This window comes from Eriocheir sinensis, chromosome 8, assembly GCF_024679095.1.
Source record: "Eriocheir sinensis breed Jianghai 21 chromosome 8, ASM2467909v1, whole genome shotgun sequence".
NCBI lineage: Eukaryota > Metazoa > Arthropoda > Malacostraca > Decapoda > Varunidae > Eriocheir > Eriocheir sinensis.
Genome location: NC_066516.1, coordinates 10,236,201 through 10,308,289, shown reverse-complemented (window position 1 = coordinate 10,308,289; position 72,089 = coordinate 10,236,201).

Sequence of the window (72,089 nt, the reverse complement as noted above, 5' to 3'; positions counted from 1 at the left end):
TACCTGTGGGACGTGACGCATCGCCTCTATCTGCCTGCGGGAAGTGCAAGAGGACGCGACGCTCTTCTCTCTCCTTACGACTCAATACTTGAATCACTCGAGAAACGTTTCGAATATGTCCAGAAGTTTGGTGCTGATATGATTCGCTGGCCCTGAGTGAGACAGAAAGCAGGAAGGTAGGGGCCACTTGCAGAAAAGGGATGGGGACTGACTCGATGGACGTGGGCTGTGGCCATGGAATATTTCTGATAAATTAAGTCAGGATGCCTTGCCGGGTAAAATAGGAAGTGTTACAAGTAATTAGGTGATTGCTAATAGAAAAGGTGCAAGTTAGATGAACGAAAATTTGAGCGGGAGAAGTAATTTACACGGTCGAAAGAGAAGGTATATTTTCAGGACAGTGGAACGTTGGGACGTGTGACAGTGTAGTCGTGGTGCCTCCATACATCATGTCCACAGGTGTGCTTCTAGGAGCACTTCAGCAGCAGCATTGTGCAGTCCCGTTGATGTATAACACATCAGGTTGACCAGAAAAATAAGCGAAAAGACACTGACACTCACAATCTGCCAAGACTCGAGACACAAATGGCATGGCACAGCGGGAGAGCACAACTGTCAGTAAATCCCATGTTACCCATGTTCCGATGTAAGGTTATGTGAGAATATATATATATATATATATATATATTTATATATATATATATATATATATATGTATATTTACATATATATATATATATATGTGTGTGTGTGTGTGTGTGTGTGTGTGTGTGCACACACACACAAAAAAAAAAAAAAGCGATGTTGAATTGATAAATGTTGAAAACATGTGACGCTTTATAAGCGTCTGCCATTAGTAAAAATTTACTGAGTGTAAGTAAAGACAAGATCAGCATCACCTGTCCCGCCAGTCGGGGGGCGCCTGTGATCCCCATCTGGCAGCGAGTATCGGGTCATTCCATGAAGTAAATTGACCATGCGTTTCAGTTTTTCTTTAATGTCACAAAACTCGAGTTTTTAATGTTTCTTTCTCCTAGTTAACCTTATCTCGTTGTTCATAATACAATGTACGTTTCCATGAATATATTACGTTGTAAAGATAACGTAATAAGCGGCCTCAACATTCATTCATCTTATTACGGTCACCCACACCCAACACATAAATAACTGTGTGTGTGTGTGTGTGTGTGTGTGTGTGTGTGTGTGTGTGTATTTGAATATTTTTACGTGTAGCACCACACAGATAGTCGTGGTGTGTCTCGCCGCCACAGTTGGTGTTGCTCGTCCTGGCTGAGCGTCGCCGCGTGTCCTGCATCAGTCTGTGCGCGTGTGGGGGCGGACAACTCGCTTCTTTTTATGCTGCATTACACAATTTTGCAAGTTTATGGTGCGCTGTATTTTTCTAGATATAAATTTCCACTTCATTAAGCGTGGCCCAAAGCCGCCCCCGCAGCGCTGCGTCTGGCAGGAACAGCTACCGCCATGTTTACAATGGCCGCGTGCTGTTTTTCACTTTAAAAGCCCGGAGTTTCCTTGATACAGAGCCACGCATAAAGTTTCCGGATAATGGTCAAAATGTAGCTAATTTTAGACCACCTACCCGCTCCATCTTTATAGAGACTGTTTACCTAAGGGCCCAGCTGCTTAGTGACGCACCCCATGCAGCCGAGTAACGCGTGCCTTCCTCCCTCGAGAGTGGCGTGATCCATACCATTGGACGGGAGCTGTTTTTATACTTGTGTACTGAATTAAATGCCGTTGCGTCATGGCCGAGCTTATCAGAAACCTTTGTAGTGTTGTCTGTGTCTTTTGTATACGTGACAATATATTACGTGCACACACACACACACACACACACACACACACACACACACACATTAACACGTACCTGCCGTTGTAGCCCCCTAATTAATGATTTTTTTGTCGCATAGTTCGGCGTTTCTTCTTTGTGTTTTCTTCCTTCCCGGATTAATTAATTTTCTCAAGGCACACGTACCATTAATAATGTATTCGGAATAATATGTTTGTTGAATACATGTTTATGAATTTTATTTTATTTTCTTTTTCTTTCTATCCTTCTCTTTTTCTCACTGTTCATTTATACATTTTAAATCTTTTGCGTCAGTGCAGCTTCATTGTGTATTTGCCATTACTATGCCCGACTCAGACACACAGACAGACTGACTGCGACTGTGATAGACTGATACAGAGTGAGTGAGTGAGTGACACGGACAGACTGATTGACTGACATAGACAGGCAAACAAACAGAGAAATAGGCAGACAGACAAAGACAGACAGACAAACATACGTACATAAGATAGACGGACAGGAAGGCACATTCATAGAAAACACTGGCAGGGGGTCACACATACAGACAGGAAATCAATACAGAACAACTAAAGAACAAACAAGGAGAGACCCAGAGAAGCAGACACGCAAGAGTTTCATAATATAGAATCGTCATCATTGGTAACCTCGCCGTAACGACGGACCAAATTTGAATAAGTTAGATAGAGGGCGAGGCGGTAATCAAGGGGCGATGCCGGTGATTTGCGAGTCTGCAATTACAACAGTACACTAAACGAGGGAGGAACGATACCCTGCTGTGTCGGGTAAGGGGGCCGTAGGGAAGCGAGAGCGTGGGTTAGGGAGGCAAAGGAGGACTTGGTAGGTGATGGTGGATGGGAGAGGTGTTGGGGTATATGGAAGTGGGGACATGGTTGTAGAGGCAAGGGATGGCTACGTTGTTGAGAGAGGTGAGGGAGACGTTGGGGTATATGGAATTGGAGACATGTGTAAGGAAGGCAAGGGATGACTAGGTTGGTAAGGGTGGTAGAGACGTTGGGTTATGTGGGGGTGCGGACAGGGGTGAAGGAGACAAGGGATGGCTTCGTAGGTAAGGGTGGGTGAGAGAGGCGTTGGGGTGCATGGAAATGGGGACATGGATAAGGGAGGCAAGGCATGACTGCGTAGGTGGAAGAGGGTGAGGGACAGGTCGGTGAATATATGGGAGGACGGAGTTCGGAGTGACGAACTTCATAATAGGACGAGCAGTATTAAGCGAGAAAAGGTGTCCGTGGATATGATCAAGGGAGAAATGCAAGGTCGAAAACTCCGTAGAGGTTTAGAAAGAATGCTAATTATCCGTCTCTGTCCTTCAAGACGTCGAGTTCATCCTGCAACTTGACTCTTTGTTTCGATGGTCATCGTCCTATCATTTTACATCACTCCTGATTCCCGTATGGACAGAGAAATATGGAACTAAATAGATGGATAGATAGATCGATAGGTAGGTAAATAGAAAGATAGTTAAATAGGTAGACAGAAAGATAGCTACGAGAGAGAGAGAGAGAGAGAGAGAGAGAGAGAGAGAGAGAGAGAGAGAGAGAGAGAGAGAGAGAGAGAGAGAGAGTGTGTTTAGTGACAACTCAGATAGTTCAAATGTAAAATGTGGAAAGAGAGAAAGGGTTAAAAATGATGTGGCTGGCGCGAGGAAAAAAGAAATATAAGGTGAAAATAATGAGGGTGAGTGGGTGTGTGGAGCGCTGCGAAAAGAAAAAAAAAAGCAACAAAAAATATAAAAGCAATTGCTGCCGCGTAGATAAAAGAAAATAGGTAGCGTGTAATGACCGTGGGGAGTAAACCAGACCCAGGTAATAATGGGATGGGCTGGGCGGACTATATGGCGGAAAGGGAACTATGGGAGAGAGCAAGTAATTATTCGTGTCATTATCATCAATATAAAACAAAACAACAACAAAAAAAATTCTATACGAGTCATTGTTTCAGCTTAGGTTCAAAGGAGCTGCCTCGTATAGGTCTACCGGCCTCTTGCAGACTCCTATGTTCTTATGTTCTTATGTTCTTATGTTTCATAAAAGAATATATATACAAAACTTTTCTTTTAGCGTGGAAAAAAAGCGTGGAAAAAAGGTGAATAATTGACAAAGCAATCACGTTTAGAAAAAAAAATGAGTTGTAATTTGAAAGAGGAATATAAATGCGACTTAAAAATGTTCGATGTTTCAATTTTAGCGTTTCATCGCGTAGTTTCCTCGAAAGTGGCTTCGCTTCATACATTTAGTTATGCAGAAAGAGAAAATCATCATATAAATATTCTATATAAAAGGTCGGTCTGAAAGAAAGCGGCATAAAATATAACGCTGTCGACCTTTTAATGTAGGTCTGACATGTTTATTATTGAAACTATGAAGAAAAAGAATATCAACGCTATCAATATTGTAATAAAGAAAAAGATAACAGTAAATATTGTAACACTAATAAGAGGATACTACTACTACTACTACTACTACTACTGCTACTACTAATGGTTAAAATGATAATAAATGATAATAGTGGCGACAGCAGTAATGATAAGAAATGACAATGTTGAAAATAATAATAATAGGAAAATCATTATTAACATTATTCTGAGCGAAACCAACAATAACATAACAACGTGCTTGCTGTGCTCTTTCTCATCCCACGCTTGCCAAGAATCCGGGAACAGAGTCATTTTAAAGAGACTCGGAAAGGTAGAGGAGGAGGAAGAGGAGGAGGAGGAGGAGGAGGAGGAGGAGGAGGAGGAGGAGGAGGAGGAGGAGGAGGAGGAGGAGGAGGAGGAGGAGAAAGAGGTGGAGGAGGAGGAGGAGGAGGAGGCAGGAGGGAGAAGAGAGAAAAAAAGGAAGAAACAAAGAAAAGAAAAAGTGTGATTTTTGAGAAGGTAACACCGCCTCTGGTGGACACCTTGTATTGTTGCACCTAAAAATATGGTCTTTGGCCTTGTATGCTGCTGGACACCATGTTTTCTTTCTTCCCTTTCTCTCTCCCCACACACACACACGCGCACACACATACACACTCCCTTTCTCTCTTTCCCATTCTCTCTCTCTCTCTCAAGCACCTGCCTTCACACCCACACACATTAACGGCTAAAAAACGCACGAACATGAAACGACGTCCGAACACCCATGTCACAAACAGAGGATAAATTTGCTGCTTATTAAGGCGAGAGGGACGAAGGGTTAGCGAAAGACAGGCATGGGAAATTAAGCGAAAAGCAAAGGTATCGAGAGGAAGGGAAAGGGGGAAGGAAACGCGAGAAAAGATCAAAGGAAATTGGAAATGAGATAAGGGGAGGAGAGAGAGAGAGAGAGAGAGAGAGAGAGAGAGAGAGAGAGAGAGAGAGAGAGAGAGAGAGAGAGAGAGAGAGAGAGAGAGAGAGAGAGAGAGAGAGAGAGAGAGAGAGAGAGAGAGAGAGAGAGAGAGAGAGAGAGAGAGAGAGAGAGAGAGCTCACCTTTCTTTACTGCTTGTGATGAAAAGTGACCCGCATTGGAGGGAGAAGGGAGAGAAGAGAAGAGAAGAGAAAAAGCCTAAACGTGAGGAGGTATCGTGTATGGAGGGAAGTTGAGGGGAGTAAAAAAAAATCCAAGAGGGAGGGAGGAAGGAATTAAAGTGGAGGAGAGGAATCTGGAGAGAGAGAGAAAGCAAACGGGGGTAGAGAAGGAGGAGGAGAGGGACTGAGTGTATTGGCGCGCACAAGAGAGAGAAAAGTACGGAGTTGGAGGAGGAGGAGGAGGAGGAGGAGGAGGAGGAGGAGGAGGAGGAGGAGGTGGACTAGAAGGAGTAAGAGATTGAGGAGTTGGACTAAGTGGAGGAGGAGGAGGAGGAGGAGGTGGACTAGAAGGAGTTGGACTAAGTGGAGGAGGAGGAGGAGGAGGTGGACTAGAAGGAGTAGGAGATTGAGGAGTTAGACTAAGAGGAGGAGGAGGAGGAGGAGGTGGACTAGAAGGAGTAGGAGATTGAGGAGTTGGACTAAGAGGAGGAGGAGGAGGAGGAGGAGGTGGAGGTGGACTAGAAGGAGTAGGAGATTGAGGAGTTGGACTAAGAGGAGGAGGAGGAGGAGGAGGTGGACTAGAAGGAGTTGGACTAAGTGGAGGAGGAGGAGGAGGTGGACTAGAAGGAGTTGGACTAAGAGGAGGAGGAGGAGGAGGTGTACTAGAAGAAGTTGGAGTAGGTGGAGGAGGAGGAGGAGGTGGAGTAGTAGGAGTAGGTGTTGGAGTAGTTGGAATATGAGGAGGAGGAGGAGGAGGAGGAGGTGGAGGTGGACTAGAAGGAGTAGGAGATTGAGGAGTTGGACTAAGAGGAGGAGGAGGAGGAGGAGGAGGTGGAGGTGGACTAGAAGGAGTAGGAGATTGAGGAGTTGGACTAAGAGGAGGAGGAGGAGGAGGAGGTGGAGGTGGACTAGAAGGAGTAGGAGATTGAGGAGTTGGACTAAGAGGAGGAGGAGGAGGAGGAGGAGGAGGTGGACTAGAAGGAGTAGGAGATTGAGGAGTTGGACTAAGAGGAGGAGGAGGAGGAGGAGGAGGTGTACTAGTAGTTGTTGGAGTTTGAGGAGTTGTAGTTCGAGGAGGTGGAGGAGGAGGAGGAGGAGGAGGAGGAGGAGGAGGAGGAGGAGGTGTACTAGAAGAAGTGGGAGATTGAGGAGTTGGACTAAGAGGAGGAGGAGGAGGAGGAGGAGGTGTACTAGAAGAAGTGGGAGATTGAGGAGTTGGACTAAGAGGAGGAGGAGGAGGAGGAGGAGGAGGTGGTGGACTAGAAGGAGTTGGACTAAGTGGAGGAGGAGGAGGTGGAGGTGGACTAGAAGGAGTAGGAGATTGAGGAGTTGGACTAAGAGGAGGAGGAGGAGGAGGAGGAGGAGGAGGTGTACTAGAAGAAGTGGGAGATTGAGGAGTTGGACTAAGAGGAGGAGGAGGAGGAGGAGGAGGAGGAGGAGGAGGAGGAGGAGGAGGAGGAGGAGGAGGAGGAGGAGGAGGTGGTGGACTAGAAGGAGTTGGACTAAGTGGAGGAGGAGGAGAAGGAGGAGGAGGTGGACTAGAAGGAGTAGGAGATTGAGGAGTTGGACTAAGAAACATGGAAACATGGACTAGCAGGCAGCAGAAAGCCTGTTGGCTCAATACTAGGCTGCCTGCGTTTAGTGATTTAATCAATCCGTTTGCCATAGGAGTGGCCTGCAGGGAAGGATTAAAGCACTCGTGTATCTACTCTTGGGAACGTTCAGTTCACTCCCGATGCAGCAAAGTGGCGATCAATGCGTTTCTTGAAGGTCTCTGCGCTAACCACTTCTGCAGGAAGGCTGTTCCAGTGGCGAACAACTCTATTCGAGAAATAACTCCTGCCGATGTCGGTATTGCATCGCTATGCTTGAATTGTTTTTCCGTTGTTTCTTGTTCTCAGGTTGGTTTGTAGCGTGAAGAGTTTGGAGTGATCTACGTTGCTGAGCTTGTTCAGGTACTTAAAGACTTGTATCATGTCTCCCCACAGGCGTCTCTTTTCCAACGTGAAGAGGTTGAGTCGCTCGAGTCGCTCTTCATAGGGCTTCGTCCTCAGTGATGGTATCATCTTCGTGGCGCGGCGCTGTACTCTCTCAAGTAATTCAATGTCTTTCCTGTAATTAGGAGACCAGAACTGCACGGCGTATTCCAGATGGGGCCTTACCAGCGAATTATACAAGGATAACATAACTCCCGGCGTCTTGTATTCGAAGTTCCTCGCTATGAACTCAAGCATTGTATTGGCTTTCTTACAGGCGGACTTGCAGTGTTTTGTTTGTTTCAAGTCACTGCTGATGGTGACCCCGAGGTCTCTTTCCTCTTGCACAACATGTAGTGGTTCGCCACCCATGTGGTATGTGTGGTTACTGTTTCTGGATCCGATATGCATTACTTTACATTTGGTAGTGTTGAAGGACATCTGCCATTTTTCTGACCACCGAGTGATCTGGTCCAGGTCTCTCTGGATAATTTCGCAGTCTGCTGTTGTGAAGGCCTTCCCACCCACCTTTGTGTCGTCGGCAAATTTTGAAAGATTGGATTTCAATCCTAGTTCTAGGTCGTTGATATATATGATGAAGAGTATGGGTCCCAGCACTGACCCCTGTGGCACTCCACTTGTGACCGGAAGCCACTTGGAGGCCTGTCCGTTGAGTACAACTCGTTGTTTTCTTCCAGTCAGCCAGTCCTTGATCCATGCTGTCAGATTGCCGCCTTATCCCGCCGACTTGAGTTTCTTGAGGAGTCTTTCGTGTGGCACTTTGTCAAAGGCTTTCTGAAAGTCTAGACATATAACATCGCTGGGGATATGATTATCCCAGTTTTCATAGATACATTGGAAGAAGTCCAATAAATTGGTTAAGCATGAGCGCTTGTTCCTGAAACCGTGCTGAGCATCGGAAATGATGTTGTTGCCTTCAAGGAAAATAACGAGTTTGTCTCTGATGATCTTCTCGAGGATTTTTCCCGCCACAGAGGTCAGGCTGATTGGTCTGTAGCTTAGGGCCACACTTTTGTCTCCCTTTTTGTAGATCGGAGCTACATTCGCTTGTTTCCAGTCTTTTGGGACTTTGTTTTGTTGTAGTGACAGATTGCAGTTGGTGGTGAGTGGCTTGAGGATTTGCTGTTTGAGTTCCTTGAGCAGCCTGGGTGACAAGTCGTCGGGTCCGGTGGACTTGTTTGTCTCGAGTTTGTCTAGGTACTTTTTCACATCCCGTTCGTCGATTGTGCCAATTTCTAGGGGAGTGATTCCCATCGGTGGGGTAGGGCTCTCGGGTACGGACTGGGTATTCTCGATCGTGAACACAGACGCGAAGTTTCTGTTTAGGATTTCGACCATTTGTCTACTGTCCTGTGTTAGTACGTCACTTTCATCTTTTAAGGGACCGATATTGCTTTTTGTCTTCTTTTTGGTTCTTATATACGTGAAGAACTTTTTCGGGTTGGACTTGGCTTCGCGTGCAATTTGCTTTTCATGGTCGCGTTTACGCTGGCGAATGAGTGTTCTGCAGCTCTGAGGCCTTGATGGTACTGTTCGCGTGCCTCGTCAGTGCCGTTTTCCTTGAGCAAGTTGTATTTTATCTTCTTTAAATTCATCGCCCGTCGAACCTGGGTAGTCATCCATGGTGGGCTTGTGGCATTATTTGTTCTCCTTGTCTTCATGGGAACAGTTGTTCTCTCTACCTCCAGGAGTTTGTTCTTGAAGCCATTCCACGCTCCGTCCACAGGAGTGTAGGTCATGGGTTCCCAAGTTGTCTGGGTTAGCAGCTCACAAGCGAAATTAAAATTGGCTCTTTTGTAGTCTGGAATCTTGGACGTGTTTTCGGTGAGTTCATGGTCTGTTCTGATCTTTAGGCGGATTAGGTGATGGTCGCAACCATCCAGTTTTTCGCCGACTTGACATTCACATGTGAGATCTGAATCACTCACGAGTACTAGGTCTAATAAGTTATTTTCCCTCGTCGGTTAGGTAACAGTCTGAGTAAGAAAAGTGTCTTCTAACATTTCGAGCAATCTGTTACCCTCCCGATCTCCAATCATCGTGGTCCAGTCAATGTTGGCACAGTTAAAGTCCCCGATAATGACTGATTGTTTGTTTTGCGTTACGGTGTGGATTTCTTCGTACAGCGATTCGTCGTCCGCTGCTTGTTGCTTTGGAGGTCTGTTAACGGCTCCAATCGTTATTTTGTTGTGCTTGCTAGTGTCTAGTTCAACATATACAGTGTCATATTTCTCAGAGTCTTCTTTGTTTATTTCCACGGCAGGGTATTTGTTCTTGACGTAACAGATAACACCTCCTCCTTTCTTGTGAAGTCTGTTTTTGTAGAAGCTCTCGTATCCCGGAATTGAGAATTCGGTCATTAGGTGGTCAGAGGTGGCCCACGTTTCGGTGATGGCAATCACGTCCGGACTTTCTACGTGAACGTAGGCAAGTAACTCATCCCGTTTGGGTATTAAGCTCCGCGCGTTGGTGTATAGGACAGAAATGTCCTTCTTGACTTCGGTGCTTCGAGGCAGGAAGGAGGAGGTGGAGGAGGTGGAGCAGGATGAGGAGGAGGAGGGGGAGGAGGAGGAGACGGAGGAGGAGGAATAGGAGGAGGAGGAGGAGGAGGAGGAGGAGGAGGAGGAGAAGGAGGAGTAGGAGGAGGAGGAGGGGGAGGAGGAGGAGGAGGGGAAGGAGGAGGTGGAGGAGGTGGAGGAGGATGAGGAGGAGGAGGGGAGGAGGAGGAGACGGAGGAGGAGGAATAGGAGGAGGAGGAGGAGGAGGAGGGAGGTGAAGAGAATGAAGAAGAAGAAGAAGGAGAAGAAGCAGAAGATGATGATGATGATGGTGATGATGGTGATGATGATGATGATGATGATGATGAGGAGGAGGAGGAGGAAGTGTAGGAGGAGGACGAGGGGGACGGGGAGATGGACGTGCGGGCAGCGTAGGTGGAAGCTGAAGAGGATGAAGAAGAAGAAGAAGAAGAAGAAGAAGAAGAAGAAGAAGACGAAGGAGATGAAGAAGAAGAAGAAGAAGAAGAAGAAGAAGAAGAAGAAGAAAAAGAAGAAGAAGAACAAGAGGGACAGCAGGCAGGCTGGGTGAGGGAGAGAGTTTTGGAAGGGTTGGGTCTAACTTTCAGAGAGCGCGCCTTGGAGCGTGTCAGAACAGTGGAAGGGGTGGAGGAGAAGGAGGTGGAAGAGGACGAAGCGGAGGTGGAGACAGATGTACTAAGAGACGAAGAAGAAGAAGAAGAAGAAGAAGAAGAAGAAGAAGAAGAAGAAGAAGAAGAAGAAGCGGCGGTGGCGGGCAGCGGCGTGTTTAGGTGCATGAGAGCAAGACACTTCGACAAGCCCTGCTCTAAATCTGAAATCCTAATCTCCATGAGACAGTGTCTGCATGACTCCGTACCCTTGTCATAATATTGTTGAGCAAATCGCCCCTCGCATCTGGAGCATTTGCGTAGTGGTGGGGAAGGCATACCGTTATCTTTGGTTTATTTATTACTTTTTGACTTGAGTCAACGAGAATGAGTGGCGAAGGGTCAGGTGGAAACCATTTACCGCGTCGGCTCGTCCAGGTGTTCAGATTAAGGCTAATCTCCAGGGAATATTCGCGGCCGGGTCGGGAGGAGTCTGAATATTTATGGCCCTGAGGGAAACAAAGCGAGGGGCTGGACAATGGAAAACGTGGCGCTAAATACTAGGAAAAGTCTAGGAAAAGTCATGGAAAGTCTAGGGCAAGCACTATAAGGTATGTAAGGGCAAGATATTGCAGTGATTATATCAATAGACTTAGCGTTCGTTGGGTTGTAGGGTAGCAGTGGTCGAGGTGGCCTGGCTGTTCCACGCGGTGTCCTGGTTTCCTTTGTGTGTGTCTCCGCGGCACTACACAACACTATACTACACTAGCACAACGAGGTAGCACAGTACACGACGACGTAATTAGCGCGATGATGTTGTAACAGCACAACGATGTTAACACAACAATGGGCAAGACGGTTTACGGTAGGTCTCCATATAATGCAGGGAAGCAGTGTGTTGTGGAGGCGGCTTTCTGGCTGACCAGCAGCGAGTGTCGATGAACTGACCTCAAGAGGAGGAGGAGGAGGAGGAGGTGTACTAGAAGAAGTAGGAGATTGAGGAGTTGGACTAAGAGGAGGAGAAGGAGGAGGAGGAGGTGTACTAGAAGAAGTAGGAGATTAAGGAGTTGGACTAAGAGGAGGAGGAGGAGGAGGAGGAGGAGGAGGTGATGGACTAGAAGGAGTAGGCAAGTGAGGAGTTGGATTGAGAGGAGGAGGAGGAGGAAAAACGGGAGGAGGAAGTGTAGTAGAATTCGAAGGTGGTCTAAGTGGAAGAGAGGAGGAGGAGGAAGAGTGAGGAGGTAGGAGAAGGAAAAGAAAGAGGCGGGAAGTAATGAATATGAAAGCGTACGAAGAGAAGAAGGAAGAAATAATATACTGAAGTGATAGACCAAAGAGGATGCCAAGATGCAGGAACAGAGAGTAAAAAAAAAAAAAAAAAAAAAAAAAAAAAAAAAAAAAAAAAAATCAGGTATATATTTATAGTGAAACAGTGCGAGCATCAATAAAATAATATAAATAGGAAAAAGAACCACCTGATAAGATTTGTATGTGTTATATATCATGGTTTTCTGTTCCTAGCACTCGTATCTTATCTCAGTTTGCGATTGGTGGTGTTTCCTCAGCAATCCCAGTGTTACCAAGGGGACACAAAGCACGTTATCGGAAAACTGGAAAAATAAAAATTATCAACAAATTCGAAGATGAAGAACGTGGATGTGTATTTATATAGTGAGGGGCAGGAGGAGGAGGAGGAGGAACAGGAGGCGGAGGCGAAGGGGGAGGAGGAGGAGGAGGAGGAGAAGAAGAAGAAGAAGAAGAAGAAGAAGAAGAAGAAGAAGAAGAAGAAGAAGAAGAAGAAGAAGAAGAAGAAGAAGAAGAAGAAGAAGAAGAACAAGAACAAGAACAAGAACAAGAACAAGAAGAAAAAAGAACAAGAAGAAAATGAAGAAATTGAAGAAAGAGGAAAGAAAAAAAAAAGTAAAGTGAAGAAAGTGGAAGAAAAGGAGGTGAAGAGGAAAAGGAAAGGTAACAGGAGGCGGAGGTGAAGTCGAAGGTGGAGGTGGAGGTGGAGGAGGAGGGCGGGGATAGTAAAAGAAGCATTAAGAGTTCAGTGTTTACGGGGCCTTATAGTTCGAGAAGGCTGGAGAGAGAGAGAGAATATGGAGAGACGCATTAAGCACAACGAGGAGTGTGGTTCACGGTCTCAGTAATGGGTGTGGGAAGGTCAGTAGATCAGTGAGTGGAGGAGGGGTGAAAGCAGGCAGGCAGGCAGAGGGAGGGTTGAGGGAGGCGGGTTGGGTGTAAGAGAGGCTGGGTGTTGCTAGAGGAGGGTGTGTCTGTGTTGGAGAGGAGGAGAGTTTCGAAGTGGCGGCATGTGAGTGACTCGGAACAAACAGCAATAAATGGTCGCCAGGTGTTAGGTTAGGCAAGTGTTGCGTTTACTGTTGATTGTGGTGTCTGTTTGAGGAGGGTTAGGGGGAGAGTGGGTTGAGGGGATTTAGGGCGACTGGAGGGTCTCGTTGCATGAGAAGGGAAGGGGAAGGAATGGACAAAATCTACGGGCAGGAAAGGAAGGAAGGAGGGACGAAAAAAATGGAGATGTATAAGGCAGGGAAAAAGTAAGGATAAAATAAAGGGAAAGAGAAGGGAAGGAAGAAATGCATAGAGGGGAGTTGAATAAAATAGAGGAAGGGAGGAAAGAAGAAAGGAAGAGAAGAAAATATATAAACTAAACTAAGAAGAGAAAAAAATAAACGAAAGAAGATTTGAAGGAGCGAAGGAAGGAAGGAAGAAAGGAAAGGAATTAAGAAATGAAGGAAGGAAAGAAGGAAGGAAAAAAGAAGGAAGGAAGGAAGGAACAAAAAAGCAAAGAAAGGAGAGAAAGAGAAAGGGGAGCATCGGTGGTCTATAAGAGAGGCTGTCATGAAAGTGGAAAGAGGCGTAAACTGGTGTGACGAGTGTTTTGGCGGGGGTGAGAGCGGCGGGGATGTGGCGCAGGGGAGGGCAAAGATGAGGCGGGGAAGTGAAGGAAGAGAGAGGCAACCTATAAGGGAAGGGGAAGGAGCAGCGATAAGCCACAGGGAAGAGAGGCAGCAACGGGTCCATGAGAGCCTCATGGGGTCATCATTCGCCCTATTGAGGGTGACTGTAGTGCTTGAAGGAGTACACGGCTTGTTGAGGCCGCTGAAGCTGCTACCCTGAGTGTGTGTGTGTGTGTGTGTGTGTGTGTGTGTGTGTGTGTGTGTGTGTGTGTGTGTGTGTGTGTGTAGTTTAATTTTTTTTTCCTACGTCACAGATTCTAAACATGTTCTTCATACGTCATCCAGATGCTGCCACTTTCTGATTACTCCGTCTCAGTCCTTCCACCATTTCGTTCATTCTAATTTCATCTTCATCTTCCGTCGTCGTTTATCCGGTACTAAATAAGTCTCAGACGGCCCCGTTCTACCCTAACTAGAACTCGTCAGCGAAATAAACTCTGATGCTGCTTGGTGTTCTGGAAATATAACTTTTGTGGAGGGGATTTTGAAGGCACTCTGAAGTCATCCCGGGGCGCACCGCGACAGCTGTTGGGCAGGCTGCTGTGTGTTACGCCAACCCTTTAGTTGTAGAGAAAACCTTCCAGCAACCCATATGAGTAATAACATTATTATTATTATTATTATTATTATTATTATTATTATTATTATTATTATTATTATTATTATTATTATTATTATTATTATTATTATTATTATTATTATTATTATTATTATTATTATTATTATTATTATTATTATTATTATTATTATTATTATTATTATTATTATTATTATTATTATTATTATTATTATTATTATTATTATTATTATTATTATTATTATTATTATTATTATTATTATTATTATTATTATTATTATTATTATTATTATTATTATTATTATTATTATTATTATTATTATTATTATTATTATTATTATTATTGTTATTATTATTATTATTTTTATTATCATCATCATCATCATCATCATCATCATCATTATTATTATTATTATTATTATTATTATTATTATTATTATTATTATTATTATTATTATTATTATTATTATTATTATTATTATTATTATTATTATTATTATTATTTTTATTATCATCATCATCATCATCATCATCATCATCATCATCATCATCATTATTATTATTATTATTATTATTATTATTATTATTATTATTATTATTATTATTATTATTATTATTATTATTATTATTATTATTATTATTATTATTATTATTATTATTATTATTATTATTATTAGTGGTAGTGATAATACTGGTAGCTGTATCAGTATCAGTGGTAGTAGTAAAAATAATAGTTTTAGTATTTGCAGTAGTAGTTTTTTTCATTGTCGTTAGCAATGTTTCTTATTTTTGTAGCACTGTAGTAGCTTTGAAGGGAAAGTTTCTAAGAAAAGAGAGCAATAATACATCTCACCTACGTGTCGACGTCTTTGGTCTGACAACGTATATACACATTTCTTCCCTTATTCTGCTATCTGCTTTACCTGCATGCTTACGGTTGGCTGCCTCTTGGCCGTGGTCCATCATGGGAAAAGGAAAAGGCAACACTTTTGGTTTCGTGGAGACAAACATTCTGACAGCGCTATTTAGCATCTTGCTGACCTCTCCGCGACTCCCACACGCGTCCAGAGAAACCTCGCCTTACTCTTACTGACGACCGCCGCCTCCGCAGACCTGGAGCCTGCACCGCCGCCCACACAAATCTTTCGAGGAAGGTTTGATAGTTTTTGGGACGGGATACAAATGTGCCAAATAACTGGTTCTCATTTAGTGACTGCCATGTTTAGGTTTATTGGTCCCTTGTAGTTTATAATATATTTCTGTGTCCTTGTCCATGGTAGATTCACTACTCTCCTGTGCAGCCTCTTCCCCTTAGATTCAGTTTTTATTATTGTTGTTACGTTGAGTCAGCTAAGAAATATTACTTGTTTACCGTAACTAACGCCTTACCACGAGTTATCGCCCTGACTTTATTGCTGAAGCGGTCGATTATTATGAGCGCAACTTTACCTGCAACTTGTAGGCACCGTGGGCGGCACAAGGCAAGAGAAGGACAATAGGATTCCAGTGTAATGAGCAATATCTGGAAACGATCTCATTCTCTCTCTCTCTCTCTCTCTCTCTCTCTCTCTCTCTCTCTCTCTCTCTCTCTCTCTCTCTCTCTCTCTCTCTCTCTCTCTCTCTCTCTCTCTCTCTCTCTCTCTCTCTCTCTCTCTCTCTCTCTCTCTCAGTTAATGCTGTATGATTACCTTGCGTTTTGATGTCTTTAATGAGGTTCAATAATTATGTCGCTCCTGTGAAGTATATACACCCTGCTTGTTTTATATATCAGCCTTGCACTGTACTAACTTTGTATGTGTTTAAAAAGTTTATTTTTTATTTTTTTATACGTGTACGCCCATAGCGCCGGTAGGCTTTTTATGAGGGGACTGGATGATAGTCGGCCCCAGCCCATCATGCCGTAGGCAAGTATTTATAGTGGCGCCATCTTCTCTTGGCTCATGCTGCCCCCCGTAGCTCGTTCTTGATTCACTTGGACGGTTTCCTCTAGAGTCCGGGTTGATGGGTGGTCTTCAGGACAGCATGTGGGTAATTTTGAGCCACTCGGCGGTGACTGAAAAATCCGAGGTGATAGCGTTGGGATTCGAACCCGCGTCGTCCATCACGCGGTGAATATGGGCCCAGCACGCTACCACTCAGCGTATGTGTATGGAATAAGACGTCTGTTTTTGTGTGTATGCTTGTGTTTCTGTGCTCGCGCGCGCGCGCGCGCGTGTGTGTGTGTGTGTGTGTGTGTGTGTGTGTGTGTGTGTGTGTGTGTGTGTGTGTGTGTGTGTGTGTGTGTGTGTGTGTGTGTGTGTGTGTGTGTGTGTGTGTGTGTGTGTTTGTGTGTGTGTGTGTGTGTGTGTGTGTGTGTGTGTGTGTGTGTGTGTGTGTGTGTGTGTGTGTGTTACTTAGTTTGTTTGTGTGTATGTTAGAAAGCTCTACCTCATGCCTATATACTTTAAACAAGCTTATTTATATGTGTTTATGCCTTGAGAAACGCCTCGAGTAAAATGGCTGAAAATATACCTGAAATTACGCCCATGAAACCTGCACACACACACACACACACACACACACACACACACACACACACACACACACACACACACACACACACACACACACACACACACACATACACACACACACACACACCTACGCTCTCCCTCCCCACACACACACTTGGCACATAGCTCCCCATATGTTTCCATCAGGAGCCTCGTGTGCCGCCAGGGCCTCCACACGTCCCGAAGGAGCAGCTTGGGGTGGCTCGGCCTGATGGTGTGTTTATTGCTACGCTTATGGGCTTCTGTGTGTTGAGAGCTTTTACTACCGCTTTTTTATGGTTCATTTCTTCTCTTTCCCCGGGGCAAGTGTTAACGCTTCCAATGATGTCTGGTGTTTTTTGCAGGGTATCCTGTAATGTTGCTTTTTTGACGCTGCTCTTCACTTAGTTTAAAGGTTAAGTTGTTTTGCCGCCGTCTCCGTCTTAATAATCGTGGTGTGTTTATCCTCTTTCCATTTTTCTGGATAGGTCTCAAGCTCTCCGGTTATTACTCCATCCTCCACGGTTTTTCTACCCTCTTTTCTCTTCATTTCCCCCATGCTGTACCCTTATATTCCATCTTCATCTCTCCCCGCCCTCTCCCACAGTACTCACAGGGCACTCAGCCAGCCCACGCATTTACTGTCCACTCCCCTCCTGCCTCTTTATCCCACTTTCCGGCTCCCTCGCCCTCTACCTCCTCTCACTGCCAGGCTCGAGGAGGCTCAGCTGTCAGATCAACATTGATTTAAGGTTGTGGGATGGATGCTAAATATAAATTTCGAACCATAACTCAGAAATGATTGCCCCCAGTCCCCCCCTCCTCTCTCTCTCTCTCTCTCTCTCTCTCTCTCTCTCTCTCTCTCTCTCTCTCTCTCTCTCTCTCTCTCTCTCTCTCTCTCTCTCTCTCTCTCTCTCTCTCTCTCTCTCTCTCTCTCTCTCTCTCTCTCTCTCTCTCTCTCTCTCTCTCTCTCTCTCTCTCTCTCTCTAATATATATATATATATATATATATATATATATATATATATATATATATATATATATATATATATATATATATATATATAGGTATATATATCCTACCGGTACATCCAACCTTTCTCCTTCTTTGGTCTTTCCTCCTTCCCTGCTCGGGCAATCTACGCGTGAACCATAATTTATCAGCAATCGCAGTGAACCCATAACTTCTCCCTCACAAACACGTACGCGAGAAAGCTCTCTAGGCGAGTCGAATCCTCCCAAAACACATTAAATGAATCCTTGCAGTTAATGGTTAACTCCGTCATGGTGGTGGCGATCCCGAAGGCAAAAAGAGAGGAGCTCTGAGTGCCTTGGTGGGTGTGCGGGTCTGGGATGTGCTTGGGGAAGGTGGGACGTAGGTGGAGGGTACGCTGGGAACGATTGGGAAGCCAGAAGAGTGCAGGGGGAAGGGGTGAGGCGAAGAGCTGGGTGGGGGAGTGTGGAGAAGATTATCATTAGCGAATCCTGGTCTTTGATTAATTGAGAGCCGCTGAAGGTGGCACAATGGCTGCATTACCTGGGCACGAAGAGGAGGAGGAAAAGGAAAAGGCGGGAAAGAAAAAAAAATGTAGACAATTAAAAACTAAGGGGAGGACGAAGAAGAAGAAGAAGAAGAAGAAGAAGAAGAAGAAGAAGAAGAAGAAGAAGAAGAAGAAGAAGAAGAAGAAGAAGAAGAAGAAGAAGAAGAAGAAGAAGAAGAAGAAGAAGAAGAAGAAGAAAAAGAAGAAGAAGAAGAAGAAGAAAAAGAAGAAGACGAAGAAGAAAATGAAAAAAAGAAGAAGAAGAAGAAGAAAATAAAAGAAAAAGAGAAAGTTGAAGAAGAGATATTTAAAAAAGATGACGTGAAGAAGGAAGAAGGGTGAGGATTCGGAAGAAATGATAAACAAAAGACAAGCATCCAGACAGTAGGACAGACCAGACAGAAACACATTCAAGCAACAAAGCAATTAGGTGAACAGATCAGACATAGAACGATAGGTGAGGGAGGCAGAGGAGAGAAGAGGTAGGTAGGGAGGGAGGTAGGGAGGTAGGAGGTGTAGTGCAGCGTGGTGGGAGAGGAGGATGGCGTGGCAGGAGGATAGCGCATGAGGACTACTGCCAGGGAGGTGCGGGAAGCGAGTGCCAAGCTGAGGGAGATGTATTTCATTTATCGCTGCCCCGCTCTGCCTTGCCCAAGGTTCGCGTTTCCCTGCTGGGCGTGCTGCTGGAGTCCCCACGCGCTCTCCGTCTTTCTGCTTCCGGGTCCCCGGCCATTGCTCCTGCTGGCCCTGGCTTACGTTTTTTTCTTTTCCACTATGTCAGGTGCGCTGAAAATGACAGATAACGGCACAAAAATAGGGTTTGAGAAATGGTTACGGACTTTGAAGAGGATAAAAGGTTAGCGACGAAATATTTAATGAGATATTTTTCCAATCTGTCTCCCTCACGGCTACAGGTGTTTGATCTTGCCTCGGAGCCCTTTCCACATTTTTCCTGTGTAAGTTTTAATTCCCTGTGATTTTATTTTAATTGTGTTAACTGCACACTGAAATGTGCTTTAAATTGTAATATAATTAGTCTAATAAGCATTTTGCTTAAACGCGTAGTAGTTTGTTTAAAAGTTGTAAGGCTTCCCCGCTGCACTATTAAAATATCGTGTGTTTGGTAATTGTTTGTGGTAAAGAAATGGGTCACATCTTAAAACGTGTTTGAGTAGGTCGACAACAGGGGAGTAGGCAATGTCGAGGCCATGCCAAGGCTCCAGGTTTATTTTCGAAGCTCTCTTCTGCCTCCCCAGTTGTCAGGTTTATTTTTATTAGTCTTGGAGCCATGTGTCATTCGCCCCTTGTGTTCCTTCTGTCTCACTGGACACTGATACTCGCTTCGTGTTCTGCTTCCTGCTATCTTTGGCTTTTCGCTCTTAACAGCAGGTACGAATTTAGTATTCACTTGTATTTCCTATATATTATGTCGAAGAATAAAATTAGTGTTGTTTATAAGGCATAAAAACACGCACAAAAGAAACAAAACACAAAAGCAGACAAAAGCACACACGTACACACTCACAATAAAAAACGCGCAAGCGTTTTATCCTTCTCTCCACTTCATATAATTCAAATAATAGAAAAAAAATGCTTCACGGGTTTATTGAATGCAAATATTAGTTTAACTCAGCAAATTTTAAGTTTAACAATAACTTTGATTTGCTACACGAGCCGATGTGCTGCGGCAATTACCGAATGAGAGCTTAAAGGGATAACACGACACGACCACGGCTCCTGTCGCGGCCCCGGAGGCACGGAGCCCGCGGAGTGACGGCGTGACGGATGCTGCGGGGGAAACACGCATGATTGAATGATGTATTTGATCTTCATATTCTCTCTGTTCTGCTTTGTGTTTCATTCTACATACACAGACACACGCAAAAAAAAAAAAAAACTAATTATATTACTAAAAGTTCACCTCCTTTTACAACATTTAAACAAACTGAAAATACTACTATCCCTATACTTGTGTTCATTCGGGTGTCTGGACATGCCTTTTGCTATTTCCCATCAAACATCACCTCGAATATCAAGACCATTATAAATACTGTCGAGGCAAACACCCGTGCACAAATGTGCTTCTGCCTCGCACACAGAGAGACGAGCTTCACGTGGGCAGTGGAAGGGCACGAGGAGGAGGAGGACGAGACGGATAGCGATTAGCATGCCGCTGTCTCGGTTAGTTAGTACTTTATTTTAATTTTCTTATAAGTAGACAAATAGGAACGCTTTCCCGATGCCACTCACACACAACACACCGCGACAACGAGGTCACAACACCTTGCCTGACGTCGCGTACCTACTCACTGCTAGGTGAACAGGGGCTACACGTGAAAGAAGATAAACCTAACTTATCTTCACCCGGCCGGGACCCAGGTCCTTCTGGTTGTGGAGCAGACGCTCTATCCACTGTGCTACCGGGCCTGGCCTGTGTGTGTGTGTGTGTGTGTGTGTGTGTGTGTGTGTGTGTGTGTGTGTGTGTGTGTGTGTGTGTGTAGTCCATGAAATTTACAACACTGCTAGGTTTCATAATGCAAAGTTGGTGACCTTTGAATTTTTCATATTTCCTTTCTTACAATTCGAGACGGCAGTACATTGATATGCATAAGTACTGTGCCGCCGAATATATGTATCCGCTGCACCTTTACTTTCCGATATGTTTGTGTTATTTACCTGCCAAGGGTCGCACCTGCCGCTGCATACACGCTCACAGCACATAAATTCTGGTCATACACACCTGCAACGCCTCGCACCTGAGTAAAGAGAGAGAGTTTGTGTGTGTGTGTGTGGGGGGGGGGGGGGGAGGTGCGTGAGCGTGCGTTTGTGTGTGGTTGTGGGTGGATGGGTGTACTGACGGGCGTGGGAGTAGAGGTGTGAGAGACTTTGAATGTTCGTCTAATTGTTTGCATGGCTCTCTGTATATCTGTTCGTCTTTCCCCTTAGTGCCATGTTTTATTATTCACTCTTTTATCATTCATTTCCTTAGTAATGGTATATGTTGGTGCATAAGTGTGTTGATGAGTGTGAGTGTAGGTGTGAGAGACTTTGAGTGTTCGCCAAATTGTTTACCGGCCTTTAAATCTATGTTTGTCTTCTCCCTTCGCGCCAGGTTTTATCATTCACTCTTTTAGCATTCCTTTCTTTGGTGATGGTTGCCTTCTGGGGGTGAGAAGGAGAGGTAGGTGGGCGTGGCGGGGCACGAGTCTGGCTTCCCACTTCAATCACTTTAGGCCCTCCCCGTCGCTGCCTCACATAGTCGAACCTACTTAAAGTTCTGTGGCGGCGAGGCGGCGTTAATGAGCCACCTGAGACATAGAAGCGAGCTGGGTGGAGGCTGTATTGTGGTGGCATAGGTAGAGACGAAGGGAGGAGGCCATGGGTGGAGTAGGCATGGAGGCAACATCATAAGAGAAATCGGTGGTGGAGTGAAGATGTTTGGTTGGTGGTGATCCGTGATGCTACGATTGAGGATGTGATGAGGTACTGGTGATAGTAGTGAAGGTGATGATGATAATATTGCGCGGATGTTTTTGATGGTGGTAATGCTATAGCTCGGGTGAATATGATATGACGTACATTGTAATGGCTTTTATTTCTGTTCTACGGTGGTCAGATTGTGCTGGACTTATGAGTGGTTTGAGAGTGAAATTACGATGAGTAGGAAAGTATTAAAAAGGATGTATGAGGGAGGATTGGAAAGAGGAAAAACAGGAGGCATTGAAGGAGGGAAGGAAGGAGGGGGAGGAGAGAGGGAAGGAAAGAGAAAGGAGGGAAGGAGAGGGAGGCAGGCAGGCTAACGTTATTGATACCTTGTTAACTCGATTTTTTTTTCCTCTTCGCATTTTTCTCGTCGACTCCGGTCTGGCCTTTCCTGGTATTGCTTATCTCAGAAGACGTTTCCTTTTTCGTTTTAATGTTGCTATCTTGTTTCTTTCCCCGTTCCTTGCATCTGTGTCTGCGAACTCCTTATCATACCATAAAATACACGTTCGTTTTCACTTTAAGTCCTTCCTTTCTCACATTTTCCTCGTTTTTCCCGCCCAGTTCAATATTGTGTTATCGGTTCATTGTTGTTTTCTCTTTTTTTTTCACTACCTCCTGCCAGCTGAATTCGTTTTTTTTTTTACGTCGATACATTCTTTTTTTTAATTGTTCATGTTCTCCATTATTCACCTCTTAAAATCAAGTTTGCTCACTAATTATTTTTTGTATTGCTGTTTTTTTTTTTCTCCGTTTCTTTCTCCTTCATGTTCTTTGCGTTTGTTCATATGATGTTTTTAATGCCCTAAGATTTTTTGATTTCATTTTTAGTTGATTTTTCTCTTACCGTTGTTTGTTATTCCTTTTTCCTATGTTATTTTTTTGTGCATGCATATAACCTACCCATATTTATTTGAGTAGATGAAAACTACGAAAACGCGCGCACCGTGATCGAGACCAATTACAATGTTCTCTGTTTTTATCCTCTTTCCTTCACTTTTATGTTTCGCTTTTCTGTGGCACTTTTATCTCAATACTACCAATGTTTTATTCCGTCCTGTGCCGTCCCGCGGGTCGCCTCTCGTTTCTCGCGCCTGTGTCTCGCCCACACAAAAAGGAAAACGACCAAAGAGGAAGATCCAGTTCTCTCCCCTCACCTCACCCCCTCATGTATATATGTATATGCGCGTGGTTAAGGGAACAGGCGGATCCGTTCATGTCCTTATGTGTTCATAATCGTATTTGCATTTATATGAAGGAAGGGAAGTCGGCCAGTTGCTGCAGGGAGCATGAAACTGCCTTTTATTATCAGCTATTATAGACATACAGAAGCATATGCAGTATAAGCAAGATTTTGAAAATATCAAATGTTTAATCATTAATAATTATTTTATCTCCATTAGGTAGATGATGAAAGCTGCAGCCCATGCATCAAATAGTTGTACAGAAATTAAATAAAAATTAGTTTCGTACATATTAAAGTAAGATTGTGTGGTAGAAGTTGACCTATGCAGATAAAAGACCTAAATAACAACGAGTTAAGCAGATTTAGAGATTATGCTTAAACCACGATAAACTAAGAAGATAAAAAATCAAGTGGCGGTCAGCTAATTAGATAAAAGGCTTGTAAAATCATTATGCAAGCAAATGTAAGAATTAAAGAAGGATTCGTTCAGTGGAGGAAAGGTTCAACTTATGCTAAGTTGAGCAGTTACATGGATTAATGAATAGTAAATTAGGCAGATAAAAGGGTAACAACACGGCAAATTAAGCAGAGTGAAAATTTAGAAGTTAGTGAAAGGAAGTGTGGGGAGAGGAATGCATTAGTTTAAAAGACTCTGTCAGTGATATCTTTGGTGATAAGCTTGTGATTGTGATTGTGGAACCAAGAATCACTTGAAAGATACAGTGCAAGAGGGCGTACGGAGAAGGACACGTTTATTTTTTACAGTAAAGGAGGCAGCTGAAGGGCAAACAAACAAAAAACAAACAAACAAAAACGACGAAACAAAAATGCGTCTGCCAGTTTTGTTATTGGGGAGGAGATTGAGATTATTAACGTAGAACCAAAACCCGTAAAGCAGATAAAGTGCAAGGGGGTGAAGGGAGGGAGACATATTAGTAAAGACGAAAGGGGGGAGGGGAAAGCTGATGATCCGGGCGGACGGCGTAACGGCACCCGCCTGAAAGTTATGGGGAGTTAGCTGCGGACGGATGCACCTGTCACACAGCATCCAATTTCCAGCTCAGAGGTTCCAGCGCGCCTAAACACCCACAATTATGCGTCTACAGTCTACACAATCTCACACACACACACACACACACACACACACACACACACACACATCAGTCACCACACGAGTACCTCTCCCCTCTCTCTCTCTCTCTCTCTCTCTCTCTCTCTCTCTCTCTCTCTCTCTCTCTCTCTCTCTCTCTCTCTCTCTCTCTCTCTCTCTCTCTCTCTCTCTCTCTCTCTCTCTCTCTCTATCTCTCTCTCTCTCTCTCTCTCTCTCTCTCTCTCTCTCTCTCTCTCTCTCTCTCTCTCTCTCTCTCTCTCTCTCTCTCTCTCTCTCTCTCTCTCTCTCTCTCTCTCTCTCTCTCTCTCTCACACACACACACACACACACACACGCACGAAATCACATAAGCTTTTTGTATCAACTTAGTTTCTACACCCCCTTCCTCCACCTCTTTCTCTCTCTATCTATCTATTTATCTGTCTATCTTTCTATCTACCACGTCCTTCTCCTCCAAATGACAAAGAAGCACAAGTGTTGGCTCTGATATTTAAAGTCTGTCACAAAATTTATTGACGCCAAGATATATCCGCCAACTTCATGTAGAAATAACAAATTGCCGGGAAGTTGCCAATAAATAAGCAAAAAATGTACTACGGGGGTCCGGAAATTAATGGCGTGTACCTCAAAGTGTCCAACAAGCGGTGATTGATGCGGAGTAAATGGTGTCCGCCGCGGGAGTTATTATTATGTCGCGCGCTGAACGGTGTGACTCGCGGCGATTAATTCACGAGTAAAAGAAATTAAATGAAAAAAAACTAACTGACTAAACCTTCCTTTGTTCTCGAGTGCTTGTTCGTGTGTGCATTCTCTCCGCCATTAGGTATTTCCAAGGCAGGTTCTAAGTACTTTAACCATAGAAAACATCCGCTATTTTTTTTTTCATGAGTAAAGGAAATAAAAAAAGCCCTCCTTTTCCTTCTCGAGTTCTTGTGCATGCGTTGTCTCTGCCGTTTGGTATCTCAAAAGCAGGTTGTAAATACTTGGACCCTGAAAACATCCGCCATTTAAAGTTTCAAGTTTGAGTATGAACATTTTTTTTCAATAGTAAAAGAAGAAAAAAATAAGCCATCGTTCGTTCTCGAGTTCTTGTGTGTTCGTGCGTTCTCTCTTCCATTAGGTACTCCAAAGGCAGGTTTAAATTATTTGAGTGCGAGTCTGAACATTTTTTTTCTCAAAGTGTATTTGTCCGGAGCGAAGCCAGTTTCTGAGATATGTGAACATGAAGTGTAGATTGTTTGCAGTGTACGACAGTCCTCGCATGACGGAGGCTCGGCGAGAGTAAACGTTCGGCTCCACTTAGTTGATTGCGACGTAAGTGTGTATTATTTCGAATTGCGCCGCTGACTCCGGTTGTCGCATTCCGCTGCAAGTGCTGTGCTTCAATTTTCATTTAATTTATCTAAAAGGAATGTCACTAAGGAGTTGCCCTGATTAAGACTACAGCAGGATTCCAAAGTAAAAACACACTTTTCGAGTCTCCTTTGTGTCTTTCCCCCAAAACAAAACGGCAGAGAAAGACTCGTTTCAATGACCGTGATGGCGAGTGAGCCCCAAGAAATCCGGTATAGAACTGTTTGAGTCAGCCGAGAATCAGTGCAATTAAAAGATTGATCCCTCCTCAGCCTGAACCTAAACGCAGCTCGAAGCCCCAGCAGCAGTAAAAAGGCCTCGTAGAGCATCGAACACTCCGTCTGGCATGAACACGGACTTTACTTCAACGTGAAATACGTCTTTACATTCATAACCTCGCCCAAGAAGGTTTTTGCTCTCACCGCGCGCGATATTCACTTTTAAGCCGGGCGTTCATGGCTACTCATAAAGTCATGGCAGGAGCTCTGAGCTGGCGAGGGGCGCGGCTCCCTGAACGAGAATACTCACCGCGCACTTACGCCAATATCTGCGCACATTTCATCCTCTCCAGCACCTCCCGCCCTCCCTCATATTCCCGTTCCTCACCCTCATTCCCTCGCAGCCGCCGGACAAGTGCTCTCACCGGCAAAATGAGGGAATAAGTTGAGGGTGGGCGTTGCTCCTCTCTAGGGCAGGCGCGGGGCGGGTGTGTTTGAGTGAGGTGGTGATAGTGGCCGCGCCGGAGCCTTCTTCAGCAAGCCTCTGTTTGTGTGTTGTATTTTTCAGGTGTAGGGGAGATGATGGATTGGACTCGTACTGTTTTCCTTTTATCACCTTTCCCTCTCTTCTCTCCTTCCCCTTCTCCCTGTTTCTTTCCTCCCTGCTATTTTTCACCACGTAAGCCCTTGTATTTTTCTAGTCTTCTCTTTCCCCCGTTTCCTATTTTAGCTGTCTTTTGTGTAGTAATTCATCCTAACGTCGACGCCTGACATCACTCGCCCTCGTCGGCCCCTTCAGCGCCGCCCCCTTCCATTATACATTCTTTAATAAGGGGAGCGAGGATGGGTTGCTTCGGGTTCCTGCTCTCCCCTTCGCCCGCCTCGACCCCTCTCTTCCCCTCACTTAACTGCCGGTGGAGGAAAGTTACTTGAGAGAAGGGAAGGCGGCGAAGATCGTAGCGAGGGTAAAAAGGACCCATCCGGTACAAGGGACCTTATAATATGTGAGGTTCAGAGGAGGTCGTGGGGTAGGGTGGCGGCTGGGTGGCTCAGTGAGGCTGGGGATGTTTGCTTTGCCCGATGCATAATTTGAATGTATGTGCCCGGACCTAGGACGGTACCGAACGCTAAGAAATGAAAAAAAAAACGGGTCGAAGTGTGTGAAGGGAAAGGGGAGGAGTGGTGAAGATGAGCACCAAGGTATACTTTTAACTTTACTTTTTGCCCTCCATACGTGCTGTTTGATATCTAAACAGCCACCTAACGGACATACATTGCCAAAACTAATCTTTTGTAATATACCTGCTTCTTCATTATATATTTAGATCCACTGTTTTAAAAAAAATCAGACATGGAAAACGCGACGAAGAGGAAGTTTTAGTAAGCGCTTTGGTCTCTTAAAAGAAATACATTGGTAGTTATAAATGAAATAATACCTCCTTTGACGTATAGGACTTGCAACTCTTTGAACCATACCAAAGCCAAAATGAAATATATATCCAAGATAATATTTGTTGTTCGCAGTGGAAAAGAAAGGTCAGTCAGAGGGGTCGCCGACATAATGGAAAGAAGGCGGCGGGGCGTATTGCCTTGGTAACGCGCGGCATGTCTCGGGGCCAAAGGAGCAACTTGAGAAAGGGAGGAATGTTGTGAGCAAGTTTAGGATAAAAAGCTTCATCATATTAGAGACGGAAGACTGCAGTCATTGTAGGCTTTCTCGCAGCGCGAGAGAGAGAGAGAGAGAGGCAGGAATCGTTTTCCACGTAAAGTAATGGTGAAGATTTTATTTCTATATAGAGCACATCCTTTGGGTGGGGAAGATCTTAGCCAGTTCATTGAAGGAGAAAAATACAACCCAGGCAACGAATCAGATTTGGAGTGCAGCATCTCCTCTCCTCACGCTCGAAAATACGGACAATATATATAAACTTTCCACGGCCATTTTGTGAGAAATACGTAAGAAAAAATATATAAGCTTCAAGATTTGTTGATACTACGAATAATCAAAGTTACGAATAATACTACGAATAATTTAAGTTCGTATACTCATAAATAAAAGACGCTGCATGGCTCTGGCAATAGATTTTTTAAGCACTGCTGCAACTAGGGTAAAAGTTTTATAATGAAAGGTTACTCAGAATTGTTTGAAAAAAAAATGATTGTGTCTTGTTTCTGAATATGATTTTATGATATATTCGTTTAAGTTCCTGCAATGATGACCTGCTAGAAAAACTTAAATGTGATAGTTGAGGTTCTTGCTGGTGTATAAAAGGAGGGTCAGCTTTGAGGGTGATGCTATACAGAACATCACCACAAGAGAAAGAGCAATAAAGATAAACCAAGTCAATATCTGCAATATTAGGAACTACCTCGGACGCCCTCTAAAGGGACACGACACACACTCACACACTCAGTACACGGACACAACAGTATAATGCCCGCACGACGAAAAGGGTTCACTCAAGTCTGGAACTCGGCAAAAAAACACAGCATTGCGGCCAACCCGGGATTCCATGAAAACCGTATTGACTCTTAAGGGCGAGGTCAAGGGGAGCAGCAGTAACATCCTCAAAGAAGAATGTAATTATACGCCTCAGCGACTTGGAGGCTGCAGGATGTAGAGAAAGCACCACAACCATCCAGCTCTTACATGGAATGAGAATATAAATAGCTAGAGAGCATAACTTTGATCATTTGGAAACTCTTACGACGGTATTGGGTCTCGAATCTCTGCTATCGTTTGGTCTTTCTCTCTCTTTCTCACGACTGTGTATAGTTTCCAAAGCCACCATGACTGTGATACTTCTTAACAGATAGTCTTTCTACCCTTACACTCGGTATTTTTCTTCATCTTCAGCAGCAAGTCTTTCTCTCCTTACTCTCAGTCTTAATCGTCCTCCTCAGCAGCCAGTCTTTCTCTCCTTCCTCAGCAGGCACTTTCTTACTCTTCTCGACAGTTATTCTTGTTCTCCTCATACCCAGGCTTTCTTTTTCCCTCCTCTCCAGACAGTTTTACTTTCCTTACAGCCAATCTTCTCCTTTCTCAACAGACAGTTTTTTATCTTCTTGTATACAGACAGTTTTCCCTTCCTATTCAAGATATAGTCTTTCTCCCCTTAATAGACAGTCTTTCTTTCTCTCCCCAGCAGAAAATCTTTCTATCCCTACGACCAGTCTTTCTCTTCCTCAATAGATAGTTTTGCTTTCCTAATGCCCGGTCTCTCTCTCTTCCTCAACAGTTCTCCTCGGCCCAGCGTCAGCTTTCAAAGGCAACACGTCTCCTCGCCTGCCGCCACGGAGATAGAGGGTGAGTACGCCGCCCCTCTCCATTTTCTGTTGTTTTAGAGGGAACGCTCGGGCCACGGAGACTTCTATATTCCCGTCTCTTTGTGTGTGGGGGGAGGGGGGGAGTGTGTGTGTGTGTGTGTGTGTGTGTGTGTGTGTGTGTGTGTGTGTGAAATGTATATGTTTTTTCTTTCTATTGTTTTTTATATCTATTGAAATTTAGTTACATCTCGAAGCTAAATTGTGACGCGTAACGTGACAACATCAGATGCCGAACAGTTGATTTTTTTTATTGTCTTTCTTTTCTCTCTCTCTCTCTCTCTCTCTCTCTCTCTCTCTCTCTCTCTCTCTCTCTCTCTCTCTCTCTCTCTCTCTCTCTCTCTCTCTCTCTCTCTCTCTCTCTCTCTCTCTCTCTCTCTCTCTCTCTCTCTCTCTCTCTCTCTCTCTCTCTCATACATGTTATTTTCTGGTATATATTTTGTTTATCTACCTTTCTCTGTTGGTAAATTTTTTTTCCCTTCTCTAGTTTCTTTGTTCCCATTGTTTTCCTCCTCCTCCTCCTCCTCCTCCTCCTCCTCCTCCTCTTCCTCCTCCTCTTCCTCCTCCTCCTCCTCCTCCTCCTCCTCCTCCTCCTCCTCCTCCTCCTCCTCCTCCTCCTCCTCCTCCTCCTCCTCCTCCTCCTCCTCCTCTTCCTCCTCCTCCTCCTCCCCCTCCTGCTCAGTAAACTATTTGCTCACGATACCTCAGGTAAAATTCACAATTGGCTTGTGGATTGGCTCTCTGAGCGGAAACAGAGAGTATTTATAAACGGTGTTTCATTTAACTGGCTCGATGTTAGAAGCGGCGTACCTCAAGGATCAGTGCTTGGCCCCATGCTCTTCTTAATTTATGTTTATGATATCGATGATAGGCTCACTTGCAAAATATCAAAATTTGTTGATGACACAAAAATCGCTAGTAAAGTAACTACGACACTCGACGAAGAAGCATTACAAACGGATCTAGATCGACTTGCACGTTGGGCCAATCAATGGCAAATGAAATTTAACGTTGACAAATGTAAAGTGTTACACATCGGAAACAATAACAATCCCGTTTAGTACGTAATAGATGGTCAACAGCTTTCTGCAGTAAGTAAACAATAGGATCTTGGAATTACTATATCAAGTGATTTAAAGCCCGGTCAGCATTGTCCAGAGGTAGTTAAAACCGCAAACAAATTGGTTGGCTTCATCGGACGAGTCTTTAATAATAAATCGGAAAAAGTAATATTAAAACTGTATAATTTGCTGGCTCAACCCTGTTTAGAGTACTGTGTACAGTTTTGGTCTCCCAATTACAGAAAAGACGTTGAAAAGTTAGAACGGGTTCAACGGAGAATAACAAAAGTGATTCCTAGATTGAGAAATTTATCTTTTGAACAAAGGCTTAAAGAAGTAAATTTATCCAGCCCATCAAAACGAAGAATGCGAGGCGATCTAATAGAAGTGTTTAAAAAGTTTAAAGGATTCAGTGATATTAATGCGGAAGATTACTTTACAATTGATCGATCAAATAGAACAAGAAGAAATAACAATTTCAAGATAAGTGGTAAAAGATTCTCGTCGCACGAAGCCAAACACTTCTTCAATCGAGTCGTTAATGTTTGGAATACTCTACCCTGTGATGTCGTTGATAGTACAACAGTTACGGCCTTCAAGAATATATTAGACAAATAGTTTGAATCCAACCAGCAACTAAGATATTACTCATTGCCGTAATAACGTTAAGTCCTTTCGGATACTGGTGTCCTTGTCCGTTTTTATCGCCCGGTTAGTGGTAGCAGTAATGGTAGTTCTTTCCTCTTTCCTACATAATTTCCTTGCAGTTTTTCCATGATGCATGGTTCTTTTTCCTTTCTTGCTAGCTCTGGCTGGAGCGATGGGGGGGTGGCGAGGAGGCTTCGCCTTTGCTGTCCTTCATCTTCCACCTTTGATTAGATTGTTAATGTAGTTTGTCACAAACAGCCACGTAAGGACCATCGGGTCTGCTGTTGTTTGTTCTTCCTTCGTGGTGCTTTGTGTTACTCCTCCTCCTCCCCTTCCTCCTCGTCGCCAGTGGCCTAAGCTATTAAACGAAATGGATTAAAAGATATTTCGAGCATCCTGGAGGAGAGGGGGACAAGGTGGCCGGACGAGAGGGACAGATTAGAGAAGGATGAAACAGAGGAATAGGAGAAGGAAGGGAAAGCAGAACGAGGGATAGGAGGAGGAAGAGCGGCTTAGCGATAGACATGGGAAGAAGGGATAGGAGTGTCAAGGCCAAGGGGAGAATAGAGGGGAATAGAAACATGAAGAAAATGGAAAGAGAAGGAAAAGTTAGATGTGGACGGAGAAATGAGAGGGAGTTAGGAGGAGGGAAAGGACATTAGGAAACTGCACACAAAGACACACACACACACACACACACACACACACACACACACACACACACACACACACACACACACACACACACACACACACACACACACACACACACACACACACACACACACACACACACACACACACACACACACACACACACACACACACACATCTCCCCCCCCCTACACACACCTATATATATTAAAAACTGTAATATTATTAATTTAACGATATTAATATTAATTATTACTAGTCATAATGCATCATTATAATAAAAGTACTATAAATATAACGATAATGTAAAGAAGCATTACAGTTATAATAGTAATCATAGTAATAGTAATAATATAATAATAGATTTATCAATAGCTAAAGTATAATAGATTTACATGACAGACAAAAAGCTGGAGAGTTTCCGTTTGAAAATTTAAATATGATTTCCTCAACGGCGCAGTTATTATACGTTGATGATATTATACATTAAACAAAGCCTGTGTCCTAATGAGGCTGGTAGACCATTGCTGATTAACCTCTTTACGTGACCCTTACTCATTCATCAGTTCTCCTCTTGGTCCGGATTCGCTTTGTAGTAATTACATTCCTCTTTCTCATTGTCTTTCTCCTCCTCTCATAGCATTTGATCTTTACCAGTATGTATGTTACCCTCACTGCAGTCATTACCGTCATCATCATCATCATCATCACCATCTTCATCATCACCATTACCATTAACATCATCATCACACGCAGGAAGTCTGGCCCCGGACGCGTGGCAGCACCCTATGGAATGTAACTTTGGAAAATAACAATTAAGGAGCAGACAGGTGAAAAAAGGTTCTGTCGCGGATCATTTCCACCTGAGCAGAGGAGAGGTAATTAGATGACGGCCGCTGTGCATAATGGCGGCGAGAGAGAGAGAGAGAGAGAGAGAGAGGAGGATAAAGCGATAGACAGACAGACGCACAGACAGATTTATCTCCACTATATTTCACTTTAAACATTTATGTAGTCAATAAATTGCTAAAAGTAACCCAGTCTATCAAAACTTGCCCATGCATTAGTAGATGAAAATCGTAACATTAAATCATTGCAACATTGAACAGGCGGTGGCTGAGTGGTTAGCGTGCGGGCCCCGTATTCACCGCGTGATGGACGACGCGGGTTCGAATCTGCCGCTACCACCTGGAATTTTTCAGCCACTGCCGAGTAGCTTAAGACTACCCACATGCTGTCCTGAAGACCACCCATCAACCCGGACTCTAGAGGAAACCGGCCAAGTGAATCAAGAACGAGCTCCGGGGAGCAGCATGAGCCAAGAAGAGATGGCGCCACCATAAAAAAAATCTTGCCTGCGCCATGACGGGCTGGGGCCGACTACCATCCAGACCCCTCAAGAAAGCCTACCGGCGCTATAGGCTGGCACGTAAAAAAAAATACAATGTTTACTACGCCATCCATTAATAAAATAGGTATTGTTAGGCATCGAATCATAAAAAAAGCACCAAACAACCTCCATCAAATCATAGTCAATAGCATGCCAGACTGACAGACAGATAAACATATTAACAGATAGAAACACTGAGGAATTAGCTTAGGTAAAAGATAACTGATAGAAAGAAACATAGTGGAAGACGAGTACGCAGACTGACAAGACGAGGACAGGTCGAAAAAGGGAGAGAGAACAAAAAGAGCCGGAGGAAATTAACCACTGAAAAAACAGAAGGGAACTGCAGATGGAGACGTAGACAGAGAGAAAATGGAAAAGCAAAAAGGAAGTGAAGAAAGTGAAAACGAATGGGGTGAAAAAAGAGAGACTCACAGAATTGAAGAAGGCAGAATGAGGTTGCTAGAAAATGACGTTGAATCCTTTTATATTTTTTTCGTGGAAATGTGACGTCTATTGAAATACTGAACTAATCCTTATAAAAGCCCACATAAAGGAGTAGCAAAAGCATTAGAGAGATGGGGAGAGAGAGAGAGAGAGAGAGAGAGAGAGAGAGAGAGAGAGAGAGAGAGAGAGAGAGAGAGAGAGAGAGAGAGAGAGAGAGAGAGAGAGAAGGAATATGAAGGAAAAAAGAGGAAAATTGAAGGAAAATGGAGGAAGAAGAGAGAGAGAGAGAGAGAGAGAGAGAGAGAGAGAGAGAGAGAGAGTAGGATCCAAAGTTGAAAGTTGTGCTAAATTGAATGAGCAAAGTTTCAAGTAGGACATTGAGTAGCGAGGTGGCGAAAGCGTCTGTTTGGGTGATCTGGCGGGGGTCAGATAAGAGAGAGAGAGAGAGAGAGAGAGAGAGAGAGAGAGAATACCTACACAAAAATGAATGAAAAGTAATTAAGTAAACCCAGAAGTCTTGTTTACGCATCTCTCTCTCTCTCTCTCTCTCTCTCTCTCTCTCTCTCTCTCTCCTACCCCTTCCCCCTACACACATACTTACACGCGCAGGAATATAGTACTGCAATTTTATTAATTTACGGTGTGTGGAAATGTTGTATTGGAATTTTCGGTCATAGCTAAGATATATATATATATATATATATATATATACATATATATATATATATATATATATATATATATATATATATATATATATATATATATATATTTTTTTACGTCGTTGCCTGTTGGGCCGATAGGCATCTTCCTGGTGGGGCCTGATGGTCGGCCCAAGGCTTCTTCCAGGTGGGGCCTGATGGTCGGCCCAGCCCGTTCTGGCGCAGGCGAGTGTTTATAGTGGCGCCATCTTGCATTGGCTCATGCTGCCCCCCGGAACTCGTTCTTGATTCGCTTGGACGGCTTCCTCTAGAGTCTGGGTTGATGGGTGGTCTTCAGGACAGCATGTGGGTAGTTTTAAGCCACTCGGCGTTATGCACATGCAAACGCTCTTGTCGCTCTTTCTGCTATGGAACTTCTTTTTTTTCTTGTGTTTTGTACGTCTGATTCTACATTCCTTTTTTATCTTTTTTGCACTCATTTCGTTATTTTCTGTATTTTTTTTTTTTTTTTTTTACCTGGTTCTGTTTAGCACATTTTATCTTCAGTTGCCACAAACTCTTGGGCCTTTTCCCTCTCTTTTTCATGTATCTCTTTCCTGGAAGTCGAAATTCTATTTTTACTGGTCGTTTGTACTTTTTCTTACATTTTAAGTATTCATTATATATAATATTTTGGCATGTATGTGAGTGTGTGTGTATAATGATAAAAAAAAAATAATAAAAATAATAATGATACTACTACTTCTACTACCACTACTTCTACTACTACTACTACTGCTACTACTGCTACTGCTGCTGCTGCTGCTGCTACTACTACTACTACTACTACTACTACTACTACTACTACTGCTACTACTACTACTACTACTACTACTACTACTACTGCTACTACTACACCCACTACTACTACTACTACTACTACTACTACTACTACTACTACTACTACTTCTAATACTCACACTGACAAGAATAACAATAATAATTATGATAATAATAATAATAATAATAATAATAATAATAATAATAATAATAATAATAATAATAATAATAATAATAATAATAATAATAATAATGATGATGAAAATGATAATAATAGTTATAATAATAATGTTATAAAGATCTTAATAATAATAACAATATAAAAATAATAAAAATCTTGACGATGATAATGCTAATGATGATTGTAATAATATGGAGTTCATTAATGGATGATAAATCATGCAACTGCAAATATACATAACAAGAACAAGCGGTAAAATAAAACGGGGTAAAAAAATGTGAATGTAAACATCAATTAGGTGAAAGTTACGATCAGAAATATAAACGAATACCTGGCTATGTAGCATGACAAATTGTGAATAATATGAGGAGCTGACTTGGTGAAGTTCATAATGGTGAGAGTCGGTCTTCATTAGTATATTTTCTTATTTGCCGTGAATGGTGTGCAAAAAGTTGACGTGTCACATTGCTCTGTATGGTTGGGGGCAAGGCTGTAGCGCCAGAATGTTACGGTGGCGGAGATTGCTAAGAAGCCCCTCGTCCAAAGCTGTCGATTATCTTATGATAATTCTTTCAGAAGTTCTTAGGCCTAGGTTATCAAGTCACTCTAAACAGAACACGAATGAGGTGCCAAGAATAATCACACAAACCGTATTAACTTTCTCAAGCTGTTTCCTCTTTGTGGCTGTTATGCAGAGGAGGCTACAGAGGAAGCTTTTGTCAACTTTAGAGGGAGGAAGATCTTGTTTTAGCTCACAGCAGAGGGACACCCATTGATCTGATCCGTCTTAGGAGGTAGAGGCGGTATATGATGGCATTAGTAACCGTATAACGTGATTCTTAAAGGTGATTCCGTTGTCGATGGTGGCGTTAAGGAGCTTTGCCGTGAGTGATGGTGGGAAATGGTTGACGACCATCGCTACGGCCTTAAGTGTTGATTTAACGTTCTTTATGAGTGTATATTGCTGGACATTGTAAATGGTATCCTTAAGTTCACTGGTCAGGTCTGGTATTGATCGCGTCGACAGTAATGCTGGAGTAATCAACTACCATTTATCAAGATGAGGAAACAATGCGGCCCCATCCGTGTCCCTTGCGGGCGCGGCAGGTCAGGGCCTTGGGGAGGAGGTACAAGAGCCATTGCGCAGAGCCTGACCGCGTTTGTTCAAAATCATCGACAAAGTATTGTGTAAAGACATTAAAGAAACAGAAACCAAACTAAAGGAGCAAACAGCCTTAGGTTGTATGTCTTCAAAGAGTTGTGGCGTTAAAATAAGTACAGAATAAATAATTGCACTCTTCTTCATGATCAACAGGTCAGGTTTTTAAAATAAATAAAAATATACGCAAGTACTGGCACACCTAAATCTAGACTAAAGGCTTTTGATTCATTACTTGCATTTTTTCTCTCTCTATGTGTGTGTGTGTGTGTGTGTGTGTGTGTGTGTGTGTGTGTGTGTGTGTGTGTGTGTGTGTTTGCATTTCGTTTTCTAATCTGGTTTGCGCACTTCGCTAAATTTATGGCGGACAGTGATGGCGACGCGGGTAAACACATGCCCGGCTCTTGTCTCCTCCCTCTTGTTCTTCCTTTGTTTCGCTTTTTTTCCCTATTTTGTCGCACTCTCGGTGATTTTCTTTACTTACACTTTTTTATATATATATATATATTTTTGTATTTTTGTTGTAATTCGTCGTCATCGTCATTTTTGTTGTTGTTGTTGTTGTTGTTGCCTTCATCATAAACATCATCATCATCAACATTGTCTTCAGCATCATTACTATTAAATTTCGCTGTCCTGTGTATTGCTAACGACATGGAAGGGACGATGGCTGTTACAATTACTGCTAAGTTCATGTATTTATTTTTGTGAAGCCAAGCAACAACGAATTCCCTTTTTCCTTAATTAATTTTGTTACTAATTATTCAAGTAAAAATGTTTTCATATACTGGACTTTCTTGTCATATTATAATATTCCACCTTTATGATATTATATTTTAGTTTGCTGCAAAAAAAAAAAAAAAAAATCCTAAAATTAATTACCTTTTTTTTCTACGTAGCAAGATATAATCTTTTTTTCAGAGCAATCCTTCCCTGGGACTCGCCTCGCTCCTCGGCCGTTCTCAGTTTTCTATGCAGGGCCGCTATTTTTAGGGCTTCATTTTCCACAAGGCCCGGCAGGAAGTAACTGTTCATTATGCGCCGGGCACCCCGAACTATCTTTGTCTTCTTTCAACTCGGTTTCATTTCTTCCTTTATTCTTTCTCATTCTTTATCTATCTCTTCGTCCATTAGGTGTAAGAGTTGCCTCATGAGCCTCTTTTCCTTATCATGTGTGTTTCCTTCTATGGCTTCCAAGTAAAAACGTTTCATACTATCTAACATATGTTCTCCTCCGTCAGTCTCTTACCACCCCTGCCACCACCACCTCTAAAACCACCTGCACCACTATCACCACCATATGCACCATTATCACTTCCACCACCACCACTACTACCACTGTCACCAACCACCGCGACAAAAAAAAAAAAAAATAGTCGAGAAGATTGATTACTACCACTGCTATACTACAACCACACTCCCCACCCCCACCCCCACCACCACTACTACGACTACTACTACTACTACTACTACTACTTCTACTACTACTACTACTACTACTACTACTACTACTACTACTACTACTACTACTGCTACTACTACTACTACTACTATTTTTTTTCTTTTTTGCGTCTACGCCTACAGCGCCGGTAGGCTTGCTTGAGGTGCCTGGATGGTGTTCGGCCCCAGCCCGTCATGGCACAGGCAAGTGTTTATAGTGGCGCCATCTTCTCTACTACTACTACTACTACTACAATTACTACCACTCCCACCACCACCACCACCACTACTACTACTACTACTACCATTCCTACCTCTCCTACTTTCACCATTTTCGAGAGAGGCCATCCTTGCCTGCCGTTATTTTCCAAGATAAAGAGAGAGAGAGAAGGTCAGGGGTCCTCTTGGCCGCACGTGGGTTGGGTCCAGTTGTGTCTAAGTGCGAGGGTGTGAGTAAGTGTGATTAATGACGCGTGTAGAGCATGTACTGCGTTATATATGGGTGCTGGATCGGGGTGGGTGGGGGTGGAGGGGTTGGTTGGGGGAAGGGGAGCTGGGTGGGGAGGTGAGCAGGTGGCGTTGGTGAAAAGGTTAAATGTGGTGGTCTGAGAGAGAGAGAGAGAGAGAGAGAGAGAGAGAGAGAGAGAGAGAGAGAGAGAGAGATTATATTATCAGGTCGTTTTACATTTAAACATCGGATAACTTTACATAATTGCGTGTTCAGGATGTGCTGTTATTTTACTTGAGTGAATTATTATCAAATACACACACACACACACACACACACACACACACACACACACACACACACACACACACACACACACACACACACACATCACACATCACACCACAATCAACACCAGCATCAACAACAACAACAAGAGCAACAACAATAATAATACCCATAAAAATACACCATCAACAAAAACAAACAACAACAAAACAGTAACAAAACAAAACAATATAAAAACGGAAACACTTGTCAGTTGCGCTACAGTTTAAACGGACTGAAAAATGCATTCCAGTGATTTAGCTCCGGCACGTTCGTAAATTATGCCTCACGTGGCCCGGCCTGACACGGAGCTCCGGCGGGTGTTCAGAAGTGTCAGTCCATGCTCTACCCCCTTCCCCTGTGTCTCCCTGCATTCCCTTCCTCAGCTCTCCCCGTCCATGCCCTCCCTTTCCTTGTCTCAACCTGCCCTCCCTTCCTCAGCGTCCCCCGTCCTTGTAATCCCTTCCTCAGTGTCTACCTGCCTACCTTTCCGCAGCGCTTCCCCGTCCTTGCCCTCCCTTCCCCTGTGTCTCCCTGCCTTCCCTTCCTCAGCACTTCCCCGTTTTTTGCCCTCCCTTCTCCTGTCTCCATCTGATCTTCTCTTCCTCAACGATCCCTTCGTCCCTTGGCTTTTATCCCATTCCGTAGATTATTATAATGCTCCGTCCCTTCCCACCCCTCATTTGTTTCGTCTCTCCTTTTCTTCCCTTATGTGTCTCTCCCTCCGTCTTGTCTCGAGGGCTTCACTGTGGTTGTTGTGATGCTAATCAGGTCGTCGTGTAAGGAAGCTGTGAATTTATCTCCAACCTGTTGACAAGGACTTGATGTTTGTTGGCTGTATTCTGTGATATATTTGAGCTTTTGCGTCACGTTTCTATGTTTAATGTCAGTTGTATGTCTATAAAATCACCTTTATGTGTCTGTCTGGTATACCATCTTAGACATGTTTATTCAAATGTGAAATTCAATACAGTGGCTTCCCTACGTTTATAAGACTATTGTCAGTTATATGTATTTAAAATCACCTTAACGTGTCTATCTGATATAGTTTCTTAGACCTGTTTATTCATGTGTAAAATTCAATATAGTATAAATATCTCCGGCACATTATTTGTTATATTTTGATAGTGAGCTGTAAAATCACACCACATTTGCTTTCCGTGCAGTATTGATTTTGTTCATGATGTTTGCATTTGTATTTACACACATTTAGGATACAGAATACATTTACTGTTGTACACATGATTGTGACTCTTCAGTATTTCATTGTTTAAAATGGCAGAATAGGAACTACTCGTGCTGTGTGTAGGCAAGAGGATGATGGAGCACTCAGACATTTACACGCAAACTTGTGCAGCATGACTGATGGTAAAACAACTGAAATCTCTAAAACGAATGAATAATGCATCGACATGCTTTGTTATATCGTAAAGCTATAAAGGAACTCGTATGCAGGAAATAGATAGCTGAATGAATAGATAGATACATTTTTAGGTAGGTATGTAGATAAATAGACAGACTGATTAAATTTGATTCACACACACACACACACACACACACACACACACACACACACACACACACACACACACACACACACACACACACACACACACACACACACACACACACACACACACACACACACACACACACACACACACACACACACACACACACTCATCCCTGCATCTTGATTCTTGCTCTCCCTCCTTTTTCTCCTCTTTCTCCCCTAACTCTCCCATCGTCATCATCATTCAATAAGTTTGTAATGCGAAGTGGCTGAGACTGATATGTGTGGTGAATCATCGTGTCACCTCTCCAATGGGTTAGTGTTTGTCGTTAAAAAGAAGCAGGGAAGTCTTATGCCTCTGATCACTTGCTCTTCTCGTGTCAAGGTGATGTTCGGCTTTCGGTACTAATTAAAGGTCAGGTAAGGGAGGTCTAACGCAGATGATGCAGGTGATGCGACCTTTCCCTTTTCAATATCCGTGTTTTTGTTATGAAGGCCACAATTCCCGCCACTCCGTCCTCCCTCAGCCTCCCCTCACCCTGTCTCCCCTTGCCCTGCCTCCCTTCGCCTTGCCTCCTTTCGCCCTGCTTCCTCTCTCCCAGCTTCTCCTCGCCCCGGGTCATCCATCCCTGCCCTCCCACCATCTTACTCCCGCGGCTCCTCGCTCAAGACATATTGTACTTTATTAACTACCTCACGGGGCTTTGCGGAAACATTACTAGGGATGGGTTTTCGTCTTGTTATGGTTCCTCAGTTTATTTTTACATCGCCCGGAAACTGGAAACTAGAGGCACGAGATAGGAACGAATAGGAACGTTTTTGAGAGACTTATTACCCGCTGGGGTATGGTATAGGCTTGATGATGATGATGATGATGGAATGTGTGTTTGTGCGTGTTTGTGTGTGTTTGTGTTTTTGTGTGTGTGTGTATTTCTGTGTGTCTGAGTTTATCTGCGTGAGAGAGAGAGAGAGAGAGAGAGAGAGAGTTTGTCAGCATGTCTTAAATTTGTATTTCTTCGAGTGGCTGCGAGAACAAACATAAAGTTCCGTATCATTCATTGGTTTCCCGCCGCTCTCTGGCTCGTGGTATTGGCTGCTGAGCGGAAGAAGTGACATGCGTTTCCTATCGTCTTGCTGACTCTTTCTGACATCTTCCCGTGACTTGTGGGCCGGTGGTGACAGTTCACTAGGCGAAGAATCTCTGGTTGGTTTTGTCAGACGCATCCGCTTCTCACATCAACGATTTCCAGAAGCCAAAAAGGAGATCAGTCGGGTTCTAATAAGTGGTATTTTAGATTCATAGTACAGAAGAAAGGTCAGACTACCACCAGTGTCATAAAACTATCTCCGGAAATGCTCACAACTCCTACGAAAGGCTTGTGAAATGTATGATTGGGTGTTGAAATGTTTAGGAATATGTACCTTTTTACGCAACGGCATGTTTGTTCTTTCAGACACTCGAAGAAATACAAAGATATACTGATAAACTCTCTCTCTCTCTCTCTCTCTCTCTCTCTCTCGCAGATAAACTCAGATACACAAAAACACACACACAAACCACGAGAATAGACTGGATAGCGATAAATTTTAGAAGTACCCCATTACCTTTGTGTCTTTATATATACAGCTATTTTAACTTCGTTTTTCTATGATCAATGTTGCTTTGTATACACGCCTGCCGAACAATACCCGATTAATAACTTCAATAGGTTTGTGGCTATGCACTGCCAATGCTCTCGCCTGCCTGCGGGTTGTGGTTGTTCAGACAGTATATTGGGCTTCAAAAATTTCGAAATGTTTAGGTTCAAATCCGCGGACATGACAGTTAGCGATGTAGTAATGCTTACATATAGAGGTTTTGGTTTCACGTTTTATCGGGTTAAGATGATAATTAATCTAAGGACGTGTTCTCTATTCCACACCAATAATATAGCGCTTTACCCGTGACAATAATCTGAAACAAGCTTTTTGATCGCATACATGCGTTGGAGACTTATGGTCATGAATCAAATTAGAAATGTACTGGATCTCATCCCAGAAAAAAAATAAGAAGAGGAGGAGGACGGGAAAGAAAACAATTGAAGAAATGGAAGAAAAAAAGGAAGAGAAACTATAAAGGAGGAAGAAAAATGCGAAAAAAGTGTGGCGGTCGTGTTCCCGGGTTTTTCTCGTTGTTCACCCGGCGCCAGGTCGTGTGGAGATCCCCCGTGCGTGTCGCGTGCGGCACCCCTTGGCCCCTTTCCGCGTGTATCCGTCTCCGCCCTTTGTCCCGCTGCTCCGCCGAGTCTTTATTTACATTCCACTGCGCTCCCCTTGTCATGTCGTTGATGCCGTTTGATAACTGTGCTTTTTGCTTTGTGCTTTTTACGTCGCTATTTATGTTAGACGTGGTCTGACTTCGTGTGTCGTGTGTCTTAGGAGGTCGAGTGTTGTGAGTTGTTGCGGGGTCAAGAGTACATCCAGCTGCTCCTCCGCCCGCTAAGCACCATCAGTCCACTTCTTTGTCCTGCATCTTTACCAAGTCGCCCCCTGCGCATGAATCCAAGTGGTTGTTGTTTGTTGTTTCGCGTCCTTGTTTTCTTCGTGTCAGTAAACAGACAAGCGCTGAAATGTTTGTACATCCCATACTTGTTATTAAAGGAATCATTACGAGTAGGTTTGTCGTATTTCTCTTTTAAGCAAATGGAACTCAACCATTATGATGCTCTTTTAAAAGATATATAATTTTAGTAATAAGAATTATGTTCCCTCACTTGCACGCACACACGCACGCACACACGCACACACGCACGTACACACGCACGCACTCACACACGTACACAGGGTCTCACGCACTCACGTACGCAGACACGTGTGCCCCCCCAATCCCCTCCCCCTTCACACACACTAACAGTACTCTTTTATTATAGATAATGCCAGTGCACGCTATAAACTGTAATCGATTGCTACTACGTACTATAACCATTTTTTTAAAACTCTGTAGTTGTATATTACTCTAACTGCTGCTCGTTGCCCTTACGCGATGTCTGGCACGTCTGGAAGGTCGTAATGCTCACTGTTGAAACCGAACCACAAGGGGACGCTTGAGCCTGGCCACCTTGCTGCAACTATAATAATGATTTATGGTAAACACATTTTTTAGTTATTTTTCATTTCATACGTAAGCTTTGACGTATGACATAGCAAAATTTCCATCATCCGTGATTAACTGCCGGACGTTGGCGTCGACTGGTCCAAAACGTCTTTAAACTCCATGTCAATGCAATATTAAAGTAACGGGATCGCAACATGCGAGGGAGAGCATCTAAGTTTTTATCTGTATTTTTTTCTGTAAAGCGCCTCGAAGCACTCGCTGTTCCTCGGGGATCTCGGTGTCCGGCGTTGTTTGTTCCCTGCGGCGGCCGACCGGAAGGAGGGCCGAACCCTGCCAGGGAGGGAGGCTTCTTAATCTTTCTTCTTCGTTGTAATGCTTCAGATATAAATCCTTCAAGTCAACGATTAATCCAGACGCACAATAAAGATCTTACACACAAAAAAAGCACACACACACACACACACACACACACACACACACACACAGATCTGTCTTTATGCGGATTCAAGCCCTTTCGATTAGACTACTGGCTGGTGATAGTGAACGTAGCACATGATCAGACCTTTGGGTAATGTGTGTGTGTGTGTGTGTGTGTGTGTGTGTGTGTGTGTGTGTGTGTGTGTGTGTGTAACAAATATTTTTCCTATCATTTGTTCACGCGTCACCGTGCCCGGAGTCGTTTAGCGCTTGTGATCTAACTCGCCGCGTTTATGTGTTCGCCGAAAAATATTTGCTTTGTTTCACATCTTGTTTAGGTCACGCACACATCCTGCTCCTCAAATATTTTCCTGACCTTATTTGCTATGTAAAGACTCATACTCTCCTCTCCTCTAAATCCTCCCATCCCTCCCTCTCTCTCTCTCTCTCTCTCTCTCTCTCTCTCTCTCTCTCTCTCTCTCTCTCTCTCTCTCTCTCTCTCTCTCTCTCTCTCTCTCTCTCTCTCTCTCTCTCTCTCTCTCTCTCTCTCTCTCTCTCTCTCTCTCTCTCTCTCTCTCTCTCTCTCTCTCTCTCTCTCTCTCTCTCTCTCTCTCTCTCTCTCTCTCTCTCTCTCTCTCTCTCATTACTCAGCCCCATCGTTCACGTGTCCTCTATTACTGTAAATCACTTCAACACATTTTCTTCCCCCTGCCACATCTCTTTCACTCTCTCCACCACCTCCCTTGCTCCCCGCCACCTCGCACCTCTCCCCTGACCCGCCTCACCAACACCCCAACTTTCCCCTCTTTCCCCCGTTCAGTTACACGGCAGAGAGAAACTTCCACCCGCACAAATAACCCTTCCCGCCGTGCCTCTTCGTGTACCTGTTGTTCAGCTTGCGTTACGAGGCCCATTAGCGTGGTAAGGGAGTCGGCGGGATGAAGTGTGAGCTCTGCCCCAGACTCGCGTGAAAAAATAGCGCCTGTTTATCACGTGAAATGGAGTGTTCTGCTTGATAATGGCTTGTTTGTGTGGAGTAAGTGCATTGCAGCCATGTGTGTCTGTACGTATATGTGGGTCATGCGTGTGTGTGTGTGTGTGTGTGTGTGTGTGTGTGTGTGTGTGTATCTTTGTGTGTTCCATATTTTTTATAGCGAACATAGAATGGAGTGGAGTAAAAAAAGTGGGACAAATTTGTGAGTGTGCGTTTTCGAGAGTGAAGAGCAGAGAGGGATGTAGGGATATATATTAGCCATGTGAATATGTTTTTTTTTTAGTGTGGAAAAGTAAAAATAATCGAGCTGGAAGAAAATACAGGGAAAGTTTTAAGTGAGAAGAGGGAGATTGAAGTTAAAAGGTCACGGGTGGGAGGGTGGGATGGAAAAGAGATGAAGAAGGAGAGATGAAAGGTGGAGAAGGTACAAAAGGGAGAGGCAGGTATGAGTAAGAGATGAAGGAGGTCAGTGCGCAAAAGTTATTAAGGAAAGGGAAAGCGGAAATACCTTGAAGGGAGGATGAAAGATGGTTGCTTTTGTGGATTTTGTTATTATTTTTGTTGGCTGGTATCATTTTTGAGAGAGAGAGAGAGAGAGAGAGAGAGAGAGAGAGAGAGAGAGAGATTCGTTTCCTCTTAATTTTTGGTATCATATTTTCATTTTCATTCTGGTTTATGCTTGTGTTTTATGTCACTTGTTGATGATAGTCCGCGCGGTTTAGGCAGATAAACAAAATGAAAAATAGTACGAGTTGAAATTAAATAAAAAAATGTCCCTTAGTGAATGTTGTCCTTTCCAGCCTGTTTTCCTCTCTCTAAAGTCGTATTTTGCTCTTTATTTCAGTTTACTTTGCGTTGCCTATAAGAATTTAGTGCCGAGTATTTTCCGAACTACACTATCGACTTGTATTAGTGAATTTTACTTTCATGGATATTGGGCTCTCCGTGCGTATATCGGCGGGCAGTTTATTGTTTACACGCTCCCAAGCAAATTCACACACCGAAACACACACACACACACACACACACACACACACACACACACACACACACACACACACACACACACACACAGTGCAGTGAATACCATCTCTGTTATTAGCACGGACAGGAGCAGTCAGTGTCTGAATGACACACACACACACACACACACACACACACACACACACACACACACACACACACACACACATTTACATAAGCTTCGTAGTGCAGTGAATACCATCTCTGTTATTAGGTAAGCTGAGATTTCTGCCCCGCTCAAGCTGCGTAAGATTTCCAGCGGACAGGAGCGGTCAGTGTCCTACTCTGAGCAAGGATAATATTGGTGAGTGTTAGGGGTGAATGACACACACACACACACACACACACACACACACACACACACACACACACACACACACACGCACGCGCACAATCGTAACATAAAATTTCGGGAACTCTGAATCATGTTGAAGTGTGTTACGAGCATCTAATGATATATGACGATAACTCGGGTTTTCGTCGATAAAGTCCACTTCCTAACTTTATCTTGTCACGTATTTTATTTATTTTTATGAAGCATCGTATTGGCAAACCTGACCCCCTCCACACACACACACACACACACACACACACACACACACACACACACACACACACACACACACACACACACACACACACACACACACACACACACACACACACACACACACACACACACACACACACACACACACACATCTATAGCCGGCCAGCATATTCAGCAAAACGGAGAACATCGAAATAGATTGAAATTAGGGAGCTGCCATTCCATTCTGCAGGGGACGGGGAGAAGCGGGCCAATGAAATGAAAGGTTCGCTGGACAAGACTGACAGGCTATACGGGATGTTGGTGAGTTTGTCTCTTTGTTTGGTCCCTCGTTCACCCCTCCCACCTTGTCTCCCACCCTCCCCTTCCTTTCCAACCCTCCATACCTATTACTCTCCTGCGCTACCTCTCTTGATCTCTCTGTTCTTCCTTCTTTTTTTTTCTTTTTTTTTCATTGTATCTCTCTTTCTCTCGTTTTCCTTCCCCATCTGTTTCCTTGTTCACCCTCCTTTCCATTTCATCCTCCGCTTTCAACCACATACACTTTTTTTTTTTTTACAGTAAAGGAAGCAGCTCAGGGGCCAATAAAAGTAATAATGAGAAGAAAAATTATCTTACACTGCCCCTATAAAACAGAGTTCAGAGGAGTGGCCAAAATATAAGCCAATTTGGTTCTCTGCTTTATATTATTTTCTCTCTTTCTCTCTTTCACCTTCTCACTTTCTTGTCTATTTCCTTGTTCACCTTTTTCTCTCAATCCCTCGCCTTCAACCACTTCCACACCTTGCATCGGTTCTTCTCCGATTCCTTCCTCCTCTCCATCCGTTACACTCTTTTTCCCGTCCCTTCAGTCCGTGAGAATTTCATGAATTTAATGTCGTTGCAGACAATCCTCGGCCACGTGACTTGTTTGCGTTGCATGTTCCTGAATACTGTTGTGTCAGGTGCTAGTAGAGTTAATTAAACTTCTGTCAGGTCTTCGTATGGGGTTACCAGTGGCTGCGTGTGCTAATGACAGGAATGGAGTTGCTTATTGTGACAGGTGTATCATACAGTGTGGATGTCGAAACTGTGCTGTTATCATATATCCTACAATGTTATTTTTTTGTTGTTATTATCGATGGATTTTTTCGCCTTTACTTTCATGGAAATTCGTCGATTGCAACACTGCGTAACAATCCATCGCTCGAAAACCCAAGGCGTTGCAGTGCTTGAGATGTTCCACGGAAGTGCTTGGTGTTTGGGCGCGGTGCTGGAGGTGCTCAGCTGCCAACAGAAGATTGTGATTTCGATACCGCCGAGACTGATTTATCATTTTGAGATTTTTTCATTCCTTCACACTGTCTTCCTTAGCTTTCCAGTTCCAACGAGAGTCGGGTATCGACAGAACAACTTTTTAGGGTATTTATTTATAATATGAATCACAGGCTTATCCATGAGAAATAATTGAAATTTGCTTATTGTCACTCAGGCGGGTAGCTAGGTGAATAGTATTATCTTCCACGTTAGAGACGGCAAACTAGAGGAAAACATGCAGTGAAGATATCACTAATTATCGCTGCATGAATGAACAATTTTGATATTTCCCTAACCTATCCTGCAATCCATTTCAAATCAATATAGATATGTTCGTGTAATATATATATATATATATATATATATATATATATATATATATATATATATATATATATATATATATATATACATATATATATATATATATATATATATATATATATATATATATATATATATATATATATATATATATATATATATATATATATATATATATATATATATATATATATATATCAAGATAGATATAATAAAATGATCGATCGATCGATTGAAACACAGATAGATAGATAGATAGATAAAAAGCTATATATATTGAAAGGAATAGACAGATGGATATAGATAAGTAGATAAATCAATAGATAGCGATAGATGGGATTTGCAAGGGTAAGTAGAAAGACTGGTAATAAAATTTAAAACATCTAAATCTGGAAGGCCGAATGAACTTAAAATAAAGCAAAGGAATTGGTTTATATTTTCAAGGAAAGGGTTGCGCTCATACACCTGGAAATCCGTAATATACGAGACGAAGAGAAAGCTGGAGCGCAGGTAATAAATGTATTGTTTTTCCCAGTATCAAGGTGCATCGCTTGGAGCAGCCGGGACATCCCGAGGAAAAATAAATATATAAATATATAGAATTTTAGAAAGCTTTGGGGAATACATATATATATATATATATATATATATATATATATATATATATATATATATATATATATATATATATATATATATATATATATATATATATATATATGTGTGTGTGTGTGTGTGTGTGACACACCGCGACAACGAGGTCACAACTCCTTGCCCTACGTCGCGTACCTACTCACTGCTAGGTGAACAGGGGCTACACGTGAAAGAAGATAAACCCAACTTATCTTCACCCGGCCGGGGAATCGAACCCCGGTCTTTCTGGTTGTGAAGCAGACGCTCTATCCACTGAGCTACCGGGCCGTATATGTGTGTGTGTGTGTGTGTGTGTGTGTGTGTGTGTGTGTGTTTGAGAGAGAGAGAGAGAGAGAGAGAGAGAGAGAGAGAGAGAGAGAGAGAGAGAGAGAGAGAGAGAGAGAGAGAGAGAGAGAGAGAGAGAGAGAGAGAGAGTCTGCCAGCAGTCTCTGCATACGCTGACGACTGCACGCTCTCCCTCTCCTACCCTCGCCAAGAAAGCCAGCAAGCGGTTGCTGAGGTCAACCAGCAACTACGCTTGATACGGGAGTGGGGGGAGCGCTGGCAGGTGAACTTTGCTCCTGAGAAGACTCAGGCGATGGTGATCTCTCGGTCCCCGGCAGCCACACAAGCTGTCGAAGGAAGGGTGATGTTTGGCTCCGTCACCCTCCCGCTCCAGGATTACGTCAGGATCCTCGGAGTGGACTTGGACCGAGAGCTGCGCTTCGACCGTCACCTGAAACACGTCGCCCACCAAGCCTCCCTACGTGTCTCTGCCCTTCGTAGAGTGGCTAATTTCCTCGACAAGCGAGGAATTATGCTCCTCTACAAGGCCCAGGTAAGATCCTACCTGGAGTACGGGGCTCTGACCTGGATGTCCAGCGCTACCACACACCTGCAGAGACTGGACAAGGTGGAGCGACGGGTGCAGCGACTGTTACAAGAGAACAACCCCCAGCCGCCCCCTCAGGATATTATACATCTAGACACTCTGGAGCACCGCCGGGACGTCGCTGCGCTGGTGGTGTTCCACAAGGCCCAGGTACAAGGAGTACCACACCTGGCGAGACTGGGGCTCCCCCCGCGAGAGGCTGTGAGAGATACGAGAACGGTACTCTCCAGCCACGAGCAGGTCGGGGTGCCGAGGTCACGCGCCAGCCAGCACCAGCGGACCTTCACCTCCAGGGTGTCCCGCCTGTGGAACACATTCACTGCAGCAGGGCCAACAGTGAGGGATATGTCCACCCAGCAGGTAAAAGTGGCTGCTCACAGGTGGCGAAGAACATGCCCCACACCACTAGTGATGCTAAATACACAGTGAACACGTGTAAAGGGCTTTTGAAATAATGCACAAGAAAAAGTGACATTTTGAGCCCTGAAAAAGTGCACAGTGAAACATATGCTACTCGAACGATCGCACAAAGTGTCGTCGGCAAAATACAAATATATTGTGTACAATAGATTCGTCAGTTTAAATAAAAAAAAATAAAAAGAGAGAGAGAGAATATACGTTGAACTGTTTTCACCCACTCTTTATTCGTGTGTGTTATATTGAACCGTCGTGGAAGGAATTATTTTTTCATCACACCTTTGCCTTTACATGCGCTTCAATCAGTAACGTTGTGTACAGTCTTTATAATGCAGTATTTGTTAACCACTGCAAGATGGATGCCTAACTTCCTGGTACAGAAAAAAAAAATATTAATTTCTCATTGATTCCTTCTAACATTAAGAAATGTATGAATGACATTATAAAACGACTCGAACGATGAACATATGAAAACTGAGTGACTAAAAGTGCAAATTTTCAACTGGCTAGAGGCGAATTTGAAGACGGTAAGCAAGAGAATGAGGAGAATGTGATGAAGGAATAGGAAGTAGGGCACGACTAGGGCATTTGAATATCTCGTGATAAATCAAACTTTGATGAAAACAGTTGAGGCACGTATCTCCGGGGAGGGACATTCCTGCAGGCACGTGACGTCACTCAACAGGGAAGAGGTCTCACCTTTTTCTATAGACATCGTGCCATTCCTGACCAGGTGGGTAAGGAAAGGACGGCTTATTTTTTACCCCGTTTTTTTGTTTTTTTTTTACTGGATGGGGTGCGGGATAAATTAATCACATTCTTCATGGTGGGGATGCCAGGCCGCGGTGAAGGATGGATCTGTTGGCTCGACTGGAACTAATTAGCATGTATAGAAAAGTTTGGGAAAATATATATAAAGAAAATATTGTTGTTTCGGTGTCGTGTACAGAATATGAGGAGCATGTGCATGGTTTTCCGCTCTGCCCAAGTAAAAGTTCGACCAATAACGTTAGAGTAATGCACACAAAGAAACACACACACACACACTCACACACACACACACACACACACACACACACACACACACACACACACACACACACACACACACACACACACTGAAGATCATAACAATTTTTTCTTTGCTAGTGCTTGGGTGTTATGCATAAGGATAATTATATACATTCCAGGAGAGTACATTATTATTCATTACCAAGGACGAAGTTTTTTCATGAAGTCTTTTTGATCCTCTATGCGTAGTCATCCATTCGCCAGACAATACCTGGTAGGTGAGGAGGGTTGTGAGGCCTCCGATTACCTCCTTTGGCATCCCCACCAGCCATAATTTAATGGCCTCGACTGCTGAAACTACAATGGCATTCAAGCAATCAAACGTCGGTCGCCAGATTGTTCCGCCATTCAAACAGGCCTCCCACGCCCTGCCCCCGAGGCCGCCAGTCACCGGCAAGGCCAATCAACCACGCCGAAGCCACCTTACTAGCGTTCCGACGTGACTGTCTTCTGAGGCTCGCTTGGAGGGCCCTTGCGGCAGCCTTGTGTGTATTACCGCCGCTGCCGCTGACAGGGCCTACATTCTCGCACGATTAAGTGTTTGTGGCATTTGATGAGGCGGAGGACGAGGGTGAAGAAATCCCAGCACTAAAAAGATAAACAAGAGGAAAGTGTTCTTGTATTCGTTTTTTTTTTCTTTTGTGGGAAGGGAGACAGCTTAAGGGCAGAAAAAAGGAACATAACATAACGCCCGCTAGACACTGCTCTTCACTTTCTATCATTTGTTTGTGCTTTTAATTCTCCGTCCAAAACATAAACTTGTATCCCACGCGTCTCGGTGTCGCCCAACATCACATGGTCATTATTAATTGATCCTCAGACAGGTCCTTGCAGAACGTCCATTTTTGATACCCTGGGATGGCTACAAGACTCCAATTTTATGCCGCTCTATTTCCTGTCTCGAATCTATGCCTAACGTGTTAGGCGTACTGTATGTGTGAGGGGAGAGAGAGAGAGAGAGAGAGAGAGAGAGAGAGAGAGAGAGAACACAAAACAGACTGACTAAACAGACAGACATAACAAACAGAGGCTATCATATATAACCTCAATAATAAACAAATTTTTTCCTTCGTATTTTGGGAAGCATCAGTCACTTCTGCCTGTCCGCCTCGCTATCCTTGTGTCATCCTGCCCCCCGCTCCCTGCCTCAGCCTCCCCGCCCCAGCCCTGTCCCACCTCTCCCAAGCCTCGCCCCTGTCACCTCTCCGCTCCCGCCCCTGCCGCTACCTACCACGCCTCTCCTCTGCCTCTGCCCCGCCCCCCGCCCCTGCCGCCGCACCCCTGGCATTTACTCCCTTGATAAACGAGGTTGTCTTCTCTGCTTAATCACCTGTAATCGCCCGCTCCATCACCACACACAGAGGGAGGCCAAAAATCTGGTTTTAAGCGATCGTAGAAAATGGATTGCAGGCTTTCCAGGCTTCCCCTCTGTTCGTTCGTTCGTTCGTTCGTTCGTTCGTTCGAGAGAGAGAGAGAGAGAGAGAGAGAGAGAGAGAGAGAGATGGCTGGCGGGCGGGCGGGAGGGAGGGATGGGGAACAGACAGATAGACAGACAGACAGACAGTAGTAATAGCAGTAAAGTGTCAAAGAAGAAAGAAATGTATTTTTTTCACTCCAAGATTCCTTTATCTAATTCTAATATGAATGCCTCTCCCACTCTCTTTTTTTCATTACATTTATTATTAAAAGGGTAAGATGCCGCCCGGCTCTCAAGTTTTATGTTCCATCTACTGAGCTACGTACCACTTTTACTTATTCTGCATTATTATTTTATTTTAATTCCCTTTTTGAGAGGATTGCGATACTCTTTAAGAAGGGAAGAGGAAAGAAGACAGTGGGTGTTAGTTATTGTCAATGGGGAAGCGGTGGCCAAGTGGTCAGCGTGCGTGCATGGTGACTTAAGTTCGATTCCCATCAAAACATTCTGATTTTTCAAGCATCGCCGAGTGACGGAAGATTACCCACATGCTGCCCAGATCTTCAATCAACCCTAACTTCAGCGACTTCGGTCAAGAGGAGCACCGGGGGGGCAGCATGGGCCAAGCAAGGGTCATACATCATGGCAACCACTATAAATAAAATTCGCCTGCTCCATTTATTGGCTGGCGTCGCCCAAGAGGCCCTTCAAGACAGCCTACCGGCGCTATAGGCAGCACCAAAAATAAAATGCCGCTGAGAGGAACATGTAGGCGAAGCTTAGGCCCTCTTTCTTGGAGGCTTTCGGCTCTTACAACAAATATTACCAAAAGCCACAAAGGAGATTAGTCAGGTTCTCATTATTTTTTCTCTCTGTACATCGTGTAAAAGCCTCATCAAAATATCAGTAGGCTCATTTAACTTCCCGTGGAAATACTAACAGTGCCTCTACGAAAGCCTGATTAAAGTTAATGTGGGTGTGTAAGCCTCGAATTTTTTGGAGAATTTCAGGTCGGTCGAAGTCGGTGTGAGAAATGTGGAGGCCGTGGAATAACTAACGCCACTAATAAATCACTCAAAGCCACACATTACGGGCTGCGGGCAATTATTCTTTCAGGTCCTCTCTCTCTTCCTCCCCCTCTCAGCCTCTCGCGGAGTGATTTATCTTTTTATGCTCATTTTTTTCTCCTGCTTTTATCACCGACGTCTTGAACCTTTCACATTTTTTTTTCTGAATCGTTTTCTTATCTTCATTTGTGTACCTTCTTATTGTTTTTTTTCTTCTTTTTCCTTCTTCTTCTTCTTCTTCTTCTTCTTCTTCTTCTTCTTCTTCTTCTTCTTCTTCTTCTTCTTCTTCTTCTTCTTCTTCTTCTTCTTCTTCTTCTTCTTCTTCTTCTTCTTCTTCTTCTTCTTCTTCTTCTTCTTCTTTTTCCTTTTCGGTTGTGTTCCTTTTAATTTTCATTTTTCGTGCCACCTTTCTATTTTTTCATTAATTTCTTCCTCATCATTTCTCTTTTTCAATTAAACTCTTCTTCCACCTCCTCCTACTCCTCCTTTTCCTCCTCCTCCTCCTCCTCCTCTCCTCCTCCTACTCCTCCTCCTCCTCCCCCACAGTCCTCTTGCCACCCTCCTCATCCTCAACTCCTTCCCCCAACGTCACGCTTCGACTCCTCAAATTTGCTCAACAGAAAACACTCAAAACTTCAAAGAGGACTGATGAAACTCTCTTGGCCATCAGTGCCGCGGACCTAAAGGGAAATAAAAGTGGATGTCTGCTCGATTTTTTTTTTTTTGCCTGAAAGTTGATAGAAAATGTGAATATAATCTTAGAATGATCCTAAGATAGACACAAGTTTCTGCGGTAGTATATAGATGTTTTTTTTTATACGTACATATATTCATAAGTACTCACGCACACACACACACACACACACACACACACACACACACACACACACACACACACACACACATACACACGCAAGAAAAAACATTATACAGCTTTGGAATCAAGGGAAGCATTTCCGATATCAGTGACAAGTATTTTGAAGATATATGCAGTTGTAAGTATGTATTAGGATTGCGATCGCTTTTTTTTTGCTACTTTGCTTTAATTATGTAGAAAATGTAATCATCACTTTTTTTTGTCTAGTATTATCTGATTTTTTTTTTTAATCGTGCGTTCGAATTAGAAGTGACATTTATCTGACATTCAAGACAGTATTCCTGAAAGCCAGAGTGATGTCGATGCTGTGTTTTATATTATTAGCTCCGGAAATTAATCTCACACTTTTCCAATGATCAATTATGTTTCAAAGATGTGGTGAGACTGAGGATTTGAAAACACAGAAAACCTTCTTTCTAACGAACATCTTTAACGATGATTTTATTTATCGAACGATATGATTTTTTACATTTTGTATTTAGAAGATTCTCTTAATGGTGTGAATCAACAATACCGCATTCTGTTTTTCTATTGATATGCATTGAAAGACATCCATTACCCTTCTGGTGTTACCATTCCATCCCATTAAGGTAATTACCCGCCGGTTGAAAGCTCCTGGCCAAGACAGTAGAGTAATATATGGAAGACCTAAAGAATATTCGCATAAAACTTTCATTAGGTATGGAAGGTGAAGCAACGGACATTTTTCATCTTGAATCGTACATTTACCTAAATTACGGCGCCTACTACAGGGCGGAGGGCGCTTAACGGCGCCCCCGAGAGTGTGTGGTGGTGATGGGTGGCTTCCAGGGCAGAGACCGGCGTAATAAAAACATAAATATACAGCGAACGATTGCAGAACGCGTCCCCTGCCCCACAAACGACGGCCCCGCGAGTCTAACGCCTACTTAACCGAAAAGTATATTTTGCGTATACAGAAAAAAAAGCATAACAGTAAGATAATTTAATTAGCATATATTTAATTAGCAAATATTTATGAAAGTCGTGATCATGAATATAAAAACAACAACGAAAAACACTTCAAAATGATATAGTTTTGCTTCGTTTTGGAGAGCCAGTGTGGGAAAACTTGTGGACGGAAACCTGAAGCCTTAAGTTATGTTCCGGGTCTTTCCCTTTCGCTGTCTACACGCTGGGCTGCGGCTCGGCCTCTTGTCGGGTGTGAGTCTCAGGCCGTTCCTGTAATGGGCTGCATCTGCTCGAGGGCTCCCTGAAGAGGACCCGAGGAAGGAGGCGGACTAACCGTCTGCTTTCACTTCGGGCACTCGGGAGCCACTTCCTGCAAGCCGTCGGAAATGTTAAAGCATTTCTTGTATGTCTTTGTACATAGTGGTTCTCTCTCTCTCTCTCTCTCTCTCTCTCTCTCTCTCTCTCTCTCTCTCTCTCTCTCTCTCTCTCTCTCTCTCTCTCTCTCTCTCTCTCTCTCTCTCTCTCTCTCTCTCTCTCTCTCTCTCTCTCTCTCTCTCTCTCTCTCTCTCTCTCTCTCTCTCTCTCTCTCTCTCTCTCTCTCTCTCTCTCTCTCTCTCTCTCGATGTATCTACGTCTATCTATCTATCTATCTATCTATCTATTTATCTATTAATACCTTGTTAATAATTACATATACCATTTTTGTCTACTTCTTTGACAGAAAATCCTAAATATCTTAGTGAAATCATTGAAATTTTACCTTCCAACGCCGATAAAAATACATAAGACTAAAATAGACTGAATAAAAACCTTTGTTTACCTCTTCGATCAGGAGTGTTTGCCTTGTGTATTTATCTATGACATGGAGGGAGAATTACTGAGTAGTTTTACCGGTATATTCTAGTGGCGATTATCGGCTTGTAGACTACAAGATGAGGACATAAGAGGTCGAACAATTGTTTATCAGTGAAACCACTTTTTTTTTCAAACTATGATGGGGTGTAAACGTATATTCATTGGCAAACAATATCGTTTAAGATGAATAGTTCTAGGATTTAGGAAAATGAACAGATTGATTTTTCTCCCCATACATTGTGAATATGTATTTTAAATTATATAAATATTATAACTCGTCATTTAATATATAATGTTTGTACACATTTTTTCGATCTTCAAATAGAGCGCCGAATTATTACCTCACTCAACGTCTTTCATTTTAGACAGCCATCATCCATGGCCATCATTCGGTCCCTACAGTGTTTCCTTTGGCTGTAGTGGCGCCCTCGCCTGGATAGAGGTAGAATGTCACGTCTATATTCGGGGTGACGGCAGACTCGTAGGTGTCACAAACCTTAGGGCAAAGGAGTGCATTACCGTGTAATTAAGGTAGAGTGGCGCGGTGCCCTGCTTTGAGTGAGGAGATGAGCAGTACTTCAAACACATGGAACTTGGAAGAGCGTATTTGCCATCGAGCTCACGCATTCGATATTTACAAGTAAGTTAAGATCTATACAAGGTGCATTTTTCATATAAAGGTCCGCCGTAGCCATACACAACCATGAATGCAGGTCGTTCAGGAGTGGGTGGCGCGGCGCACTTGCTGGATGACACTGTCGGGCCAGCCTCGTGGGAAAGGGCCACGCGCAAAGTCGGCACCACAGTTGGCACCGTGCCGTCCGTCGTGACACTTATGCGGATTGCCTTTTTGTCTTAGCTGAGGCACCTGCAGATTAAGCCGTCAGGAAGCAGAGCAAGTAATTTCCCTAAGTGGCTTCAGGAGTGACAACTGACAACACAGGCGAGGTGGAGTTCCCCAGACGGAGGAGAAAGAAAATAGCAGGAAAAAACACACTGCTAACGCCGCCTGTGGGTCCGGTCAGCGGGTTGATCAGGTTGTTTCTGCCGCGTAATTCCTCTAATTCCTTCTCTTTTTAGAAATTTCGTCGGTCCCAAAAGGCAATATTATTAAGTACAGTAGAATTGTCATGAGACCTGACTGATAGGCTCTCTGCTCTCTGGGTCACCTTACACATCACCTCTCCCACATCACCCACGGGCTAGCGCATCTCGCCTCCGTGCACCTCATTAACTTATATGAACTTTTCTCGCTCTTGAATAACCTTTGATGTGTACGACACCATTGTTTTTCGATGTGTTTTTTTCGGTTCACAGTGTCCATTTTATTTGCGTTAATTTCCTCATCATCAAATATCGACGTGAATAACAGTAACCTGGAGTCTACTAGCTAATGATACATAACAATAAGAGAAAAATAGATGAAGCAATGTATTCGAGGTATATTGAGCCTAAAGGTTGACAGTTAAGCGGCCCTTCCAACCATAAGCTTCTTGCTGCTGGGTCTGGTGGTCACATGAAATACGTCTGCATTCAATCAAACATATTGGGAGACAGCTGTGCGTGTGTGTGGTGCCTGAGGCGGCAGAGGACTATTTTTGCCTTAAGGTATATCGTGTGCCTGCAGGGGCGAAGGAATAGGTAATGCGCAGTGAAAGAGTGCAATGAATTTCACAGGGAAGTGTTCGCTCGGCACTGTTGAAATCTTTACTCTTGAAAATGTGGAGCACACGAGAGGTAATGTACTGACGTGTGATAGACAATATTTTTTTTTTGCTCTCTCTCTCTCTCTCTCTCTCTCTCTCTCTCTCTCTCTCTCTCTCTCTCTCTCTCTCTCTCTCTCTCTCTCTCTCTCTCTCTCTCTCTCACACACACACACACACACACACACACACACACACACACACGAGACCCCTTACCCTCCCCCACCACACTCCTCCCTCCACTCCCCCTTCCCACACGAGCTATTCTCAGAGGTGGAGTCCCCAGGAATTTGTGACGAAGAGGGAGACACATAAAGATGCCGCCTCCTGGGACACCGAGTCACCTGGCGAATTATTAACGACGGAAAACAAACACGACCCACGATTTCCATTACTTCCTCCCTCCCCTCTCACCCCTCCCTTCCCTCCCTCCCTCCTTCCTTCCTGCGAACTTGTATATTACTCTCCTCCTCTCCTTCCTCTACTCTACTGTCGACCCTCCCTCACTCATATCCTTTTACTGAGCTAATCTATTTTTAGCACCCTTAGAGAGAGAGAGAGAGAGAGAGAGAGAGAGAGAGAGAGAGAGAGAGAGAGTTTGACAGACAGACAGACATAAGACACATCGACAGACGGACAGAGAGACAGAAAGGAGCCGATATGTGTGTGAAAAGGGTAAAGAGGAGGCGTGGGAGGGTGTCCAGCAAACATATATATCATCACGTAACATCACTAACTCCACTGAAGCTTATATCGACCGTTTACATTGGCTTTAGATCCACAAATATCGCCCGAGTGCTATATCTAACCTCGTTTTCTTATATATGTTTAGTCAGTAGCGTTTTTCTTACCTCGTCGATATTCTCTTGCCATTAAACTTGTGTTGTGCCCAGGTAACTCTTTCCATCGACCGGCCGTCTATTATTCACCGGTTTTTGACGAGCCGGAGCTGAGCCAGGGCAGGAGGCGTACCTTGGTGAAACATATAACATCGGCTTTTTTTCTTTTTTTGCGGCGTCATTTTTAAATACTCCTTTTTCCACTCGTTTGTTTTTAATCCTCGATTTTTTTCTCACGTATATTCATTCTCTTGATCCTATAATTCTTCCTTGTTTTATATTTTAATGTTTTTTTTTCTAACTTGGTTACTTCAAAATCTTTCTCGTTTATTTCATCTTTTGTTATGTTTATAGTTCTTCATCAGATAATATTATTATACTTACTGTTATCTCTCTCTCTCTCTCTCTCTCTCTCTCTCTCTCTCTCTCTCTCTCTCTCTCTCTCTCTCTCTCTCTCTCTCTCTCTCTCTCTCTCTCTCTCTCTCTCTCTCTCTCTCTCTCTCTCTCTCTCTCTCTCTCTCTCTCTCTCTCTCTCTCTCTATTTCTATTCTCTTTCTCATATCCATTTTCTTCTTCATTTGGCTATTTATTTTCCAAAACATCTTTCAGTTTTCATCTTTATGCTCTTTCTAACCTTTCTCACATTTCATTTTTATTTTATTCTCCCTCTCCGTTGAATTAAAACCTTTTCTTCTCATTTCCATCCTCGTTTTCCTCTTATTCTTCCTCTTCCTTTACTCTTTATTATTTTTCTAAACATCTCCTTCCCCTTTCATTGGTGTGTTCCTTTTAACCTTTCTCACCTTTCAGTTTTATTATTCCCCTCCGTTAGCTTCAAACATTTTCTTCACGTTTTCATCCACAATTTCCTCTCATTCGTCCTTTTCATTTGTTCTTTTCTTCTCACCCTGCCGGACTAGCTCTCATATTTCTCCGCTGTCGTCTTCTTCATAGTCTTTTCTTGGGTGCGACTCCCATGACTTATTCCTTCCTCATGAATCAGTAAGAGGATAGTGATACATGTATTACGTCACGCCGGATTATTAGAAGTTAGTCCTGGATGCGTGGGCCGGAGTGACAGATAGCCAAGGCACATCGTGAGTGTGCTGGGGAGGGTTACACAGAGATGGATCGGTGGTCATTTGAGCCTGAATAAGGGCGTCTAGGAATGCAGGGGTATTGGTGCCAGTTTGCGAGGTGGGTGACTTAAAAGTTGCGAATATAAGGATACGTGGGGGTGAGTTTTGGTGCTTATAAGATTAAAGCCTAGGAGTAATGGTGCCTGTTTACGAGGTGGGCGACTTAAATTTTTTGCGATTATGAGGATAAAAGAAGGTGACGTTTCGTGATTATAAGGTTAATACCGACTAGACAGGTCGTAACTTACTTAAAAACATAAGAACATAAGAAGTCTACTAGAGGCCGGTAGGCTTATGTGCAGCTCCTGTGAACCTAACCCCACCTATCATCACTATCCATGAATTTACCCGATCTTTCTTTTTAATGTGTCTATCGTATTGGCCTTCTCCAAATGACTACCAAGCCTGTTCCATTCATCCACCACTCTGTTGGTAAACCAATTCCTGCAAATGTCTTTGTTTAATTTGAGTTTATTCAACTTAAAAACTTTAACCCATTACTGTGTGTCATACATGGCTCTCTTACCACCAGGACCATCAGAACGTCAAATATGCATGCCTTGGTTTATTCACAATCACTTTCATGGTGCTAATATAATGGAGAAATGTACTGAACAGAGCGTAATTAGTTTGTGAGGCTGATTTTTTTTATGTAAGGGATCCACACTGTAAGGGAAAGGTCGCAGATAAAATATTCAGTCGCTCCGTCACTCGCTTTTATGAGAAATATTAGGGTCCACCATTCCTTGCTTTTGTTGGGAAATATTCAAAAGTCCACGCCCAGTCAATAATCGGCATTTCCCAGGTGAACTAAAGCTGATGAAGCGCGTGTGGCATAAAAAAGTGTGTGCCAACAGGTGTGACGGAGGCAGTGTGAAGGTGAGGTCAATAATACAAATGAGCGCGATAGCCCGTGTTTGTCTGTCATTAGCGGTGAGGGATGGCCCGGGAGAGAGAGAGAGAGAGAGAGAGAGAAGAGTGTGTGTGTGCGTGTAATATTCGGACCATCCTTAACATATATCCATTTTTCTCTCTCCCTCTGTTAGAAAAGAAACATATCAGTAAAGTTTGTGGCATAGTTGAAACTGCGCTTTGGTCTCCGCTCACCTTCGTCTCCTATGCCCTTGAACCTGTGATGGACAAAAACTCATTACCTCGGGACACAGGGCAGGCGTGACACATGCGTTACCAACACACACCTTCCTAATGGACCTCCAAGTATCCATTTATCGACCAGTCCGAAAGGGAAGGTGAATAGCTGTGTGGGCCTGGATCGAACCACTACACCAAGGAGGCTCGTATGTCTATTTGATAATCATTGGAATATCCAGAAGTCATGTTTGTTTACTGCCAGCGTTGTTAGGGATACAATACGAGGCCGGATGGGTGTGGGTAAGGGAGGGAGGGGGGGATTATGTATGTGGCTTCTCAATGGAAACTTAATACGGAAGGAGAACAAGGGAAGGGATGTCCTATTTCCATTATTATTCTGTACCGCCACCACAGCCACTCCATCCTCCATCATGTTTACTCATTTTCCTTCCTCTTGATGCCCTCTTTCATCTACTCCTTCACCTCTTCCTCTTGTTTGTGTCCTCCTCTTCTCCCTCCTGTTTTTCCCATCTTCCTCCATTTCCTTCTCCTCTTCCATTTGTCTGTGTGTTCTACTTTTTACTCTTCTTTTTCTTCCTTCTTCACCTCTTTCACCTCCTCCTCTTTGTTTGTGACCTCTTTTTACTGTTTTGATTTTCCTTCTCCCTTCACCTCTAACTCTTTCTTTTGTCTGTGTTTTCGTTTTACTCCTGTTTTTTTCCTTCTTCCTCAATCTCCTTTACCTCTTCCTCTTATTTGTGTCCTCTTCTTGCTCTTGTTTTTTCCTCCTCCACCTCCATCTCCTCTGTGTCCTCCTCTTTATCTTCATCGTTGCCCTCATTTTCTCCACGCCCTGCATCTCATTTTCCTCCACTTCTTTGTCTCCCTTCTCTCTCCGTCTCCTTGCATCACCCGGACAGGCGACGCGACCCGAGAAAAATAAGTCTTTGCTCTTAATGAGGAACAAATTTACCCGCACGAGAACCGCCGTAAACCTGAATAAATTAGTGCCCGCTAGAGGAGACCCATTTTCTCTCATATTTATTTTCCCTTGAAGTCCGGGGGGGAAAGTTGTTGATTATGTTTCTGCCGTGTGTCTCCGTCGAGGTAACTCCTGCGAAACGGTCTGTCCCTCTCTCTCTCTCTTTCTGTTTCTTTTTACCGGACCGTTTAAAAAGGAGGAAAACTTGTCGAGATAACGGATGGAGGAGGAGGGCGAAGAAGAGTCGGAAGGAAGAAAGGACGGAACTCTTGTCTCTCCGTCTGTTTGTCTGGTTGTCTTGCTGTGTGTCTCCTTCCATTTCCAAGAAAGTATAAGTTTGCAGAGCCTCGCGTGCAAAGAAGTTCAAGACGGTTTACAAATGAGCTTTTAATTTTGTGAGTTTTGTAATTTGGCGAAAATTTGTTTCTAGCTGTGAAGGGATGAGCTGAGAGGCAGAGGTGTCGAGCTACGGGAAGAGAGGAAGTGGAGGTTACAATAGAGGACAAAAAGTAAAAAACGAAGATTGGTAGGCAGTGGTGTAACGGGTAGTGAAGGAACGGGAAGGGAAAGGAAGGGACGACCAAGGAAACCAAAGGCGAAGCAGAGAGTAGCAAGAAGAGGACGGGAAGGGGATAGGAATGGAAAGTAAGACCAAGGGAAAGGAATGAGAGGCTAAGATGGATATGATGAGGAATGTTGGGGTTGTGGGATGGGAAATGTAGGAGAGAGGGGGAAGGGAAATGAATGAGAGGGAAGGGAATAACACAGAACGACAAGGAGGAAAAGATTAAGGCCCTTATTTCTAAACGTTTTGGGGTTCACACACCAACGTTTGATAAAGCTTTCGTTTATGTTTGCGGGTACTTACATGGGTAGTTTTATGAGCCAAGTAATATTTGGGCAAGGCTTCTGCATCATGAACTTCCCTTCCCTTCCCTTCCCTTCCCTTCCCTTACCCTTTTCTCCCATGTTTTCCCTTTCCTTCCTTATTGCTCTTCATTTTCATCCCCTTCTCTTCATTAGAACACGATTAATATCCTTTGTAGCACATGAAATTTTTTGTTAAGAGAGTCGAAAGTATTTGGGAACACGGGCTTAGGCAGAGGAAGAGAGGGAAAGGGAGACTAAGACCAGGGAAAGCGATACAAAGACAGGGAAGTAAGCAGAGAAAGAGAGGGAGAGGATGACTCAAGACAGGGAAAGCGAGACAAAGACGGAGAGGCAGTGGTAAGAGTAAGAACCACACCCCTCTCACGACACCTCACGCACGCACGCACCCACCTACTGCCGCTGCCCTGCCACAAACACAGCAACTCAAGATTTTGCAAGTAAAGTGACGTGACAGCTCAATCTCCATGCAAATCGAGCAATATTGCGTCGGACGGCAAAGTGCGTGTTGATGGAGCGACGTCTCGTGTTATTTAATGCTAGATTATGGAAACAGATCCGCCGCAGGGCCCAAGCGTGTGTGTGTGTGTGTGGGTGGATGTGGTGATGGGACTCGAGGCTAAGAGAGACTGCTGTTTGTGGGAAGTGGATGAGGAGGGGATGGGGGTGTAGGTAGGAGGGGGAGGTTCTAATGTGGAAGCACGCAAGCAGCCAGGCAGTGTGGGTGTGATGCTTCCTCTTAAACACCTCCCACGTCCGATATTATGAGCCGCTGCTGCTTCGGGTACACTCTCTTTTTATCTTCTTAGAATGCCTCCGCTTCCATGATGATACTCGACTTCTTCATCCCTTTCCCTCTCTTCTCTTACCTTCATTTTGTTTCTCTCTCCTTCCCCTTCCTTCCCCGTCGTAATTCCTGTCGTCCCTTTCCACTTTCTTCTCTTCCCTTCCATCCCATCTCTTTCGTTCCCTTCCCTTTTTCCCTTTCAGTCATTCCCTTCCTTTCCCCTACTTTTCCTTCCCTTCCCTTCCCTTTCCTTCCCTTACCCTGTTCTTCCCTTCTTTCCCTTCCCTTCATTATTATTATTCATTTTCATTCCCTTCCCTTTTCTTCTCTTCCGTTTTCCCCTTTATTTTCCCTTCCGATCCCTTCTTGTGGTTTTCTTCCTGGGACCCTCCCCACCTCCCTCGTCCTACCTTAAAGCACCGGAGACGCCCGGGAGTGGCTGATATTCGTGCCCTTGCTGTTAACGTCATCCATGGCTGATTATCGCTCGACGTACCGCGAGGAGAGATTCCTTTGCAAATCTGTTGTGTGATTCGTGAAACTCTTTTGTTTTTTTCCTTGCCTTTAGCTGTACTTCTTTTATGTGAGAAGATATTAGTGATGCAAGTAAAGTAAGTCTGAAATAAGTGATGTAAAATGAAACTTGGAACAATACCAACTAACTGTCTAACGGGGAGCATGCGCCTCGTCGACTTTACCGCCTCCACGCAGCTGCCCCTCCCATTCTAATCCCTTTCAAGGATAGATCGATTTGCCCCATCCATGAGTTACGTGGTCGTCCCTTTGGTCTCCTACACTCAGGGTTGTCTCCTGCAGAAACAACCTCGAGAGTTGAATCGACGTTCGGGAGGCGTGTCGCGTGCCCTATAGCCGAAGTTGGCGTTCACAGACTAAGCTGGTACCAGGCCTCGATGCAATTTCATCGCGTAGTCGCTGTTTCGACACGAAGTCTTTCCAGCAATACCCCATGATCCTGCGAAGGCACTTGGTATCAGAGGCAATACTGGGTACGATAGACATTATTTCATATTTTTGTTTAAGTGAATGTCAGAAAGTGGTTATTCTTTCAACAAAATACAGTAAAAATTAACTTCATGTCGGAATGTAATTACCAGGAGAATTCCAATAAAAATATGCACAGCATGTTACGCCGCTGTGTCGGACGAAAAAATAAAACGATTAAAATACTGTCGGGTGAGCGCCGCGTGATGGCCGGAGGAACTCCTATGGGCGAGGTCCCACGTGCTGAACTTTAACACGACAGGTCACCGAGCCGCAAATAGCTGTCTGCCCCCGGCCCGAGCGACCCGCCGCTCCTCCGCATCTCTGCTACAGGTGTTGCAGGCTGGTGGCGCGCAGCAAGAGCGCGGCGCTGAGCTACTCCTATCCTCTACTTTTTTATTTGCTTTAGAAATATGAAATACAGATAGAAATAGCAATGTGTTAAGATTCCTACTACTAAAGTTTTAATCGCTTTAATGAAGTGAAAAGATTAATATTTTTTTCAAGCAAGTGTCCGCGGTCATTATGTTGGATTACTTGCCGTACGTGTAAAGCTTAACCTTTAGAGGGAGCTAGACACTTTCTTTTGTCCATTTCCTTGAAAACAGTTATATGAAAGGAATGTTCTTATCAGGGTAAAGAGGATGACATTTTTTTTTATATAGTTGGCACTATTTTTAACGCTTGATTACAATATTAATGCATTTATTTTATAGAATACATTTTTCTTAAATACACACACAATTTCTTACTTCCATACTGATAATATGGATGATTCCTTCTCGTTATTTGTATATCCTGTTAACTCTTTTTTTTATATTCATACTTAACACTTTTTAAGGTGCAGCGGATAGCCTTCATCATCAGTATTTTTCTAATTATTGTGATCCACTTGATTACAAAACTGACTTATAACCCTTTGCCTGTTACACGCTGGCAATGAAAATAATTTGTTCGAAAACGCACCAACATGAAATCTACGTCATCGGCTCCAAATGAATTATTAATCATCGAAGCTGCAATTATGATGGTGGTGGAGATAATGTGATTGTACAATGAAGGAGGAAGAGCATGAGGAGGGGCAGGGAAAAGTAGGGACGGAGATGGAAGAGGAGGAGAGTTAATAGGAGGAGGAGGAGGAGGAGGAGGAGGAGGAAAAGGAAAAGGAAGAGTAAGAGAAAGAGGAAGAGGTGTAGTTGGAGGCGGAGGAGGTGGAAGAGAAGGAAAAGAAAGAGGAAGAAGGAAGGAAAAGAGGGATTGGAAGAGGACGAGTCAGAATCAGAGTCGGAATCGGAGTCGGAGTCGAAGTCGAAGTCGGAGTCGAAGGCGAAGGCGAAGGCGAAGGAGGAGGAACACAAAGGAACACAAAGAAAGAACAAACAACAGCAGACCTGCTGGTCCTTACGAGGCTGTTTGTGACAAGCTACGCTAACTTTCTAATCAAAGGTGGAAGATGAAGGACAGCAAAGGCGAAGGCTCCTCCCCACAGCCCCATCCCTCCAGCCAAAGCTGGCAGGAAAGGAAAAAGAACCATGCAGCATGGAAAAACTGCATGGAATTTATGTAGGAAAGAGGAAAGAACTACCATTACTGCTACCACTAACCGGGCGATAAAAGCGGACAAGGACGCCAGTATTCGAAAGAACTTAACGTTATTACGACAATGAGTAATATCTTAGTTGCTGGTTGGATTCAAAATACTTGTCTAATCTATTCTTGAAGGCCGTAACTGTTGTACTATCAACGACATCACAGGGTAGAGAGTTCCAAACATTAACAACTCGATTGAAGAAGAAGTGTTTAGCTTCGTGCGACGACGAGGAGGAGGAGGAGGAGGAGGAGGAGAAGAAGAAGAAGAAGAAGAAGAAGAAGAAGAAGAAGAAGAAGAAGAAGAAGAAGAAGAAGAAGAAGAAGAAGAAGAAGAAGAAGAAGAAGAATTATTATCGACAAACCATTAGGGAATCAAGACTATTAAGTAATTCAGCGTCTACCCTGACTCCTACTTTATCCTGTTCAACTTTTCATACACTCCTAAACAAACCATGAACAATATTGGTTACCTAAAAGTATTAAACGTTATATCAAAGGAAATATGTGAAGTCTGCAACGTCTGCTCCTTTATCTATCTAAAACGGGAGCTTACGCCAGAGCTGCGCTTGGCCTCAGTGCTCATCTTAGGGGCATTAACCCTTGAGCCTGTGGTGGACAATAACCCATTACCCCGGGACGCTGGGCCATTGTGACACCCGGGTTACCACAGTTTGCCTTCCCCAGGTTATAGTGGCAGGTTGCTATTCACGACGTTCTTATGTCAATCAAAAGCGCTCCAAGTATAAATTTTGGCCACGTGGATTTTTGCATTGAACTGAACAAGGGTTGAGCAGTCACTGAACTCCATTACTCGTGTGTGTGTGTGTGTGTGTGTGTGTGTGTGTGTGTGCGTGCGCATGGTTTTTAGCCTTCGTAGTTTCAAGGTTTTGTTTCATATTCACTCGCTTTACACCTTGGAAACTTGAGCAGGATGAAAAAAAAAAAAAAAACATTACGCGTATGTTTGAAATATCAAATATCATAAAAAAAATAAGATATTTTTGTTGATGAAGAATCTCTTTTGCATTACTATTATGGTCAAAAGATAAAGTTTTACAAGTATTTTTACAAGCCACAGTAATATGGAAACAGATTTTATCATCCAGCTGATACGACCTCTCGGAATATTAACATTAATCATCAGATTCCTTTATAACAAAAAAATAAGAGGGATTTTCGTATCTCATGTCACTGTATGAATATAGCAGGAGCGGCATGCAGTTAATCAGGAGCAGCACAGCCACAGCTCTTCATCTTTTGTTCCCACACACTTTCCTCTCCCTGACACCTCCCCGGCGGACCACCGCGCCACTCCCTGCACGAGTTCATTTTCATGCTTCATAATATTTTGTTTCATGGTCCGTTCAGCACTCCTCACCGCTGTTACTGACTTAGATCCCTGAGTGTGTGCGTGTGTCTGTGTGGGTGGATATGTGGGTGTGTGTGCGTGTACGACTGCGTGTTTGTGTGTGTGTGTGTGTGTGTGTGTGTGTGTGTGTGTGTGTGTGTGTGTGTGTGTGTGTGTGTGTGTGTGTGTGTGTGTGTGTGTGTGTGTGTGTGTGAGTGAGTGTGCGCCCGAGCCAGTAATAGCATTAAAGTCGCCCAAGGATTTCTCTTTTGACAGAAGAAAGATGAAATATTGGATTGAATGTTAAGGAAATGTGCTTAGCAGGGTTCAGAAGACGCGCACATTTCAGGGAATTGACGGAGGTATGTGGGCAGGGAGGGAGAACGTGGGTGTGCTCAATAATGTAAATGGCTCTGGGGAACGAAAGTCCACCATGATTGATATTTTGGTTATGGGGACTTTTTGGTGAGCTAATTAAGTTCTGAATCTGTAACGATGAACTTATGCAGAAGTTATTTAATTGAAATACTTAAAATTTAGCTCAACCCTATTAGGAGAAGCTAAAGTTATTTCAAAAGACGAATTCACTGAAAGAAAACAATGAATATCTGAGAGAAAGAAGCGACGATGCCTTTGTGAAGTTCTGCCGCGGAGGGTACGAAGGACGGAAGTGGGTGGAACAGAGAATGAAAGAGGCTGTTTGGCGGTGCTTGCTCCTCGGACCTCAGGACGCTGACCCCAACGTGTGTGCCCTGCCGAGGCCCCAGTGACCACCAAGGTACACGAACACGCCGCGGAGAAGACGCTGAGCAGAGTTTTGAAGGCCATGTCTTTGTTCACTATAGTACGAAAAGTCTGCGCGTGGTTGTCTGGCAATTTCAATATCTGTTTCTCAGTTTTCTGAAGGAAGATTGAAGGTTGCTGATTTCGTATCTTTGTAAAATCTAATCGTAATATCTGTGAAGCAGGATTATTCATTCATTTATTTCAGTAAAAAGATGGCGAAGACCCTGGTGCATATAACAAATGAAGGCAAGATTGAAAAAGAAATCTGTCTATTATCCTTTCAAAAATATCCAAATTAAAATCTGTGTTCCTCAAATTTATAAAGGTGATTTGTTTTTTTGGTTATTGTAGAAAATCATTTATATTGGTAGTGTGTCGTGTTTCGTTGGATGAGCATGCAGGTGTGTCCCTCGCTTCGTGATGGCCGGATAACTTTATGGCGAGTGTTAGCGCGAGACGTTCTGAGTTCTTCACTCTTTGCCCTGGCATTCTTGGGACGCTGCTGATGGCCACTTCTTTGCAGGGGTGGACGGAAACGGCGGCATGAAGACCAACCTGAACACAGTATAACGTGCAGTGGAATATCCTTCTTCCCCTGAGACGGGTAAGTGTGTGCTTGATTTTTGTTTTAAGTTACGATTAAATGGAACAGTCGTTAGTCATTTTCACGAACATTATGGAATTCATGTAATTTTTTTTATTAACTTTTGTCATTTGGTATTTTTTCACCTTTTCAAGAGCAGTACGTTTTTTTTAATATTGTGTTTACGGCGCTCGGTATGTCTCCTTCACCGTAAAACTGCTTAAAAATTCATAGCGTGTGAATATTTCAAGGAAACTTTGTGAGTGGAGCGGAAATATTGATCTTCACCCCCCTGGTCTTTTACTGTCCTTTTTTTTTTACTATTAGAGTGGAAGGTAGGGAGAGGGGCGAGAGTTGTGTGTGTGTGTGTGTGTTTGTGTGTGTGTGTGTGTGTGTGTATGTGTGTGTGTGTGTGTGTGTGTGCGTTTGTGTGTGGGGAGACGGGTGCGCGCGAGTGAATGTGGGCCATGCATTTGCACTTTTATGTGAGGATGATGTCTGAATGTTTGTATTTTCATGTAAATGAGTTTGTTTATCGTTGTTGTTTTTTTGCATATTATCTAGCGTTTTGGGGGCTGGGGGGTAGGGGTTTGGAAGGGGTGAGGGGGAAAGGGGTTATGGGGTGGAAGGGGTGAGGGGTGGAAGGGGTGAGGGATGGAAACAGGTGAAGGGTGAAAGGGTGGAAGGGGTGAAGGGATGAAGGGGTGGAAGGGGTGAGGGGTGAAGGGGTGGAAGGGGTGAGGGGTGGAAGAGGGTGAAGGGGTGGAAGGGGTGAGGGGTGGAAGGGGGTGAGGGGGTGGAAGGGGGTGAGGGGTGAAGGGGTGGAAGAGGGTGAGAAGGTGAAGGGGAGAAGGGGTGGAAGAGGGTGAAGGGGTGGAAAGGGTTGAGGGGGTGAGGGGGTGAAGGGGTGGAAAATGGGTGAGGGGTGGAAGGGGTGAGGGGTGGAAGGGAATGAAGGTGGAAGGGGGTGAGGGGTGGAAAATGGGTAAGGGGTGAGGGGTGGAAGGGGTGAGGGGTGGAAGGGGTGAAGGGGTGGAAGGGTAAGGGGTGAGGGGTGGAAAATGGGTGAGGGGTGGAAAGGGGGTGAGGGGGTGGAAGGGGGTGAAGGGGTGGAAGGGGGTGAGGGGGTGGAAGGGGGTGAAGGGTTGGAAGGGGAGGACGGGGGTGAGGGGGTAGAAGGGGGTGCGGGGGTGAAGGGGTGGAAGAGGGTGAAGGGGTGGAAGGGGGTGAGGGGTTGGAAGGGGGTGAGGGGGTGAAGGGGTGGAACGGGGTGAGGGGGTGAAGGGGTTGAAGGGGGAGAGGGGGTGGAAAGGGGGTGAGGGGGTGGAAAGGGGTGAGGGGGTGGAAGGGGGTGAAGGGGTGGAAGGGGGTGAGGGGGTGGAAGGGGGTGAGGTGTGAAGGGGTGGAAGAAGGTGAGAGGGTGAAGGGGTGGAAGGGGGTGAGGGGGTAGAAGGGGGTGAGGGGGTGGAAGGAGGTGAACACAAAGGAACACAAAGGAAGAACAAACAACAGCAGACCTGCCTGTCCTTACGAGGCTGTTTGTGACAAGCTACACTAACTATCTAATCAAAGGTGGAAGATGAAGGACAGCAAAGCTGGCAGGAAAGGAAAAAGAACCATGCAGCATGGAAAAACTGCATGGAATTTATGTAGGAAAGAGGAAAGAACTACCATTACTGCTATCACTAACCGGGCGATAAAAGCGGACAAGGACACCAGTATTCGAAAGAACTTAACGTTATTACGACAATGAGTAATATCTTAGTTGCTGGTTTGATTCAAAACACTTGTCTAATCTATTATTGAAGGCCGTAACTGTTGTACTATCAACGACATCACAGGGAAGAGAGTTCCAAACATTAACAACTCGATTGAAGAAGAAGTGTTTAGCTTCGTGCGACGAGAATCTTTTACCACTTATCTTCAAATTGTGATTTCTTCTTGCTCTACTTGATCGATCAATTGTAAAGTAATCTTCCGCATTAATATCACTGAATCCTTTGAACATTTTAAGCACTTCTATTAGATCGCCTCGCATTCTTCGTTTTGATTGACTGAATAAATTTACTTCTTTAAGCCTTTGTTCATATGATAAATTTCTCAACCTAGGAATCATCTTTGTTACACTTCGTTGAACCCGTTCCAACTTTTCTATGTCTTTTCTGTAGTAGGGAGACCAAAACTGTACGCAGTACTCTAGACGGGGTCGAACCAATGAATTATACAGTTTTAATATTACTTTCTCCGATTTATTATTAAAGAGTCGTCCGATGAAGCCAACCAATTTGTTTGCAGTTTTAACTACCTCTGAACAATGCTGACCGGGCTTTAAATCGCTTGATATAGTGATTCCAAGATCCTTTTCTTTACTTACTGCAGAAAGTTGTTGGCTATTCATTACGTACCGAACGCGATTGTTATTTTTTCCGATGTGCAACACTTTACGTTTGTCAACGTTAAATTTCATTGGCCATTGATTGGCCCAATGTGCAAGTCGATCTAGATCTGATTGTAAAGCTTCTTCGTCGAGTGTCGCAGTTACTTTACTAGCAATTTTTGTGTCATCAGCAAATTTTGATACTTTGCAAGTGAGCCCATCATCGATATCATTAACATAAATTAAGAAGAGCATGGGGCCAAGCACTGATCCTTGAGGTACGCCGCTTCTGTCGTCGAGCCAGTTAGATGTAACACCGTTTAGAACTACTCTCTGTTTCCGCTCAGAGAGCCAGTCCGCAAGCCAATTGTGAATGTTACCCGAGATACCGTGCGCCAGTAGTTTGCTGAGCAATCGTTGGTGGGGGACCTTATCAAATGCCTTTTGAAAATCCAGATATATGATATCTACTGATCTGCTTTCATCGAACACCTCAAAAATATAATTTAAAAAATCAAGTAAGTTAGTTAAACACGAACGTTTACTACGGAAGCCATGTTGCGAATTATTTATCTTATTATTTCATATTGATGCTGAATGTGCGGGGGTGGAAGGGGGTGAGGGGGTGAAGGGGTGAGGGCGTGAAGGGGTGGAAAGGGGTGAGGGGTGGAAAGGGGGTGAGGGGGTGGAAGGGTGTGAGGGGGTGAGGGGGTGGAAGGGGGTGAGGGGGTGGATGGGGGTGAGGGGGGTGGAAGGGGGTGAGGGGGTGGAAAGGGGGTGGAAGGGGGTGAGGGGGAGGAAGGGGGTGAGGGGGTGGAAGGGGGTGAGGGGGAGGAAGGGTGTGTGAGAGTTGTGTGTGTGTGTGTGTGTGTGTGTGTGTGTGTGTGTGTGTGTGTGTGTGTGTGTGTGTGTGTGCGCGTTTGTGTGTGGGGGGACGGCCGCGCGCGAGCGAATGTGGGCCATGCATTTGCACTTTTATGAGAGGATGATGTTTGAATGTTTATATTTTCATGTAAATGAGTTTGTTTATCGTTGTTGTTTTTTGCATATTTTCCGGCGTTTTGGGGGCAGGGGGTGGGGGTGGAAGGGGTGAGGGGAAAGGGGTTTAGGGGTGGAAGGGGTGAGGGGGTGGAAGCAGGTGAAGGGTGAAAGGGTGGAAGGGGTGAAGGGTGAAGGGGTGGAAGGGGTGAGGGGTGGAATGGGGTGAGGGGTGGAAGGGGATGAGGGGGTGGAAGGGGATGAGGGGGTGGAAGAGGGTGAAGGGGCGGAAGGGGGTGAGGGGGTGAAAGGGGGGGAGGGGGTGGAAGGGAGTGAGGGGGTGGAAGGGGGTGAAAGGGTGGAAGGGGGTGAAGGGGTGAAGGGGTGGAAAATGGGTGAGGGGTGAGGGTGTGGAAGGGGTGAAGGGGTGGAAGGGGTGAGGGGTGGAAAATGGGTGACGGGGTGGAAAGGGGGTGAGGGGGTGAAGGGGTGCCTACACCCGCCGGGACTTAAATTGCCCGCCCCCCTTTACAGGGCCGCCTTTGCGCAAAGGCCCTGTTCCCCTATTTAAGGGGTAAACCTATTACGACGACGACGAAAGCACAAAGGAACACAAAGGAAG